The sequence below is a fragment of the Dipodomys merriami genome, unplaced genomic scaffold (assembly GCF_024711535.1).
Source record: "Dipodomys merriami isolate MVZ:Mamm:240054 unplaced genomic scaffold, mDipMer1.0.p SCAF_5, whole genome shotgun sequence".
NCBI lineage: Eukaryota > Metazoa > Chordata > Mammalia > Rodentia > Heteromyidae > Dipodomys > Dipodomys merriami.
The window spans coordinates 39,398,498-39,470,586 of record NW_027206068.1 but is presented as its reverse complement, the minus strand read 5'-3'; the positions used below and the strand labels follow the sequence as shown (position 1 = coordinate 39,470,586).

At 36.6% G+C, this 72,089-nt stretch overlaps 1 protein-coding gene across 1 annotated transcript; it reads right to left on the bottom strand.

Moving 5' to 3' along the window:
* Positions 1–15,662: 15,662 nt before the first annotated feature.
* Positions 15,663–50,688, bottom strand: Pttg1ip2 (PTTG1IP family member 2). The gene is made up of 9 exons (XM_069996434.1): positions 50,632–50,688; positions 50,410–50,483; positions 48,337–48,383; positions 36,924–37,017; positions 33,838–33,927; positions 29,672–29,733; positions 28,173–28,220; positions 26,287–26,338; positions 15,663–16,142 (listed from the first exon to the last, which is right to left on the bottom strand). Exons 2-9 carry the CDS (start codon positions 50,423–50,425, stop codon positions 16,090–16,092), a joined length of 462 nt encoding a protein of 153 aa, XP_069852535.1. The 5' UTR covers positions 50,426–50,483; positions 50,632–50,688; the 3' UTR covers positions 15,663–16,089.
* Between the last annotated feature and the right edge of the window lie 21,401 nt (positions 50,689–72,089).

Below are 72,089 nucleotides of genomic sequence, written 5' to 3'. Positions count from 1 at the left end.
CTTACTTCACTTAATATAATTTTTTCCAAACCTTTCCATTTCCTAACAAATGGGGAAATGTCATTCTTTCTGATGGAGGCATAGAATTCCAATGTGTATATATACCACATTTTCTTGATCCATTCATCTACTGAGGGGCATCTGGGTTGGTTCCATATCTTAGCTATGGTAAATAATGCTGCAATAAACATAGTTGTGCTGGTAGCTTTAGTGTGGTCTTGTTTGTAAACATTTGGGTAAATGCCCAAAAGTGGGATTGCTGGATCATAGGGGAGCTCTATGTGAAGTCTTTTGAGGAACCTCCATACTGCTTTCCAAAGTGGTTGAACAAGTTTACATTCCCACCAACAATGAAGTAAGGTTCCTTTCTGTCCACATCCCCTCCAGCATCTGTTGTTGTTAGAGTTCTTGATTTTTGCTGTTCTAACTGGAGTGAGGTGATATCTCAATGTTGTTTTGATTTGCATTTCTTTTATGGCTAGGGATGTTGAACATTTCTTCATGTGTCTATTGGCCATCCTTCTTTCTTCTTCAGAGAAGCTTCTCTTTAAGTCTTTCGCCCACTTATTTATTGGGCAGTTGTTTCTTTGAGGATTTGTTGTTGGGTGGTTTAATTTTTTGAGTTCCAAGTATATTTTAGATATGAGACCCTTGTCCGTTGTATGGCTAGTAAAGATCTTCTCCCAATCGGTGGAAAGCCCCACACTTGATGAGAAAGCTATGGGAAGTTTCAGAACTGCTAGGCAGCAAAATGGCCTGAAGTCCCAGTCGAACTAGAAAAATGTCAAGATATTTGGGCACCACCTTTGTTCTGTGTGAGACTCTTGGAGGATTCTTAGGCTCTCATCCCTGGTCCTTTGCTCATCAAATCTATTCCTACCGCATGCATCCACCTCCTTCCCTCTGTCCCTCTGTCCCTCTGTCCCTCTGTCCCTCCCTCCCTCCCTCCCTCCCTCCCTTCCTTCCTTCCTTCCTTCCATCTTCCTTCCTTCCTTCCTTCCTTCCTTCCTTCCTTCCTTCCTTCCTTCCTTCCTTCCTTCTTCCCTCTTGTGCCCAAAGGTGAAAGTAGTAGTAGCAGGATGTGTTGTATATGTAGAACAGACAGACACTCCATCTAAAAGGTAACACTGGAAAACTGAGTAGTAGTTTTTGTTGGGTTAAGATCTGAGAAGTTTGTTACAGTATTTCCTTTGAAAGTCTACATGAGAAAAAGAAAAAAAATGTTTATATGAATGGTAGAACTTTCAATGTTTTTCTTGATATAAAAGGCACATTTAATTAAAGTATCATTTCATCATATCAATATTTTTTCTTTTTTATTGTGAAAATACTGTACAGAGGGGTTACAATTACATGAGAAAGATCATGAGTACATTTCTTATCAAGCATTGTAGCCTCTTCCTTTGTTTCCCTTCCAACCCTATCCTCCCCCTGCCCCTCCAACCCTCCTTCCCCCCCCCACCAAAGTTGTAAAGTTCGTTTTCGACATAACGACTTGTACGTCTCATTGTTGCAATGGGTCCACCTGTATCCCTGTTTAAACAATTTGTTTTTCCCTTCCCCTCCACAAATAATAACAACATCAAATACAGTGAAAGCAGGGGTTATGCCGTGGGGGAGGGACATACAAAGCAACAAAGAAATAATCTTATAAATGTGTTAGAAACAATCACCTGAAAGAAAAAAAAATTTGAATACATATCTTAGGGTTCATTTCCCTAACATCAACTTATTTGACCTTTTCTGCTTGACTCAGACATATACTAGATATTGCAAATAAGGGAAACCATGGGACCAATGTTTCTTTGGGCTGGGTTTACTTCACTTAATATAATTTTTTCCAAGTCTTTCCATTTCCTAACAAATGGGGCAATGTCATTCTTTCTGATGGAGGCATAGAATTCCAATGTGTATGTATACCACATTTTCTTGATCCATTCATCTACTGAGGGGCATCTGGGTTGGTTCCATATCTTAGCTATAGTAAATAATGCTGCAATAAACATAGTTGTGCTGGTAGCTTTAGTGTGGTCTTGTTTGTAAACATTTGGGTAAATGCCCAAAAGTGGGATTGCTGGGTCATAGAGGAGCTCTATGTGGAGTCTTTTGAGGAACCTCCATACTGCTTTCCAAAGTGGTTGAACAAGTTTACACTCCCACCAACAATGCAGTAAGGTTCCCTTCTGTCCACATCCCCTCCAGCATCTGTTGTTATTAGAGTTCTTGATTATAGCCATTCTAACTGGGGTGAGGTGGTATCTCAATGTTGTTTTGATTTGCATTTCTTTTATGGCTAGGGAGGTTGAGCATTTCTTCATGTATCTATTGGCCATCCTTCTTTCCTCTTCAGAGAAGTTTCTCTTTACGTCTTTAGCCCACTTATTTATTGGGCAGTTGTTTCTTTGAGGATTTGTTGTTCCAGGTATATTTTAGATATGAGACTCTTGTCCATTGTATGGCTAGTGAAGATCTTCTCCCAATCCGTGGGCTTTCTATTGATCTTGCTAGCTATGTCCTTTGCCATGCAGAAGCTCTGCAATTTCATGCAATTCTATTTGTCCAACCTTTCTTTGTTGTGTTGTGTTTCTGGGTCTCTATTAAGACAATTTCGGCCTGTGCCAAGGAGACCTAGAGTTTCTCCTATTCCATCCTGTAATGTTTTCAGAGTGTCTGCTTTGACTTCGAGGTCTTTGATCCATTTGGAGTTGATTCTGGTGCAGGGTGATATATAAGGATCTAGCTTTAGTTTTCTACAAGTAGTTAACCAATTTTGCCAGCACCATTTACTGGAGAGGTTGTCTTTCTTCCATTCTATTGTTTTAGCTCCCTTATTGAAGTTTAGATGGCTATAGGTCTGTAGGTTCATTTCTGGGTTTTCAATTCTATTCCATTGGTCCTGAGGTCTGTTCTTGTGCCAGTCCAAGCTGTTTTGATTACTATGGCTTTAGAGTAGAGTTTGAAATTTGGTATTGATATTCCTCCAGCACTGTTCTTTCTGTTGAGGATTGTTTTTGCTATTCGGGGTCTTTTACTGTTCCATATGAATTTTTGGATTGCCTCTTCTATTTCCTTGAAGAATGAGGTTGAAAATATTGATAGGTATCACACTGAATTTGTAGATACCTTGGGAAGTTCAATATTTTTTTTGATACTGAGGCTTGAACTTAGGACCTCACTCTGTTCAGCTTTCTTGCTTGGCTACCACTCGACTACTTGAGCCACATATCCAAAATGAGCGTATCATTTGATTGGAAAAATGGTGATGTGCTGATTGGAATTGATGCGGTAATATACATTTTTGTCTTACTGTCATGATATGTTGCATATTACCTGGAAAAGTTAGTATCTGAAGTTTCTACTAAGGAGTAAGGATCCTGAGCCAAACCTTCGTTTCCTAGAACTAAACCAGACAGGCCACTTCAGATAGGGAAAAGGAAACACAACTGTTTATACTCATATGTACATTTTAAAGTTTAAATGTAATTCTGTGTGTGTGTGTGTGTGTGTGTGTGTGTGTGTGTGTGTGTGTGTGTGTGTCAGTACCAGGGTGTGAGCTCAGGGCTTCATAGGCTCACTTTGCTTTCTTGCTCACAGTTGGCACTCTACTATTTGAGCCACATCTTCAACCAGCTTTGGAGACAGGGTCTCTCCAGCTTTTCTACCCAGGCTAGCTTCAAACATTATCCTCCAAGTGTCAGTCTCTGTATGGTTAGGATTACAGGTATGAGCCATAGGTACCTTGCTTATTCTGAATTTCTAGGGTACTACATACGCTCCTATTTTCTGGATGTAACTTCCAATTTTTCCTCAAAATAAAAATATAGTTGGGTATTATACTCACCAAGCACTTGATTTATATGGGAAAAAATTGACTTTATAAATTGCCTAATGCATATCATTTTCATTCATAGGTATTTGAACCTGGAAAAAAATACTTAGAGAATACTTTAGTCCATTTTTTTTCTCTTGACAAAGGAGAACTCTGTCTCAGATGATAGTTAACTACCTTGTATAGACATTTCAAGTGCAAATGCTAAACCAGTAGAAGAGATCCCAGGTCATCTCAAAACCACTCTACCTCCCCTATCTATACATAAGGCTAGGTTTTGAAAGAATAAAACTAAATCCATCCTTCCTTCCTTCGTTCCTTCCTTCGTTCCTTTCTTCCTTCGTCCCTTCCTTCTTTCCTTCCTTCCTTCCTTCCTTTCCTTCCTTCCTTCCTTCCTTCCTTCCTTCCTTCCTTCCTTCCTTCCTTCCTTCCCTTCCTTCCTTCTTTCCTTCCCTTCCTTCTTCTCTCCTTCCTTCCTCCCTCCTTTATCCTTCCTTCCTTGCTTTTCCTTCCTCTCTCCCTCTTAAAGTGAAAAGATTTTTTTTCTATCTCGCAACAATGCATGAACTTTTCTTAAGTTTCACTTCACCTCAACACACAGTTGCATGTATTGTTTTATTCTACTTGGCATTTCATTCTATGATAAAAACTATATTCTCCCACTAGTGAGAAACCTTTTGCCTTTTGTTTTCTTAAATTTTTGTTTTTTTAACAGTGCTTTCTCCCAAAGAGCATATTGTTATCATTGTGGTAACTGAGAAACCTCATTTGCTTTGTGTCTCATAACTTTTTGTAATTACTGAAATGAATATTATTCATCGTTCTAAAGGAATCTGATGTTAGTCATTGTGAATTATATTATGATATATAAGGAATTATCATAGAGTAATAATTATATTTTAATATAACCTTCATGGGTCAGGCCTTTCACTGATCTAAAAAATAGAAGTTTTACATTTTTATTTGTTTTTATTTTAAAGGTTCAGCTGACATCTTCACTGAAATAGTTTTTGCAAATTGTTTCTAAATCCTATTTTTTCTCTTGTTGAAAGAAAGAGAAAGAAAAAAAAGAGTCTCCATATAATTTATTGTGTATCTGACATACGTCCACATTTCCCCTTCAGGGATTTTTTTCAGTCTCTTCTTTATAGTGATAGCAGAGTTGTTGAAATAAAACTAATGTGAAGAAAAGTTCATGTATTGAATGTGGACTTTCAAAACTGAGTAAGTCTATGAAACCAACATTGAAACTAGAAGTCTATAAAACCAGTTTGCAGACTAAGAAATAGAGTTATCACCACTATTCAACCTATTCCAACTGTGAGACTTTTGAGATTGAAAGGTGGCTATTTACATACCCTAACTGACATATAAATAAACAATAAACAATGTGTATTCAAATTGTACAGTTTGATGAGTTTTGACATATACCTATAAAACTATTGCCATAGTCCAGCTGATAAATCTACCCACCATTGGCAAGTCTCCTTGTGCCTCTTTGTTGCTCTCCTTTCATCCCCATTTCCTGTCTCCAAAACCACTGATCTGGTTCTGTTACTGTCCTTTCTAGAATTTGATGTTAACAAATTTATGCACTGTATTTTCACTTGACTTCATTCACTCAAGTAGACATCCAAACAAGTATTTTTACATGCATATGGCAAAAATTACATCTTGACTAGAATCTGAGGATTCACATTTTTGTAAAAGTTATCAAAAATACCATTTTAAGCTTAATATATGCGCTGGGCATGGTATTACAAAAGCCTGTAATCCTAGCTACTCCAAAAGAATAGGTAGATCATGATTTCAAGACCACCTAAGACAAAATTAGCTAGACTCTATCTTAAAAACAAAGTAGCATGCTTGCTTAGCAATAGTATAATTTGTGGAGGGGAAGTGAAAAAACAAATCATTTAAATAAGGATACAGGAGGACACATTGCAACAATAAGATGTACAAGTCTTTATGTTGAAAAACTAACTTTACAACTTTGGCAGGATGGGGGGGATGGGGATGAGAAGGGATGGGAAGGGGAAACAAAGGAGGAGGCAACAATGCTTGATAAGAAATGCACTCATTACCTTGGCCATGTAATTGTAACCCCTCTGTACGGTATTTTCACAATAAAAAAGACACCTTAAAAAATTAAATTCATATATCCAACAATATTTACCATTAAGCAAAATAGTATACACTGTAAGACATCAAGAACATACTAAACAAAACAACATTGTAACCTTTCATAATATTATATTTAATAAGGCATCATGAGTGCTTCTACCAACTAATTCAGCCTTTTTTTTTTCTCCTAATGTAACACATCAGAATGTATAGCATTACAGACAGCTAAGGGCTGGGCGCCAGTGGCTCACACCTGTAATCCTAACTTCTCAGGAAGCTGAGATCTGAGGATCATAGTTCAAAGTCAGCCAGGGCAGGAAAAGCCGTGAAACTCTTATCTCCAATAAACCACTCAGAAAACAGGAAGTGGCACTGTGGCTCAAGGGGTAGAGTGCTCCCTTGAGCTGAAGAGCTCAGGGATGGTGTCCAGGCCCAGAGTTCAAGCCGCATGACTGACAAAAACAGCTAAGGGCTCTCTGGATATAATCAGCTAGACATCTTTGAAAAGAAATTACAGAGAAACCGAGACACCCAGCTTAGTGTTTTGAACCATGGGTGTTAAAAATACATTGGAAATTGGAGATGTTTATATACATTCCATTGATAGGTGTCTGTCACAACTATCCTTTAGAAAGAAATATCTCTGTCAATAAGTCTACAACAGCAAATACAAGTATGGGAATATCCTATTAGTTAAAACCTATATATCTGTACTTATAATCTATATTTTTCTATAATGTTTGATATACAATATTGTTGTTGCAGTTATTCAGAACAATCTATAGTGTTTTGTATATAATAGACTCTCAAGTGGTGTTAGGATAAAGCACTGGATACAAAACCATTCCTAAAAATGGAGCCAGAGGTCCCTACAGCTTTAGTATTTGATTTACAGATGATTAGTAGAACACCTTGAATATAATCCTATGAACCCTGGGATTCTCATAATGATGAACAAAGTAAACATTTCTAAATAAACAAACAAAAGGTAATGAAATGTAAGTATCTCTTTAAGTTTAAAATTAAAGGTGGATTTTTCTGGTTGACTGAATAGAATTAAGAAATCATTTTCCTCTAGAGCTGATGAGTTTGTTGATATAGGAGTCTCTTTGAGTACACATTTTGGTTAGAATGGCCTGCCTCCCACCCCTGCACAGACTTATTATCTTCTTTTCCAAATTACATTATTCAAATATGATACTTTGTCCAAACATTGTATTTCCTGGAGCCATGGAGTGTAAACTTGCTCAACAACTTTGGAAAGCAGTATGGAGGTTCTTCAAAAGACTTCACATAGAACTCCCCTATGAATCAGCAAACCTACTTTTGGGCATTTACCCAAATGATCACAAACAAGACCATACTAAAGCTACCAGCACAACTATGTTTATTGCAGCATTATTTACCATAGCTAAGATATGGAACCAACCCAGATGCCCCTCAGTAGATAAATGGATCAAGAAAATGTGGAAATGGAAAGACTTGGAAAAAATTATATTAAGTGAAGTAAGCCAGGCCCAAAGAAACATAGGTCCCATGGTTTCCCTTATTTGCAATAACTAGTATATGTCTGAGTCAAGCAGAAATGTTCAGATAAGTTGATGTTAAGTGAAATGAACCCCAAGTTAAAGACTCAAATGTTTTTTCTTTCTTCCTATTGTGTCTAACATATTTATAAGATATTTCTTTGTTGCTTTGTATGTCCCTCCCTCCACGGTATAACCCTTGTTTTCACTGTATTTGATGTTGGTATAATTTGTGAAGGGGAAAAACAAATTGGTTAAATAGGGATACAGGTGGACCCATTGCACCAATGAGATGTACAAGATCTTATGTGGAAAATGAACTATACATCTTTGGCATGGGGGTGGGGGGAAGATGGGAAGGGATGGTAAGGGGAAACAAAGGAGGAGGCAACAATGCTTGATAAGAAATGCACTCATTACCTTGCCCATGTAATTGTAACCCCTCTGTACAGTATTTTCACAATAAAAAAATACAAAAAAAAAAAAGAGTTTTCAAAAATGCAACAAAGCTAAGATGAAATCTCTCCAGTAAGAAATAAACAGAATGATACAAGACAGGTCAGTTTCTTTTGCTAAACTGACATTACAGCCTTAGGAAGATTTAAACTGATTAAGTTTTTTTTACTTTTAAAATTTTATTGTCAGGGTGCTATACAGCGGGATTACAGTTACATAAGTAAGGTAATAAGAACATTAGGTTCTTTTGGAATATTGTTACCGCCGCCCTCATTTTTCTCCCACAATCCCTTTCCCCCCATTCTCCATCTAAGTTGTAAAGTTCATTTCTATTTTCTTTCTTTTTTTTTTATTGTCAAAGTGATGTCCTGAGGGGTTATAGTTACATAAGTAAGGTAATAAGTACATTTCTTGTCAAACTTGTTACCCCTCCCCTCATTTTTATCCTACTTTCTCTTCCCCCACCCTCCCCATATCCAAATTATACAGACCATTTTCAACATACTGTCATGTGTATATTGCTGTTACACTGGTTCTTTGTATCAGCATTCTGCTGATCCCTTTCGCTTCCCTAATTCAATAAACATATATACAATACCAGGGTACCAAAATCAAATACTCTCTTCAGAATACTCTCTTCAATATATATGCTAGTCATTTTAAATCTCAATATGGATATAATGGGCTCAGAAGTATAAATAAAAAATTATAAAATCTCAGTGCTTCATGAGTAAATGATGGTAAATTCTTTCAAAATAGTCACCATAGAAAGCTCTGTGTTCTTTCAACAGTTGCTGAAACCATTTCATATTTTTTATTTTCAAATCATCATAATTAGCTTGTGTACCTCCTTTTCTTCTCAGTATTTTTTCAGTTTTCTCCTCCCACACATGTAAAAAAGTTCTTCATGGCTTACCCCTGATTTTGGCCAAAAATTTATTACTTAAAATAACCAGTTACCTATTCATTATATACAGCTCTGAATGTCTTCCTATTTTCATAAAAAACTATCTTTATCCCTTTCTCAACTATCTTCAAAGATTGCTGACCTGCACCACTGAATATTTATATATTTTAAATACTCTGCAGGCTGTTAAGGGCATTTCAAAGAAAGAGGTCCAAAGACATTTTAAATATCAGTAGCATTGAAATAAGTAGACAATTCCCTTTAGTAAAAAAAATGCTCTCAAGAAAGAAAATTACTTTGAATACTTTATTTTAGAATGTTTGGTAAAAGATGAGCTCATTAAACCATAACTATATATCATATTTATGTGTACATATTCACATACATATATAAACTCAATACATGTATTTGGGTGTGTATAATCTGAAAAATGTCTTTGCATCTTTAAAAGGACAGTTAAACTTGAAAGACAGCAGTGGAAGAAAAATTAGCATATAAAATGCTTTGGAAAGAAACACTAGATGGGAGAACATAGATGTTAAAGATATTTCATAATTTCACCCAGAAAAGCAGTAATATTAAGGAATAAGAATGTTATGAAAAGGCTATTTCATTTCAGTACTTTTTACATATTTAAAGGCTCAGCACCGGACATAAGAACTTGTAAGAACCTTTTATTTTTCTAATATATTGTTTATTGTTTTAGCTGTTTTAATGGGAGAAATTATAGGAATATGTATTAACTTTGCTGATGACAAATTTTATGTCTTAATGATATAATCCTTAATGACATTTCTGAAACTTCAGGAATCATAAATGCATTAACCTTTTGCTTCTGAAGCATGCACACAGACACTTTTAAATAATTCAAAGAGTTTTCTATAATGATAAGTCACACTAATGAACTCAAGAGAAAATATTAATAATACTAAACAAATGTTAAATTATTCACTGTAGAAATCAGGCATAATAGAGCAAGAAAAATAAATTGAAACTGACCAAAATATTTTGCTTTTTTTTAATGCTTGTGCCTATTTCTTAAATCATCATGACAGCTAGTTATATACTGCAGCAGATGCAAAAGATAAATGCATTCCTGTTTTAGTCAAGCATGTCAGCATTCCATGTGCAATGATAGGCAGGCCTCCATCATTTTTGTGTAAGATATTGCCTGAGAAAGCTATCGCCAGATCGTGTTACTACAATGCCAAATTATTCTCACCTCAATTTGCTATTCTTCAAAGGCACTCAGTTGATTTGTACCTTACATTTGTTAGATTCACTGATGGGTGATGAAAGTAAAAACGTCAAACACAATACACAGAATAAGGTTGTTAATTTAACGTTAAACAAATCCTAAATCTAAAACTTTTAATATGGTATTGTGGTTTAAAATTATGGTATACTGACAATGAATAGATCTGACATTATAAAATACCATTCAGATAAACAGAAAAAGTTAGATATGGTAGGTAGACACCTGTAATCAGAGATATTTGGGAGATAAACACAGGAATTTGGAGTTTGAGGCAAACCTAGGGAAAATGAGCAAGATCCTAGCTCAAGAACAAAATACAAAATAGGTGGGGGAGGTGTTCAGTGAAGGATATAATCACTAAGTTAACTAACAGTCTACAGTCTACTTTGCTACCTATATTCCTCACAAGGGTCTAAAAACCAATACACAAAGACTCCAAAAACTGAAGCCCTCCAAAGAATAAAAACCTGTAAATATTAATAATGTTAATTATTAATATTCTTCTCAGAAGAATAGGTACTGATAGCCAATAAATACATGAAATGCTCAACATCTTGGCCATATAGAAATGCAAAGCATGACAACACTGAGATTGCATCTCACTCCAGTCACAATAGCCATCACCAAGACTACAAACAACAAATGCTGGTGAGGATGCAGGGTGGGGGTAGGGAGGAGAAGTAACCTAATAAACTGTAGGAAGGTAAGTTATTGAGACCATTGTGGAAGTCAGCATAGAGATTCTTCAAAAATGAAAAATATAAGTATCCTATGATCCAGCAATGCCACTCTTGGACATTTATCCAAAACATTGCAGGTCAGAATGTAATAAAGGCATCTGCCCAGCCATGTTCACTGAAGCACTATTCACCATATTCAAGTTGTGAAAACAGAATGGATATCCTGTATAACCAACAAATGGATCAGTAAACTGTAGGATATAAATACAACAGAATTTCATTCCATCAAGAAGAATAACATGCAATTTGCAGGGAAATGGATGAGCATGGAAAAAATTATGCTGAGTAAAATAAGGCAGATATTTTCCTTCATATGTTTTATATAAACATATATATAAATATAAACAGGGCCAAATATATATATAAAGAATTAAATAGACTAAAGTATGGTATACACAGAGATGGGCTGCCATGGTATAACTCTTTTGAACTATTGACAGAGAGTTTAGCAAAATGAATATCAGGAAACTGAAACTGTCTTGCCTGAGGAACATAAAAGTTAAAAGGAGTGTGGCAGACAAATGTATGTAAGTGAAAATGGAACTAGGAAACCTGAAGTGATAGGTGTTGCAGAGAAAATGATGGAAGGAGTGACAGTAATCAAGATATATTGTGCTCATCATTTTACATGCTCAATTGCAACACCTGCAGATAACTTTGAAGATAACTATTTTGGTAAACAGCTAGAGGTCATGGCTCAAAAAATAGAGCACTTGCCCAGCATGTGGGAGGCCCTGTGTTTACTGTGGCTTAGTCTCTTTTATTTCTTTTGATGTGTTCTATAAGTATACATCAAAAGCTAAACTCAAGTTGTATAAAGGAATTTTTTTCAGTTTTTAGAATGTAACATGACCTCTAGTAGACAACACAGCCTACAAGTATATTCACAGCCTGAATAATTTTGAATTAAAATGTTAAAACAGAATTTGTTGTGGGAAAGGAGAAAAGAATTAACCTTCCACAAAGTTATCAACTAATGAAATTTTTAAAGATATTAAGACATCTTCATTGCAGCACTAACTCACAATGTGGAATCATCCCAGATGCCCCTCAGTGAATGAATGAATGAATGAAGAAAATGTGATTTATATACATACACACACACACACACACACACACACACACACACACAATGACATTTTACTCATCCAATTGGAGTGAATGAAATGGTACCATTGTAAAGAAATGGAAAGACTTGGAAAATTCAGGCCAAGAGAGACAAAGATTGCATGGTTTTCCTCATATGTGAAAGCTAGAATTAGCCTATAAACCTATAAGTAAACACACTGGGTGGTATACAAGTGGTTACAAATATATCAACTGAAATATGGTAAAGTCAAGGAAGAACTCAAATAGTGTAATTCCTTAGAAGGCCAGAGTCAAAACCCAACAAAATAAGCATCAGGATATGGGTAGTTGGAATGGGAAGGGATAATTAATAAAATACGTAGAGAATTAGCAAAGACTGGATATGCTTTTAGCATTTGAAAAGTTAGCATATTTTGACATATGAATCACTTCACAAAGAGATATATTTAAAGCTAGTGATGTTAACCTTGTAAAATTTTAAAATAAATACACTATAATTAGTCTTTCTAATTTTTCTACATATAAACATCCCACCTTAACTCTGAATTTTGAGAATAAAGCACTAATCTATGGCAATTTTAACAAAATATGAATTTCCTGGGTGTCATCTGTGTGTTCACTGTATCTTGTGCCAACACTAGTTTTCCAACTGAAGAATGAATCTGGAAGGCATTTACATTTGGAAGGCATAAATATGCATGGAAGGCATAAATCCCAAGAAAACTGCTGGAAAGAATTATCACCAAAGAATCAATAAAGACAAATTGGTAGTATTATAATTATCTCCTTTCACAATGAGATTCAGCATCCACTCTAAAGTGAGCTTGGGCTCTATATGACTGAAGTGTAAAGAAATAACAAAAACAGAGGAGAGCCGGGCGCTGGTGGCTCACGCCTGTAATCCTAGCTACTCAGGAGGCTGAGATCTGAGGATCGCGGTTCAAAGCCAGCCCGGGCAGGAGAGACCGTGAGACTCCTATCTCCAATAAACCACCAGAAAACCGGAAGTGGCGCTGTAGCTCAAGTGGTAGAGCGCTCGCCTTGAGCTGAAGAGCTGAGGGACAGCGCTCAGGCCCAGAGTTCAAGCCCCACGACCGACAAAAAAAAAAAAAAAAAAAAAAACAGAGGAGAGAACACCTCAGTTAGACGGCCTCTAGCTTAATGGGACAGAGGAAGTTCTGGGATTCTGGTAGAAACAAATAGATTACTTATTTCCATGCTACCATTTCAGCTCTTTAACCAAAGTCCCTTTCTGGCTACTATCCTTTAAATCTTAAATGTCCCCCCAAAGATGTTAAAAGCTTGATCTCCAGCATGTGGCTCTGTTAGGAGGTCATAGAGTTGTTAAGAAGTGAGGCCTAACACTAAAGCTACCAGCACAACTATGTTCATTGCAGCATTATTTACCATAGCTAAGATATGGAACCAACCCAGATGCCCCTCAATAAACAAATGGATTAAGAAAATGTGGTACATATACACAATGGAATTTTATGCTTCTATCAGAAAAAAAGCAAGACCCAAAGAAACATAGACTGTATGGTTTACCTCATTTGTAATTATTATTATATGCCTAGGATAGTCCTGGCAGAGAATCATAATAGCTCAATAGCTATGGACATATGACCAAACAAAGTGATGCTAATTTAAATGAATTGCAAGACATGGAAACAACAGGTTTTTTTTTTTGGGGGGGGGGGTTATTGACCTTGTTCTCACCAATGTACGGTATATAGTTCTTTTTTCTTAGTTTATTTCATTTTTCTTTTTCCATTGGTTTATCCCTGGCAATCTCTGTCTTTGATTCTTGTACCATGCATATTGTATACACATGTATCTGATTTTGGAAAGGGAAGGGAAATAACAAAATGCTGAAAGAAGGACCAAGGATGATCCATTCAACAACAATGCTTACAAGACACTATGTCAGAAATGAACTTTACAACTTGGGGAGGGGGGAGGGCGAGGGTAGTAGAACAACAACAAAGGAGTGGGTAATAATGTTCAACAAGAAATGTACTCATTACCTTTCTCATAAAACTATAACCTCTCTGTATATCATCTTTACAATAAAAAATAGAAGAAAAAATAAAATAAAATGAGTAAAAAGAAGTGAGGCTTAGTTGAAGAAACTTAAGTCATTAGGATCCTGTCCTAGGTAGAAACATTTAGATCTCAGCAACTTCCTCTCCCTCCCTTCCTCCCTCCCTCTCTCTTCTCTCTCTCTCTGTTTCTCTCCCCACCTTCTGTTTCTCTCTCCCCTCTCTCCTCTTCTTCTTTTCCTCCTCCTCTCTCTCTTCCCCCCTTCCCCCCCTTCTCAGTCACATGACATAAGTAGTTATAATCCCTGGACATTATGTTCTTCCTGCCCCAAACTAAAAAATAAAGCCCTTGACTGAAACCTCTAAAACTATGAGCCAAAATAAACCTTTCCCCCTTTTCTGTTGATTTTCTCAAGTATTTTGTACAGAAGTATTTTGTACAGATTTTCTCAAGTATTTTGTTACAGAAGGTTGACTAACATAGTGGGTAAGACAGAAATTAATCATTGATCCAATGTGATATATATCTTGCTGGAGTTAGAATCATCTCAACTTAGACAAATTTACTTTTTCTTAGCACAAAAATTCTATATTTGATATCTTGGAGGAACATTTAACCCTTTATATGCAATGGATATTATTTTATTTACATTTTTATATTGCATGTACTATATCCTTAAATTCAACCAAAACCTTATTAATTTTATATCAAAGTACAACTCCAATATTACCAAATTTTGCCTAACATGCAGAAGTGTTAAAAAAAAAATGATGATACCAGTAAGATCTCATTCTTTTTATGGGCAGCTAGGGTGCAGAGGGTGGTTATGGTGGCTGTGACCAGGTAAATGGTGGCTCATTCACAAGAAGAATGTTGTCTACCTGGATACTTGGCCTAATTGACAAGAGAGCCAGTGGGAGCACATGAAATGAGACAGACAGCTATGCTCTCTCCTGTTGTACCTAGGGCATGACGTTTACCTGTCAAACAGCTGTTTGCCAGCTGGAAGGCCTTGAAGGAAAAGAAAGAAGTCTCCAACAGCAGCCTATCCAGGTATAAGATAATGGAATTATATCAAATTCAAGTGATGAGATGAACAGGGTAGTTGTAACATCTCTGTGTCTTCCTAGACCTCACTTCCTATGTTCTCATCTGGGAGAGAAGTTCTGTGAACAGCACCATCTCACACAACTTTGACCAAGTGTGATTGGTCATCTAGACCAAGAGGATGCTTGACATGAAGGTCAGCCCTGTTCAGGGCTTTATTGCTGAATGGGACAATGAGTTGAAAGAAGAGCCTGCTGCCTTTGCAACTGTCATTTCGTGCAATTTATCACATTTACTAGAAACATACACATGAAGTCACACAGTACTACTGCTAATAAAGGACTGGTACCTCACAGCTGTAGTCTTAGCTACTCCACAACCTAAGACCTGAGGACTAAGGGGTTGAATCCAGCCTGGGCAAGAAAGTACCTGAGACTCTTACCTCCTAGTAACCACCAAAAAGCCTTCAGTGGAACTGTGGCTCAAATGGTAGAGCATTAGCTTTTAGCAAAAAAACTCAGGGACAGCACCCAGGCCCTGAGTTCAAGCTCCAGGACTGGCACACACACACACACACACACACACACACACACACACACACACACACACACACACACACACACACACACACAAACTAAGTCTAAAACAGTCATAGGATATAACCTCCAAACTTTTACTATATACAAATTTATATGTAAAGTGCTTGAACATTTTATATTTATACCACCTTTAACTCATGAAGAGGAATACAAAGATTATAAAACTAGCAAGGAGATTACTTAAAAGTTGTTTTGCCCAAACTAACTAAACATAAACTCTTAAAGATTTTTTTTTCAACCCTCAATCTCAGAGTACTATGTAAGTCATAATGTAAAAATAATGAAATAAAGGGATAATGGAGAAAAACAAAGGAGGAGGCAACAATGCTCAATAGGAAATGTCTCTTACTCTTGTAACTGTAACCCCTCTGTACAACATTTTTACAATAAAAAAATACCAAAAAAGTAATGAAATACTCTACACAAAAATTATTGATGAATTTCAAATTTTAACTTCAGGGAATTGGATGGTTAAACTTTTCTCAGTGAGATTTGTAAGGATGTTAGAAAATCCTGAAGGGAGCCTGAAAGAAAAAAAGATACAGTCATTACTGGAAATATAATATCAACTCTTAAGTTGCATGTCACACTAGAAAGCTAAAGTTCAAGACATCATACTACTTTTTATAGAAACGTCGTTTTCTCTAACTCATGGTTCATCCCTTGAAAGGCTATACATAGGTAATGAGTATAAATTCAAATTAGTCACACATACCAGAGTAAATTGGAAATGAAAAGCTTCAATTACCCAAACAAACACAAATGATTTATTCCCTTTTGCTGACATAAAAGGAAATGAATTGGTTGCTTTTGAAGAATAGCAGTTTACCCCCCCCCCCCCCGCCCTAATCTTAGAGAACTCACCCAGTACAAATATTCCCAGTAAAAGTTCAATTTGGCAGCAAAGAAGCCATTTCTTCCAAAAGGTCATGTGTCATTCAGCTTTTGTTCCACTATGAGGAAAGCCAACGGAGCTCACAGCCGCAGAGCAGCAGCTGGGTTGTGGAACTGTGCCTTGCTAAGAACAGCTTCTCAGGTTACCCATGCATTGCCTCAACTTCACACCATTTCCCATCTTCCCCAGCACTGTTCCATGTCACCACCCCATGACTTTGCCTTTCCATCTCCATGTTTACTTCTGAACCTATCTCTGTGTTTACATAGTCTTAAATTCAAGCTGAAAATGGTGCCCTCTCATTCCCATCTAAAGCATTCCCCAAATCCTTACAATCCCTTATACATCTGTATAAAATCTGATCCTTGCTTGTGTCTCTGGCCATGCCCACCTTCCAGCTTCTGTTTGTCCTCAGTCTCCATATACTATATTTCTTTCCCTACTCTTCTTCTGCTTGATTTCTTATATTTTGGCCTTTAATTAAATCCTTCTCCCCCCAGAGACCTACCTATTTATCTCAGATTTCTCACCCTATTTCTTACAATTTCACTCTATTCTTTTCTTCAATAGTGTTAGTAGTTTTTTAAAAAAAAATATTTCCCTGAATTTTATCATAATGTTATTGTTATTTCCAATTACTCCTCATTGTTTGTGTCTACACTAATAAACATATATTCCTGAAGGAAGAAATCTTTGCTTGTCTTGTTCAACTTGTATCTCTAACATCTGAACCACAGCAACAATTCAACATACGTTTTTTTCAATCAATCCACTACTCTGATTTACTCTTTTCTTACTGTCTTTATTATTATAGATTTCTGTGCAAAATGAACTCAAAGTACAGTGTGTATCTGTTTTATGCCAGGAATTTTTTTTAATTTTATTTTATTTTATTTGTGAACATACTGTACAGAGGGGTTACAATTGCATGGGCAGGATAATGCGTACATTTCTTACCAAGCACTGCAGCCTCCTCCTTTGTTTACCCTTCACATCACTTCCCAGCCTCCCCCCTCCCCCCCCAATCCCAATCCTTCTCCTTCCCCCCTTCCCCCCCCCACACCGACGTTGTAAAGCTCATTTTGGACATGACAACTTGTACTTCTCATTGTTGCAACAGGTCCACCTGTATCCTTAAACAACTGGTTTTTCCCCATCTCCTCAACAAGTTATATTGACATCAAATATAGTGAAAGCAGGGGTTATACTATGGGGGAGGGACATACAAAGCAACAAAGAGATAATCTTATAGATGCATTAGAAACACATGCATGAAAGAAAAAAAGTTAAAATACATATCTAAGGGTTCATTTTCCTAACATCACATTATCTGACCTTTTCCGCTTGACTCATACCTATACTAGATATTGCAAATAAGGGAAACCATGGGACCTATGTTTCTTTGGGCCTGGCTTACTTCACTTAATATAATTTTTTCCAAGTTTTTCCATTTCCTAACAAATGGGGCAATGTCATTCTTTCTGATGGAGGCATAGAATTCCATTGTATATATATACCACATTTTCTTGATCCATTCATCTACTGAGGGGCATCTGGGTTGGTTCCATATCTTAGCTATGGTAAATAATGCTGCAACAAACATAGTTGTGCTGGTAGCTTTAGTGTGGTCTTGTTTGTAAACATTTGGGTAAATGCCCAAAAGTGGGATTGCTGGGTCATAGGGGAGTTCTATGTGAAGTCTTTTGAGGAACCTCCATACTGCTTTCCAAAGTGGTTGAACAAGTTTACATTCCCACCAACAATGAAGTAAGGTTCCTTTCTGTCCACATCCCCTCCAGCATCTGTTGTTGTTAGAGTTCTTGATTTTTGCCATTCTAACTGGAGTGAGGTGATATCTCAATGTTGTTTTGATTTGCATTTCTTTTATGGCTAGGGATGTTGAACATTTCTTCATGTGTCTATTGGCCATCCTTCTTTCTTCTTCAGAGAAGTTTCTCTTTAAGTCTTTTGCCCACTTATTTATTGGGCAGTTGTTTCTTTGAGGATTTGTTGTTGGGGGGTTTAATTTTTTGAGTTCCAAGTATATTTTAGATATGAGACCCTTGTCCGTTGTATGGCTAGTAAAGATCTTCTCCCAATCCGTGGGCTTTCTATTGATCTTGCTAGTTATGTCATTTGCCCTGCAGAAGCTCTGCAACTTTATGCAATCCCATTTGTCCAACCTTTCTTTGATTTGTTGTATTTCTGGGTCTCTATTCAGAAAATTTCGGCCTGAGCCAAGGAGACCTAGGGTTTCTCCTATTCCATCCTGTAATGTTTTCAGAGTATCTGCTTTGAGTTCAAGGTCTTTGATCCATTTGGAGTTGATTCTGGTGCAGGGTGATATATAAGGATCTAGCTTTAGTTTTCTACATGTAGTTAACCAATTTTGCCAGCACCATTTACTGAAGAGGCTGTCTTTCTTCCATTCTATTGTTTTAGCTCCCTTATCGAAGATTAGATGTTATGCCAGGAATTTTAAGCACTCTTCTTGCAGCTACTATTTGTTGGGGGTTTATTGTTATGAGTGCTTCATATATGTTGTATTTCATTGTATCACCACTAACCATGAGAATATTTACTTATTTATATATATATATATATATATTTTTTTTTTTTTTTTGCTTATGTGGTGCTGAGGAATCGAACCTAGGGCCTCATGCATGCAAGGCAAGCGCTCTACCACTGAGCCACCTTCCCAGCCCCACTTATTTATATTTTTGTTGGTTGTGGGGCTTGAACTCTGGGCCTGGGTTCTGTCCTTGAGCTCTTCAGCTCAAGGCTAGCACCCTACCACTTGAACGACAGCTCTACTTCTCATTTTCTGGTGGTTAATTGGAGATAAGAGTCTCACAGATTTTCCTGCCCAGGCTGGCTTTGAACCAGGATTCTCAGATCTCAGCCTCCTGAGTAGCTAGGATTACAGGTGTGAGCCACTGGTACCCAGCTGAGAATATTTATTTTTAGCATCTATTATTTATAGAAAAGGAAACAGATACATAAAGGTTAATAATGTATCCAAGGTATGCATTCTACACTTAATTATTGAATAAAACACAAGTCTCACCTTACTATGATAGTAATAATAGGAGAGAATAGGAGAGTGGTGAAAGAATAGGGAGATGGAAAGAGAGCATTGCTTAAGGGAGACCAGGAACACGTGTTGGAAAACAGTAGTTAAGCTGACCTTTGAACAAAAGCTAGCTCCGCATTCCTTCAGATATATGTTTTAGAATGGTAGGTCCAGCAAGGTTGTATGCTAGCTTTAGCTTGTTGGATACACTACTTTTACTCAACATACAGTGGAGATATTTGCACACAGATTTGTTTTTTTCTGGTACTAGGATATGAAATTAGGGCCCTGTGCTCTCTCTTGGATTTATCTACTCACAACTGGCTCTGTACCATTTGAGTTCTACATCTACTTAACAGCTTTCTGTTGGTTAATTGGAAATAGAGTCTTGAAGACTCATCTGCCCAGGCTATCTCCAAACCTCAGTTTTCAGCTCTCAACCTCCTGAGTAGCTAGGATTACAGGTGTGAGCCACTGTTACCTGAAACTATACAGATGTTTTTAAAAGTACTAGTCACAACAGACAAAATGTGGAGTCAGCCTAGATGCAAATCAGCCAAAGACTGGATAAAGAAAATGTAGCCCTGCTCAACCATAAAGATTAGTAAGATTTTGTCATTTGCATGGAAAATAGATGGAACTAGGGGTCATCATGTTAAATTAAACAAACCAAACTAAGAAATATCACATGTCCTCTCATATGCATAGTCTAGTTCTTAAAAGTGAATGACAGAATTCTGAAATAGTTTCCATTTGGGGATGAATCCAATGAGAAGAGAGAAAATAAAGAGCGGGGGAGGGAAGGGGGTGACATTGTTGAAGCTCACTGAAATTGTTTAATAAATTGTTTTGATAAGTACGCATTGTATGTATATATGGAAGCATAATGAAACTCCTTTATAGAATGAATATGTGCTAATAAAAATTGGAGAAAGAAAAACGACATTAGGATTTTTAACATTGATATCTATCATATCTTTATCAGAAAAAAAATAGAAAAAAAAACCCTACAGGGTTTAAAAGGGATACTAAGTGTGAAAAGAAAAAACAATATTGTACATTAATCACATCTTGTCCCATATATTGAGTCAAATTGTGAAGGTCCTTGTGCACCTCACTAAGGAATATATCTGAGGCTGAAAAAGGATAACAAAATTTAAATACAGTGTTAATACTGTAGACCTTATTCTCAAAATTATTAACAACAATCTCTGTTCAATAAGCTTTCTGATGGCAGGCATCACCAAAATCATATACATCCCTCATAATAGGAGTTATGAGAGCACTTTGCAAATGTTAGTGGACAAGAAAAAAAAAAAAGAAGAAACTAGAGAGATAGCAGGGATTATAATAGCTGACATCCATAGTACACTAACATAATATTGTTACTGCCCTCAAAAGGCTTACATTCTGATGCAGAAATTAGGACTTCTGTAAAATCTTGCAAAAACTAAGTTAGAGGAAATACAAAGGTCTACTGACCTCAACTTTGTGAAACAAAAGTATTTAAAAATTAACTTTAATAGGTATTTTATGTATTGTTTTTCAAGGTTAAATGCAATAACTTCAGTGGTGATTACTTAGAAAATTAGAACCTCATCAAGGTTAGTTGCATAGAAAAATAGAACGTCTTATCTAAAACTTATTAATATGGTTCTCACAAATTCCCCTCAGTAGATAAATCCAATTCAGTGTCTGTTCCTTATGTTTCCTACCTGTGGCTTTCTGTAATAAAAGTTGTAGAGAAAGTTAAATGCCTTTCTCTGTTTCAGTAGGAAGCAACCACCTTTAATTCTCCTTACACATTCCTGCCATCTACTCCTTACAATAGTTAAGTAAATAACTTAAGCAAACAATTTAAGGCATGTACATACACACAAAAACACACAACAAATATACACAATTTAGATCAGGAAAGGGGAGGAGTTTAAGGTCTATAATTGTCCCTTATTTATCATATCAAAAGTGCCACACCACCTCCTGCGGAGTCTGCTTGAGAGATCGCGTTAGACAAAGAGCTTCAAGGAAGCATGCCTGCAGGAAGGGGGTGTTGGTTCAAGGCTTCCCATACACTTGGCTGCACCTTTATAGCCTCTACCTTTATTCTTACTATATTCTTCTTGGCTGTACATTCGTTGCCTTTATTCTCATTTTGGCTATTTTTCTATTGATCCGCAAACAGAGCATGTTGTATCTTTCCAGTCCAATAGAGACGGCTTCTCTAAGTAATAAAGACTAAGACCAAAGATTAAATGTGGGCAATGCCCCAATCAATCTATCATCTGATGTGACTGACGTTGCCTCCAGAAACTCCTACAACTTCACAAGTGGTTTTGCGGCTCACGCATAGTAAATATAGAGACTTAAAATTTCCAGGTATGTCCAACAGACAAAAATCAATGAATTAAACTAAGTTAGAAAGAGTTATCCCAGTAGTTCAGAGAGTTCTAAAAAAAAAAAAGGGACCTCTGATTATAAAAGAAAAAGAAAGATTCTCCCAACAGTTATGATTAAGTTTAGTCCAACTTAGGTTATAGGGAATAGATGGTGGTTTCATACAAATATAAAGTTAGTAACATCATATTTCCTGAACCAACTGAAGAACCATTTCCTTATACAGGAGCTTATAAAGATGAAAATAGTTGGATAAAAATAAAAATAAAAAGAGTACAATATAAGTACAGCCCTGTCTTAGGTTTATTAACTATTAAACATATAAAGGCTGAATAGATGACGCATTCTATTAAACAATATCCTAGACTTGTTTCGCACCACTTAGCTTAAACAGTTGGTGGGATAGTCATCAACTTTCATGTAATTCATCAATGCTTTGCCTTTTAAAAAAATTGATTACGTGCTTAAATAAACAAAGAATCTATGTCACAATCACACACTGTATAAAAATGTTAATTCTCCTCAATAAAGATACACTCAGATGCAACTCTTTTGAGTCTGTGTCTGTTTGTCACTTCACCGACTCCTTGCCCACCTATCCCGAGATCCCTGTCCCGTTGGTCCCAGTGCTCCAGCCGAGCTGGTCCATCGCACAAAAGCACACTTTTTCATTCTCTCTAGAGCTCCTGTCACTCAGCTTCATTATACAAATCTAGGCATTGAAACACTGCTACAAAATCATGAGGAGACATCTACCTGCTTTTTATTCTCTCCTTTTGAAAATGCTAATATATATGATAAACTAGGTGTTGATGACAATTTAGCTTTGACAATGCTTAAGGATACAGGTTGACCCATTGTAACAATGAGATGTACAAGACACTATGTTGAAACCGAACTTTACAACTTTGGGGAAGGGAGAAGAAGGAACTGGGGAGGTGAGAAGAGAAGGGATGGTAGGGGAAAAACAAAGGAGGAGGTAACAATGCTTGATAAGAAATGTACTTATTACCTTACTCATGTAACTGTAACCCCTCTGTATAGCATCTTTACAATAAAAAATATATTTAAAAAAAAAGAAAATATCAAGTTAGGAGATGGAGGATGGAGGCATGGTTTTCCTACACCTTCACACAGAGCAGATCTTGCAGAGGTCAGTGCTATTTCCTACTGTGGCTGGGCATGGCTCAGCCTCCTTTTCTACAAGATACTTCAGGCAACCTCTATCTTGCAGTAAGAAACATTTATTTACTGTTCATGGTCATTCTCTTAGTGTATAAAATGTATCCTGCCATTCGAAGCACTTTCGAAAACTATAATCTATTTTCAGCTGCTCTAGGACCTATTATTTAGCAAAGTGCTTCTTAGTACCTTGAAACATCCTAATAATTTAAAAGCATTACTGTAGTTTACAAAATATACTATGTGTCTGAGCAGGTTTTGCCTTTGCCATGCGTTCAGCACTCCTTACTGCATTATCCTGCACCTCAGCACTGAGTGTTCTGCCTCCTCCACCTTCCTGGGGAGCATCACGACCCTCCCCACACACTTGATAACCATCAAGTCTCAGCCTTGTGTTCTCTCTACATATTCCACAATCATTCTAACCCACAATTAAGGCTTCATGTGCTTTGTTTCTTCATTTAGGTCTCTAAATCAAACATTTTTAGCTAAGAACCACAATCCCAACTTCTGATTGGAGCTTCCTTTTGCTTGCTATTAGCATAAATTCATCATTCTCAGGGAAACTTACTTGCCTTCCCACTCATTTCCCTTCTGCATGTTAACAGCACCACTATCATCCAGTCATCCAAGCTGAAACCTTAGAGTTTCCTCTAATGTCTCTTTTCATTCCCTATCTCTAAACGACTGCTAAGACCTGTCCATTCTAACTCTGAAATGTCATTCAAGTTTGCCACCTCTTCCCAATTCCAATGGACTTTCGCCTGCACTCACTTCAATGCCTAACATATTTCTTTCAACTGATCTTCTTCCCTGTGTCTCATTTGTTTAAACCATTCATGGACCAAGAAATTTCCCTGTATCTTCTAATAACTCTAAGAAGAAATGTTTCCTTACAAATTGGGTTAATGTATTCTTCATCACTTCTTTAAAAAAAATCTCCATAGTCCTTCAGAATAAAATTGTGTCTCCAGACTGCCTTTAAAACAGTCAAAATAGCCGGGCGCTGGTGGCTCACGCCTGTAATCCTAGCTACTCAGGAGGCTGAGATCTGAGGATCGCGGTTCAAAGCCAGCCCGGGCAGGAGAGACCGTGAGACTCCTATCTCCAATAAACCACCAGAAAACCGGAAGTGGCGCTATAGCTCAAGTGGTAGAGCGCTCGCCTTGAGCTGAAGAGCTGAGGGACAGCGCCCAGGTCCAGAGTTCAAGCCCCACGACCGACAAAAAAAAAAAAAAAAACAGTCAAAATCTGGGGGGCGGGGCAGGGGCAGGATGGGAATGGATGGGAAGGGGAAACAAAGGAGGCGGCTACAATGCTTGATAAGAAATGTACTCATTATCTTGCCCATGTAATTGTAACCCCTCTGTACAGTATTTTCACATTTAAAAAAACAGTCAAAATTGCTAAGTGTATTTTAGGGCAACCACATATAAGGGCCAGGTGCCTTTCTCATCACATAATACTATGTGACTGACCCCAGCAGAGTCACTGCACAAAATAGTGAAGCTGAGGAGCTGCTCCTGAAACACATGGCCAATGACTGGCAAATAGAGCCCATGGCCATCACAACCCATGTCTCAGCACAGGGCTGCTACAGGCAGGAATGGCACTATTTTTCTGTCACAATACAAAGGCTCACTTTCCTTATTGGTACAGTGTAGATAAAAATTACATCATGGAATTGTTATGATTATTTAATTTACATATTCATATCTGAAGATACTGGTGCGCTTGTTCTTTATAAGAGGTTGGTACAATCTCAAAGTTATAGTTTGTCATCCATAATAGTTTTCCAGCCAAGCCTGCCCACCCTTAGTGGAGATATGTCATGTAAACAGAGTCTCTAGCACTGAACCTAGAAATTTGAATGTTGAAGCAAACTTCTTAAATTTAGGGTAATACATCACAACCCAGCCACTACACAATTTTACATAATCTCTGGAAACTGACAACTAAAAGGTCATAGGAAATTGAAAGCTCCACCTAAACTTGCCCCAGATGAATAAATCTCAGTGAAAACCCTCCACCAAATCAAATAAAGAAGGCAAACTATGTCCTCAAACACTCCATAATAAGAGGGAAAAATTCAAACAACGAAATCAACAATCAATGACAAGAACAATCAATGAATTTAAAGAGAAGATATAAAAACTGTGGAATAAATTTAAAGATGATACAAATAACCAACTAACTGAACACAAAGAGAATTCAAACAGCTGAATGAGAGACAGAAAACAATGCAGGTATAAAAGATACCTATATCAATAAAAATATAGAAATCTTTTTTTTCTGTGTCATTGAAAACATTTTCTTTTTTTTACTTTTATCATTAAGTAGTTGTACAAAGGGATGCCATTTAACAAAGTGGTTTATGAATACAATGCATCTTGACCAATGTCATTCCTTAAAACATTCTCCCCCATCCCTCCCAACACTACCCTTCTTTCATGTTTCTTAATTTTGAGGCTATACATGGAATTCTTGACTGCATTCTCTCTACTTTTCTGCATTTTTCTAACCCTCGCCCCTTGCAATATTAGAAACGAAGAGATCAATAGCCCAAATAATAAACATAACTGAAAGTCTACCTAACAGAGCAAACAAATTAAAAATAGGGCACCAGATTAAACAGATAAAACAGAGGAAATAAACCAATCAGTTAAGAACACTAAAAATAAATCATCAACAAAATATCAGTATAAAACACAAGACTTCTGGGACACCATCAAAAGATGAAATTTATAAATCACACGTATAGAAGAAGAGATACAAACCAAGGGCCATTAGATTTTAAAGAATCTAATTTTTGTAATTTTTAAAAGAATTTTTTTGTTGTTGGTCATCGGGCTTGAACTCTGGGCCTGGGTGCTGTCCCTCAGCTCTTCAGCTCAACGTGAGCATTCTACCATTGAGCCACAGCTCCACTTCTGGTTTTCTGGTGGTTTACTGGAGATAAAAGAGTCTCATGGACTTTTCTGCCTGGGCTGGCTTATTACAAGCATGAGCAACAATGCCCAGCTAAAAGGAAAATTTCTGAAGCAGGTATGACTGACTAATAAGAAAGCTAATCGCAATCTAATACATCAAAACGATACTTAAAGTACTAATATAATTTACTTACATGATTTTAATACACAGTCTTGCCAGAGCTCAGTACTTGATCCAAAAAAATCCTATTGGCTTTGACAAAAAAAAAATACAAATGAAGAGAACATAGATAAAGACCCTAAATGTTCCCAAGAAATGACTCCAGGAGAGTAATGCTGATTATGAATGTTTTAGTTTCTAGATCCCAGAGTAAATAGACGTTTGCAATGCATTATAAAATTTTAATTATCATTTAAATGGATGAAATAAGGCTGATGAGTGAAATGTGAAAATTGCATTTTCTTGCAGCTAATCAAAAAGCTAATATTTTAGGCAATAGTCATTTAATCCTCAGTGTCAGATTCACAAAGCTCATCATTCTTATCATTCTGCCTGACATTATCTACTAGAAGTGATCAAGTCTTTCTTCATAGTTTTCTATCATAATTTGCTTATTAGGCTCTTCCATGCTCAATACATAACTTAGACCATGTTTATGAAAAGACAGCCAAGTGCCAGGCATGTTGATACACACATCTAATTTTAGCACTGGGGATCTCAAATTTCAGGCCAGCTACATAGGAAAATCCCTTCCAAAAAAGAAAAAAAGAAAGAAAGAAATGGCTAAAACAGTAGATGTGAACTACACCCTACATAAATGGGCTTAACAGGCATACACAGAACATTGCATTTCAACAGCAACAGACTATATACACCACTCAAGAACATGAGAAACATCTTCCAAGATGGTTAACGTTCAGCCACAAAGCACACATTAAAAAGAAGATGTAACTGTAACCCCTCTGTGCAGCATCTTTACAATAAAATAAATTTTTAAAAAAATTTAAAAAGAAGATTGAAACTATGAAGTACCTTTACTGACCATAATAGTATGAAACTAGAAATCAGTAACAGGAAAAAATTTGGAAAATTGGCAACATTTGAAATTAAGCAAACATTTAAAACATTTGAAACATTTGACAAACATTTGAAACACCATTAGGACAAAGAAGTAGTCAAAGGGAAAATAAAAACTATATTGATATAAAGAGGATATCAAAATTTGTAGGATGCAGAAAAAACAGTTCTGAAGGAATACTTAGGAACAAACAACCACACTGAAAAAGAAAATTCTCAAATAAGAAGGTTAATGTTACACATCAAAGAACTTAGAAAAGAAAAATGACCTAGGCTCAATGTTAGTAGAAAAGCACAGTAGTAAATATTAGAGCAGAAATAAAATATAAATTGGAAAAAGACTTTAAAAGGTGAGGCACTGGTGACTCATGCCTGTAATCTCAGATACTTTGGAGGCTGAGATCCGAGGATTACAGTTGAAAGCCAGCAGGGAGGAAATGTCCACGTGACTCTTATTTCCAATTAACCATTCAAAAACTGAAGTGGAGCTGTGGCTCAAAGTGACAGAGCTCTTGCCTTGAGCAAATATGCTAAGGGACAGTGTCCAGGCACTGAGTTCAAGCCCCACAACCGACAAAAAATAAAGAATTTGAAAGGTAAAATATCAAGTTTTTAAAACATTTTATCAGGCTTGATAGTGCATACCTATAATCCCAGCTTCTCAGGAGATAGAGGCAGGAGTGTTTCAGCCCAAGGCCAGTCTACTCAAAAGCTCAGGATCTTAAACAAACTAATTCAAAAGAACTGAGGGTGTTTGTTTACCAAATCCCAGTTTAGATAGAAAGATAATCTCTATCAAGAAATTATAGCTAGCCTAAGTCTAGATTTCAGCCTTGAAGACAACCAAATTGAAAATTTGTCTACATTAATTTGTCTATATTTTATAGATTTTATTTCTATTTTCTATTTTCTTATGATTTTAAGTACATTTCTGAAAAGATGCTTGATAGGAGAGAGAAAAAGCATTTAAGAAATTCATACAATATTATTGAAAAATCTTACCATTGAAGACACTTCCTCTTTCTCACTCTGAAAGATCTTTTTAGTCTCCTATTGATCATATGCAAAAAAAAAAAAAAGAAGAAGAAAATGTTTAGCTTCCAATTTCTAACAAAAGTCAATGACATTTTATGGAATTCAAAATAACCACAAAATATCCATAAATAATAGAAAGGATTCTTGAGTTTTATGTTACTGCTATTTTAATATTTAGGGGTCAGGTAAGAGAAGGTTCCATAAATCTGGGTGTGAATTTGACAGAGGGGAAAAAGTAAGCATTTGACAAAACCATAATACTAGCTGTTTTCAGTGACGGAAAGTCTGAGGGTGCTCAATGAAACTGAATCTATCCTACGAGTCACCTTTGTAGAATTCTGTTTACTTTTGCAACCCATTATGTAGGCATTCTTCTCAACCCTCTCCTGGATGGGAAATAATTCTGCCTTATGAATTTGATTACTTTTTTTCCATTCTAATGTAATTAAAGAGTCGCAATCTATGAGTTACATCTGCCTTAAGAATTATCCAATCTTGCACAATTTTCAAAGCATTTCTCCTAGAAATTCCTGTGGAAATTTAAATGGAGTAAAGTTGCAATGCAGTATTATTTTCTACAGGCTTCTGGCTTGATTTCAACACAAGAAGTATCTTGTTAGCTCCCTTTCTAAGACATAATAATTCCATTACTATTCAAGTAATTTCTCTATTAAAAGATTCAGCAATTAGCAATGTATGTATATGTGCTTAGCATTTTATTCTTGACTTTTAATTCATTTCAAAATTTTGTAACCTAAAATATGCTCCCCGGGGTTTTCTACCTTGCTTAGCATTATACCTCTACAGTCCAGAGTAATACAATACTCTAGATTCCCCCTGCCTTGTCAAGTTATTTTCATGGTAATTATAATGGACTGTGTAGTACTCCTTCTTTACTGGTATTATTCACATCTGAAATTTTGTGGTCCAATTACTCAACTGAACAAGAGGCCACAGTTCTGAGTCCAGTTGGGTTCTAGACCTGAAGCTTTGACAGAGTTGTAGCAATGCATGGGTCTGCCTAGGAACTACAGAACCAAAGGAAGCCAGGATGTGAACCCTGAGTAAGAACAAACCTTATACCTAAGGAAACATTTAAAGAATCCAGTTAAACAGAATGGACACTGAGTGTTGCAGGAACTATATAAGATGAAATGTGTTCATTTGGAAGAGCTTATAAGGGCTCCTTCAGGCAAGGGACATCTTAGGTAGACTTGTCTAGGCAGAGTGGGAGTTGGAGGAACTGGAGAAGCAATCCATCCCCAACATTGTGAATTTTATCCATCCTAGAGTAATTAGTGAGGTTACAAAAGTATATATTGGAAAAGATGAAATTAGAACATTGAAATGCCATGTTTTCCTACTCATATTTTACTTTTGATGACTGAAAAAATTAAGGAATTCTTTCTGACTGTTAATTACTGAAAAAGTTTAGAGCATTTTATCAAATAAAAAAAAGCACTTGCCAGAAGGGTCCCAGTTTTCAACAGTAATTCTTCCATTTCTTCCATAAATATAGGTATGAGGTCTGTTCAAAATGGCAAATTTAGAATTTAAGATAGGGTTATAGATGAAATTATTTTATTTAATCAGATATGTCATACTTATGCAATAGTTCATTCCTTGTCATATTAAATTGAATTCTTTTATTTATCCATCAGGAGAATTAAAGCATTTAAGAAAAATATAACTAAAATTAATGAAATGTAAGTCAAAATATCAAAAAAGCAATACAATTTATAATTGTTTATTTGTATTCCCTTTAGTACTATGTAAGCTTCATGAAGGCAAGTATTCAATCTTTCTTTTTTATGTATGTGTGATTAAAAACTTTGGAATATCTCTAGTAGAAATTCAGAGAGAAGAAATAAGTGAATAGTTAAGGTACACCAGAAGGAAGTACAAGTGGTGAACCATATTTGAAGAAAAGACTCAGGCTTCTTCCTTTAAATTGTAGATAAATGACATTTTAGCAATAGGTTTTTGTTCTAGGCCTTACTGTTAGAAGGGAGTTAGCCACTTTTGTTCATAATCACTCACTGTACAAAAAAGTGATGAGGCAGTCAGCTAGAATTATGAAAAGAAAACATAAATAAATAGCAGCCTTTTGCCATTGATATAATGCATACCATTAACTTTTATCTCTTTGTTTTTTTGTTTGTTTGTTTTTTTTTGGTCGGCTGTGGGGCTTGAACTCTGGGACTGGGCGCTCTCCCTCAGCTCTTCAACTCAAGGCGAGCGCTCTACACTTGAGCTACAGCGCCACTTGCAGCTTTCTCGTGGTTTTATTGGAGATAGGAGTCTCACGGTCTCTCCTGCCTGGGCTGGCTTTGAACCGCGATCCTCAGATCTCAGCCTCCTGAGTAGCTAGGATTACAGGCGTGAGCCACCAGCGCCCAGCTATCTCTTTGTTTTTTGTTATAAGGTAAAAAATGAGAAATATCAGGCAGGGCATTGGTGGTATGAATATGGCTGTAATTCTAGCTACTCAGGAGGCTGATATATGATGATTTTGGTTCAAAGTCAGCCCCAGACAGGAAAGTCCATGAGAAACACAGCTCCAATTAACCAGCACAAAGCTGGAAGTGGAACTTTGACTCAACTGGTAAATGGTCAGCCTTAAGAGAGTAAGCTAAGGAACAGAACCAAGGCCATTCAATCCACTGTTCTGGCATAAAAAAGGAGGAGGAGAGAAAGGAGGAGAAGAAGAAAGAATATCTTTATATTACCGATTTGTGCTTGTACATTAAAAAATGAAGGGATATTAAGTATGAAGGCAATAAAAATACACATCTCTAGATGAAATGGAGGAGATCAACAAGAGAACAAAACATTTGGCTAACACTCATTATTTTTATAATCATGTGTGACTTACAGGGAGGCTTATTAATATATATCTATTTATCTTTGGTTCTATCTGCTTTGTCTAATGAGTCCTTCTTGGAAAAAGTAGTTAATCTGAAAAAAAGGAAAATTATACCATGCTGGACTATAGGAGAATGGAGAAAAGACAACAGTGTAGGAAGGTATGAACTATAGAAAAAATTTCTAAAACATCTGTAAACCTTTTTAGAAAAAGTTATGTAAGATTTAATCTAAGATAACGGTGGACAAAAGAATCCTAAAAAGAGAAACATAAATGACAGAGAAAATCATTTTTGTAACTTAGAACAGGATATCAGAAGAATATTCAGGAGAATGCCTAGAGGACACAGATGAAAATATGTAATCAAATATAAATTTTCCAAGTGATATGAATAAATATACATGTGTTTTTGTTAACAAGAAATAATGAAAATAATTTTAAACTGGGAAACATTAAAATACATTATGACTTTCTTATACATAGAACTAGAAGAAATACAACATGATTTTAACAAAAAAGGAGAACAAGGGAATCCATTCAATTCTCATACTTGATCATTTTCTTTCAAGCAATACATGTCATCATGGCATAGAATTACATTTCCTACTTTCACTTTTTTCTTTGATAAATAATACTTAAAACAATTATAGGTTAAAGCAGTTAAAATTTTTGACTAAACCTTTTGTAATTATAACTACAGGAAAAGAGTATAAATATTACACTGATTTAGGAGATAGAAGGAGAAGGTTAAAGAAAAATCATAGATAGTCCATTTTATTTTAAATAACAAGAGAACTGAGATAGAAATAGATATTTAAAAGGATTATTAAAGTCAAAAAAGTAGCCACCAAGAAACAACTGCCCAATAAATAAGTGGGCGAAAGACTTAAAGAGAAGCTTCTCTGAAGAAGAAAGAAGGATGGCCAATAGAAACATGAAGAAATGTTCAACATCCCTAGCCATAAAAGAAATGCAAATCAAAACAACATTGAGATATCACCTCACTCCAGTTAGAACAGCAAAAATCAAGAACTCTAATAACAACAGATGCTGGAGGGGATGTGGACAGAAAGGAACCTTACTTCATTGTTGGTGGGAATGTAAACTTGTTCAACCACTTTGGAAAGCAGTATGGAGGTTCCTCAAAAGACTTCACATAGAGCTCCCCTATGATCCAGCAATCCCACATTTGGGCATTTACCCAAATGTTTACAAACAAGACCACACTAAAGCTACCAGCACAACTATGTTTATTGCAGCATTATTTACCATAGCTAAGATATGGAACCAACCCAGATGCCCCTCAGTAGATGAATGGATCAAGAAAATGTGGTATATATACACAATGGAATTCTATGCCTCCATCAGAAAGAATGACATTGCCCCATTTGTTAGGAAATGGAAAAACTTGGAAAAAATTATATTAAGTGAAGTAAGCCAGGCCCAAAGAAGCATAGGTCCCATGGTTTCCCTTATTTGCAATATCTAGTATAGGTATGAGTCAAGCGGAAAAGGTCAGATAATGTGATGTTAGGAAAATGAACCCTTAAATATGTATTTTAATGTTTTCGTTTCTTTCATGCATGTGTTTCTAACGCATTTATAAGATTATTTCTTTGTTGCTTTGTATGTCCCTCCCCCACAGTGTAACCCCCGCTTTCACTATATTTGATGTCAGTATAACATGTGGAGGAGATGGGGACAAACAAGTCGTTTAAGGATTCAGGTGGACCTGTTGCAACAATGAGAAGTACAAAATGTCATGTCAAAACCAACTTTACAATGTCGGTGTGGGGGGGGGGAGGGGGGTATAATTGGGTGGGGGGGAGGGGGGAGGCTGGGAAGGGAGGTGAAGGGTAAACAAAGGAGGAGGCTGCAATGCTTGGTAAGAAATGTATGCATTATCCTGCCCATGTAATTGTAGCCCCTCTGTACAGTATGTTCTCAAATAAAATAAAATTAAATTAAAAAAAAAAAGTAGCCACCAAACATATTAGGATAGTCTTAAGATTCATAACATAAAACAATTTTTAAAATCACCAAATCGCAAAATGGTAGTATCCACTAATAACAAACTGACAAAAAAAAAGATATAGAGAGTTCAAGATTTTCAGCTTCCAGGATGGGGAAATCAATGATAATACATAAGTTAAAAAGACATGAAAAGTCTGAAACAAGCAGAGAAGGTCAGATAAGATGATGATGTTAAGCTAAATGAACCCCAAGATAAGGACACAAGTGGTTTTTTTTCTTTCTTGCTATTATCTCTAACGTATTTATAAGGTACCATGTGATTTTTTTTGTTGCTTTGTATGTCCCTCCCCTATGGTATAAGCCCTATTTTCACTGTATTGGATGTTGATATAATTTGGGAAACAGAGGGAAAAAACAAATAGGGATACAGGTTGACATGCTATGTCGAAAAATGAACTTTACAATTTAGGTGGGGGGTGCAGTAATTAAAAGAAAAGAAAAGAAAAAAGAAAAGACATGAAAAGAAGTCCAACAAATCAACAGAAGTCCTACAAATGGACCATACTTAACAGGATTACTTCTGGAAAGAAAGAGTTAGAGATAGACATAGGCTATAAAAGTTAATTTTTTAAAAATCTTACAATATTCTGTACTTTTTGACTTTCCCTTACTATGTGGATATATTGTTTTTATTACATTAAATTATAAAACATTTTCTGATAACTAGGTTAGCATTCTCTTCAATATTGTCTCAAAGCACACTCTTACTAAAGATAAAATGAACATACTGACTCATGTAAATGGAATAGACACAGCAATACCAGGCGAATAATAGTAACAACATGCCAATGATTATCAGCATCATGATTCCAAACATGTCAACTGAAATATACAAAAGAAATATAGTTTAGTAACAAAGTAAAAATATTCTTACATTTTTATGTTTTCTAGTATGATGAATCATGATTTAAAATGCATTCTTATACTCTGATTCTTCAAAATGCATATAAATAAATAAAGCTATATAAATAAATAAAGCTACTAACATAGGCATCAGTGACATTAGAAAATAATCTGAGTTGTTAAAAGAAGGCCACATTTAGGCCAGGCACCAGTGGCTTATGCCTGTAATCTTAATTACTCAGGAGGCTGAGATCTGAAGATCATGGTTCAAAGCCAGCCCAGGCAGGACAATCTGTGAGACACTTATATCCAATAAACCACTAGAAAACCAGAAGTGGCACTGTGGCTCAAGCAGTAGAGTGCTCATCTTGAGCTGAAGAGCTGAGGGACAGTGCCCAGGCCCAGAGTTCAAGCCCCATGACCAACCAAAAAAAAAAAAACAACAACAACAAAAAAAAGGAGGTGGCTTTTGGATTCTTTCTCTCCAAATTGACTAAATAGTAAACTACTGGGATTATTTTTTTCCTTTATCTCTAATTTTATTTCCAGTACTCTCTCAAAGATAATGTATCAGATACCTCATATGGCTGTTTCTATGAAGGTCATAGCACAGATTGCTTGTTGGTTAAGTGTCAGCATTTTATTATCAAAGAGATGATGGTGCTTATTGTCAGATCTCTGATTATAGGAAATTTGCTCCCCTTTAGTGCAATGTAATGTATTAGTCCAGAATACTACCAAATGAAACTAGAAGGTGAAAACAGGAAACTAGACTTTCTGTTCCCAGTAAATTCACAAAAGTGTTAGTTCTTTGGACTAACGTATGATTTAAATGTGTCTGTTAATACCTGGAACTAGTAGTGATTTAAGGACAAAATATTATCTTTTTCACTTCACTTAAGAGAAAACCAATTAGATGTTCTAGATTAGGTTTCTTCATATGATAAGGGTTTAGCTGGAATGTCTTTTGTTTCAATGTTTCTGGGAAACTCCTTCAAAGAGATTGGTAGATTTTCCTACCTTGATAATTACCATATAACACATTAAAAGTGTGACATTACAGATTCAATTTAATTTTTTTGTGATTGGTATTTTCTCAGTCTTATAGATTCATTATTCTGAATGTTAAGTCTCAACACTGGGTTATAAGCTAATCAGCCTATTTCTGAGTTGAAGAAATAGGTTATAAGACTACTAAGCATATCTGTTCATTCTAGTTTATAAAAAACTCTTAGAATTTCTAAAACAGCATAAAAAATACAAATATTCCCAGACTAGGTTGTGCATATCATACATGGAATACTGTTAGAAATGAAATTCAAGTATTTAACAAATGCTATGGTAAGGCTTCTGCAGACAGAATGAGTGGAACTTCAGCTGAACCAACAATGGCTGAAAGAACCAATGAGGCCGTATCAGGGAACCTGCTGATGAATAGCCCTGAACTGCTATGTTTTACTAAAGGAAACATAACAGTTTAAAATCCCTCCAATGTAGCAAATCGCTAGTATTTGCAAGTCAGTTGAAATAAAGTACATAAAGCTTTCAATAAGAACAACTTACCTAATAGGAGAAACCCTAGGTCTCCTTGGCTCAGGCCGAAATTTTCTGAATAGAGACCCGGAAACACAAAAAACCAAAGAAAGGTTGGACAAATGGGATCGCATAAAGTTGCAGAGCTTCTGCAGGGCAAATGACATAACTAGCAAGATCAATAGAAAGCCCACGGATTGGGAGAAGATCTTTACTAGCCATACAACGGACAAGGGTCTCATATCTAAAATATACTTGGAACTCAAAAAATTAAACCCCCCAACAACAAATCCTCAAAGAAACAACTGCCCAATAAATAAGTGGGCGAAAGACTTAAAGAGAAACTTCTCTGAAGAAGAAAGAAGGATGGCCAATAGACACATGAAGAAATGTTCAACATCCCTAGCCAAAAAAGAAATGCAAATCAAAACAACATTGAGATACCACCTCACTCCAGTTACAACGGCAAAAATCAAGAACTCTAACAACAACAGATGCTGGAGGGGATGTGGACAGAAAGGAACCTTACTTCATTGTTGGTGGGAATGTAAACTTGTTCAACCACTTTGGAAAGCAGTATGGAGGTTCCTCAAAAGACTTCACATAGAACTCCCCTATGACCAAGCAATCCCACTTTTGGGCATTTACCCAAATGTTTACAAACAAGACCACACTAAAGCTACCAGCACAACTATGTTTGTTGCAGCATTATTTACCATAGCTAAGATATGGAACCAACCCAGATGCCCCTCAGTAGATGAATGGATCAAGAAAATGTGGTATATATACACAATGGAATTCTATGCCTCCATCAGAAAGAATGACATTGCCCCATTTGTTAGGAAATGGAAAAACTTGGAAAAAATTATATTAAGTGAAGTAAGCCAGGCCCAAAGAAACATAGGTCCCATGGTTTCCCTTATTTGTAATATCTAGTATATGTATGAGTCAATCGGAAAAGGTCAGATAATGTGATGTCAGAAAAATCAACCCTTAGATGTGTATTTTAATGTTTTTTTTCTTTCATGCAAGTGTTTCTAACGCATTTATAAGATTATCTCTTTGTTGCTTTGTATGTGCCTCCCCCACAGTATAACCCCTGCTTTCACTATATTTGATGTCAGTATAACTTGTGGAGGAGATGGGGAAAAAACCAGTTGTTAAAGGATACAGGTGGACCTGTTGCAACAATGAGAAGTACAAGTTGTCATGTCCAAAATGAGCTTTACAATGTCGGTGGGGGGGGGGGGGAAGGGGGGGGAGGAGAAGGATTGGGATTGGGGGGGAGGGGGGAGGCTGGGAAGGGATGTGAAGGGTAAACAAAGGAAGAGGCTGCAATGCTTGGTAAGAAATGTACGCATTACCCTGCCCATGTAATTGTAACTCCTCTGTACAGTATGTTCACAAATAAAATTAAATAAAAAAAAAAAAGAACAACTTACCTTTACAATTTCCCCAAAATATAGAATTGAATTTACACCCAGCATATGGAAAACAGTATTTTTTGCAAGTCCTTTCTTCCCTGCACCAAATACACTGTATTGGAAAGAAAAATACATAAAAGGAGTATTCAAGAAAAATAAGGACAATCACAATACATGTTTAGGGCTAGTTAGCTCAATGGTATTTAATAAATAACAGCCATCATCATTTATCATTATTATTTATAGTAGATTCCATTGGTGGTCAGCCAAGATTCTCCTTACTTGGCCTATGCACTTAGCACTCAGAGGTAGTGAGTGCTGACTGCCAATGGCTCACAAGTTTTCTTCTTAAATGATTACCCTTGATGGATGAGGCCTACCTTGCCCTTGAGATTAATGTTCTCTTAGATCAGTAATGGATTAATATGGGGTTCCAAAGAGTGGGTAGCCTTATCTCAAGTCAGAAGTAACTCTGCTATATGTAATGTTTTTGCCCAAGTGCTGGCCATGAGTTAGGCTACATATAGCCTTTAGCAGAGACTCCATCGTTCCTAACTCTGGTCCCTTGTTTACCTTGAACCCATCATTCCTTCATGGGATTTTGCTAAGGAGCCATCACTCAAAAGTCACATGTACCTAAATCTTTTTCTCCATATTTGCATGTAGGGAACTAAACCCAAGACATTATTTCATGAAGTTCTAAGTACTGCATTAGATACTTTTAAAAATGTTTCCAATACTTTTTCTCATTCCCTTGTCTGCAGCATTAACTCTGTCCTGTAGGGACACTGTCCTGTAGTGGCACTGTTAGCCAGACTTCACTTCCTTGTATCTGCGGACAACTGATGATCAGATAATGTGGAAACAGGAAAACTGAGTTCTAAGTTACTTGTTGAAGAATGAAAAATAAAGATATAATAGTGGAAACCCATTGGGAGACAAGATTACAACCCGGTAGAGTAAAAAGTTGGGGACAAATTTGTAAAAGTGGATGTCACTAGGGTCTACACCAGTATGTTCTAAGTCTTTCCCATATGTTAACTCATTCCTTCCTCATAAGAACAGTGTGGGGGCTACATATTAGTATGTACTTTTGGTAGATGAGAACAATAGACACCCAGCAGTTAAGTGGCTACTATAGGCATACACAGTAAATAAAGGAGGCTGGGTTACGCAGCCTGTTTCTGTATTGATACCCAGTTGTTTAAGACTCAGCCCAGACCTCTCCTAAACACTTCTTGATGAATATGTTGAGACCAGAAGAGGTAATGATTGACCAAATGTAAAGAACCACCACTTTGACACAACTTGAGAGATCATAGGCCACCTTTCATTTGGTGTTGGCCAAGATCAAAGGTCAGGTCAAGACATTAAAGAAAAAGATTGACTATTGTTGAATAGACTCTATCTTCTTTCTGCAGTTTAAAGACTGGAATTGTGAAGATGAAGCTTAGATTCAAGCACTATAACCTTCAAAGACTGGCTCTGGTTATTAGAGTTTCTAGGAATAAACTCCATAGCATTTGACAATTTTAATTGCCAGACTAAATCTAAACCCAGCAGAGAGAGCTTGTGATTACTCAAGTGCTAAGCTGACTCTCCAGCTTTAGTAACATACAGCAGGTGATCTCCTAAAGCAGCAGTCCTCAGAAGAGACATTCTTTCCTATTCACCTCTCTGATGGGGGCTCAGAAAATTCTGGAAATGAGAGACACTTCAGTAGGCTAGCCTAGAGCTGTCAGACAGGTAACCAACCAACTCAACACTCAATTAAGAAAGCTCACAGAGCATATTATAGGCTCAAATGTATAGTAATGTTAGCTGCTATCCTCTTTTCTAAAGGGGAGATTTTGCTGTTGCTATCTTGTTTTCTCTTTTTTATTGACTAGAAATAGGAGTTTTGGAGTTAGTTTAGTTGATTATATAGCTGGCTCAAAAAACACATGGAGCTAGAGAAGTCCTATTAAAATACAACCAAGAATAGCATCTCTCTCAGAGACTTCCTGACTTAGAGCTGGGACAATAGCTAACAATGGTGCTGGGTACATCTAATTTTAGTTGAATGCTGATTATTTTGTGAAGAACATTTTTTTAAATATAGAGATGAACAACACGCATGCTTTAAGATATGGGTAAAGATATAGAATTTATATATTCTGAAAGAACAAAGAGTGAAATAAGCAGACTAAAGTAGCTTGCTTTATTTAATGTTGTATCTGACCACTGTCTGTCCCCATTCTTCTGAGAATCATACCCTTTTCTTCATGGACCTCTTCCCCTAATGTTGTGTAGTTTTGCAACTGTCACTCTGCTTTTCCCTGCCCATTTTCTACTACTAGAGTAGTTTTATGACCCAGGTAGTATCACTCAATGTAGCTCATCTCATTCTTCCAGTAACTCACGCTGGTTTGAGCATAAGACCCAAACAGAACAAATTAGAATCATCTTTGGAGTTACATACAGATCATTGGGAAAGAGATGTAGGCAGCAAGTGTCTTCCGCAGCTGTATGGAGAATGTACATTTACTACAGGGGAAAATGAGGTCAATAACCAGGACAGGAAGAGCTAAAAGGTAAAAAGAAAGAGAAAAATAAGAATAACAGTCTTTGAGGAGTGGTGCTGTGGCTCAAGCGGTATAGCGCTTGCCTTGAGCTGAAGAGCACAGGGACAGCGCCAAACCCCAGAGTTCAAGCCCCACGACTGACCAAAATAAATAAATAAATAAATAAATAAAAATAAAGTTTCCTAGTATTATAAAAATAAAGAATAACAGTCTTTGAGATTGAGCTGAGCATGCCCAAAGCAATCCAAATTTGTAAAGTATGAATTCTTCATTTCATTATATTAGCTTGAGTTTCTGTCACTTAACCACAAAAGATGTGATACCTTAACAACTTTAAGTCTAAAAGTCTTCAAATACCAAAACTTCACACTCATTGTCTAGAGGAACAGTATATTAAAATCCCTGAATTAGTCATGTGTAACAAGACAAATTACATGGATTTTTTTTACTTGTAGCTAAGTAAGATGACCCATAGAAATATGAAAAACCTCTGCCTCTAAGGTGTGTGACAACTGGGAATTCAGCTCAAAGGTTTCAGAATAATGGTTACTATTACACCATGGGAAAACTAGAGTACTCCTTTCAAGGCTCAAGCTTGTTTTAATAAGCTTTACTAACAACTATCCTTGAAATGAAAACATGCAGAAAGGGGGAAGGTATGTAATAATGTTTAGTGGCTTGCTAATATTAAAAAATGACTTAATATTAGACTGCCAAGGAATGAAAATGAGTGTTCTTTGTGTAAGGGGAATTTCAAAGTAGTGGACACTAGAATGAAAGAGCGTTTACAAGTTATACAAATGTGCCATAGAGCATAGATCACATAGGTATATAAGTATTGGCCTTGCTTTCTAGTGGGTCAATTTAATTGACAGTCTAATATGTAGACTTTACACAGAAATAATACACATCTCTAAATGTAAGCATGGAACATATTTAAGATGTAATCGAAGTTATTAAGAAAAGCACTCACGGGGCTGGGAAGGTGGCTCAGTGGTAGAGTGCTTGCCTTGCATGCATGAGGCCCTGGGTTCAATTCCTCAGCACCACATAAGCAGAAAAGGCTGGAAGTGGCACTGTGGCTCAAGCTAGCCTTGAGCTGAAGAGCTAAGGGACAGCCCAGTCCCCAGGTCCAGAGTTCAGGACCTACTACTAAAAAAAAAGAAAGAAAGAAAAGAAAGAGAGAGAGAAAGAAGGGAAAGAACGAAAGAATGAAAGAAAGAAAGAAGGAAAGAAGAAAGAAGGAAAGAAGAAAGAAAGAAAGAAGGAAGGAAGGAAGGAAGGAAGGAAGGAAGGAAGGAAGGAAGGAAGGAAGGAAGGAAGGAAAAGAACTCACTTCTAGTTGAAATGACCAGGCAAGATTCATTTAAGAAGTAAGGAAACTTTATTCTAGGTCATGAGGGCTGGGTAACATTTGGGAAGATAAGAGAAAGGACTTTGACCCATAAGATAACGAAAGAATGAGAAACACTTCCCATGGATGGCAAAGGTGAAAATCTGTCTTGATGGAGTTTTGTGAGATCACTGGGAAAGATAAATTTCTCTTTGATTATTCTGGGTTCTACTCTTTAAGAGGTTTTGTTTAGTAATAAAGATTCAGTTGAATTATTTACAGCTAAAAGATGACATAGTAAAAGAAAATTAATGAGGCATCAAGATAGACTATCAGGACAGAGGTGGAGAGTAGAAATTGGATGGGGTCTAGAGAGAACAGGATAACTTCAGTTGAAAGAAGGGAATAGATTATAAATGTTTTAAACAGGACAAAGGAGTCAGGTTTATAGATTTAATCCTAGTTACTCAAGCAGCTGAGATCCAAGGATTATGGTTTGAAGCCCCCCAGGCAGAAAAGTTTGAGAATCTTATCTCCAATTAGCCACCAAAAAGCCAGAAGTGGAGCTGTGGTGAAAAAAGCTAAGGGACAGAGCCTAGTAACTAAGTTCAAGCTTTACTAACAACACAAAATAATAAATAAACAAATAAATAAATAAATTCATAAGTAAAGAAAACAAAGGACTTGATTTCTAAAATTAGAGCTCTGGGAGAATAGAATGAGGAACAAATGAAAAGTGAATAAAATAAACATCTTTAGAGATGACAAATGATGATTTAGTTATAGATATTTGAGCTTGAAGTGATTAAAAATACCATTCTGAAGGCTGGAGTTATGGCCCATGTGATACAGCACCAGTCTAGCAAGCATAGGGCCTGGAGTTCAAACTCCAGTATCACCAAAAAGAATAAGAAAAAGGGAAATATTATGGAGGAAATATCTATCGTAAAAGACATCAAAGGAATCAATTTGAGATTTAATTATATGCAAGTAATTATAGAAGCCATTGGCTAATTGTGAGATGCACAAGTTGAATGCACAGCATTCAGAAATGCTCTCATTGAGAAGACAGAGAGAGGGAAATTGGAAAGAGAAGAGAGAAGAGGTATGATAATGTGCAAAGTCAAGATCACCAAGGAATGAGCAAGTTTCCAGAGAACAACTGGCTAACCTGCAAAGTCATTGCATTTGGTTATAGAAAGGCTTTTGTAGCCAGGCACCAGTGGCTCACATCTGTAATCCTAGCTATTCAGGAGGCTGAGATCTGAGGATCGCAGTTCAAAGCCAGCCTGGGCAGAAATATCCATGAGACTCTTATCTCCAATAAACCACTAGAAAGCCGGAAGTGGCACTGTGGCTCAAGCGGTAGAGCGTTTGCCTTGAGCTGAAGAGTGCAGGGACAGTGCCCAGGCCCAGAGTTGAATAGCTGAGGGACAGCGCCCAGGCCCAGGGTTCAAGCCCCGCGACTGACCAAAACAATTTTTTTTTAAAAAAAGACTTTTGTAAACTTTAAGTCATCTTACTAAAGATTAAATTGTTTCTTTTTCTTCTAGGAACATAAAAGGTGGGTACAGAAAAGGAGAGAGGAAGGGTAAACAAATGCAATTATGTTATTGTGTATATACTATGTGGGAAATGACACACTTAATTTGTGGGCAGGGATGGGAGGGGGAAACTGGGGGAAAGTAAAGGAAGAGGTGACATTGTCCAAAAAAGGAAATGTACTCATTACCTGACTTACAAAATGGTAGCCCCTTTGTACATTACATTAACAGTAGCAATAAAATTATATTGAAAAATATAAAGTCATACTATGTAACAAGCAATAGTAGCATAAGCACTTTAGCTACTGTTTGTCTGAACCCAGAAAAAGGAGAAAAGCAATGTGGCAGAATTATATTGGATTTGTCATAGAGAAATCAAGGAAGTAAGAAAGGTTCTGAGTTTGTGAATGCACATGTATTTCTATCCATGCACATGCATGGATAGAAATAAAGAGTTAAATGGATCAGCCTTAGAAATTAAAATAGGTTTTGTTAAGGGAAAGAGAGTATAAGAGAAAAGACAATAGGGTTGATTCAAAAGAAGATGGTCTTTATAGATGGTCTTAAACTTTAAAAAAATAATCAAACTCCAAAAGGAGGCTATTGCCCAAAGCAGGAAAGGGGGTGAAAATAGTTGCCAAGGAAAGTAATACATGGTCTCTCTTTATTCCTTCAGTACAAGTGGTATCAGGATGTCCATTGGCATATCCCCTGAGTATAGTTCTGTTCACTTTCCCTTCTTCTATGTTCTACCACCCTGTATGTGCACATATATGTGTACATGTACACACACAAACATACACACATTTTTAAGAAAAATCAGTGGATATCTTTGTGTAATAAGAATTATGTCACATATAAATGTATTTTAAAATCATGGGAATAATGATCATTTCTTATGAAGTATTTAAGAGATGTTGGGCTCTGGGAGTTTTACAAGTCCCATTCGGCTTGTAGCTTCACTCCTTCCTGTCCTGACTAGTTATCCAAACCAGGATGAAATGAATGATAGAGAACTGATTAAAGAGGGAAAAAACTGGAATCTACTCTGATTTATTTTTAAATCAATTGCAAAACTGTCTTACAACTCTCATTTGCACTTATAACAAGGTAATCATTGTGGCATCATGACTGAAAAATAACATACTAAGGTTTCAACAATAATATATAACAACTCTAAATGGCAATTAAAGCCTTCATAAAGGGATGCTTAACCTGTTTTACTTGGCCTGGTTTTTGAAGTTTTCTTTCTGATAGAAAAGATTATGTCAACCAAATAAATGCTGTGTTTATGAATATGTGTTGGGGTTAACGTTATAAATGACTTGCTTTATATGGACTTGGTTTTGGTAAGAATATTTTTTAATTATAGGAAGGCTAGTTTCCTACTATTAAATCACAAAGGAAAGATATTATTTAAGAAAATAGAATCTAAGTTTCGGGTAGATTCAGATAGATTCTCTCATAGCTAAGAAGGATAAATGTATCATTTATTACATAAACTTGAATACTTTTGGAAATTTAAACAATTTCTCTTGGTCAATGAACATAAAGTGGGATGATTCCGGACATACAACATCTGCTTACCCTCTTTTTAGTCTAAGAAAAACTCGTGTATTCTTGGTTGTTTTATAATCTGCCATTTTTAAATCTGCAGAACCCATCAATGAATGCTGAGTATACCTATTCCCTGAATTTCCTTATTCCTAGGATTTCCATGAAGATGTTGTGTGAAAATGCTTTAAGATAAAACTATCTTGTTGTATTATACAGTGTACTGAGTGTCATTTGTCCACCTTCTAATGGCTCAAGAGTTAATTCTATAGTTATTGAATGCTTGCCACATGCAGGGAAATGCATGAGGAGTCAGAGATACAAAGAGGAATAAAACACAAACTTTGTCTTCAGGAAGCAGAATAAGGGAAGGTGGAAATAAGACTTTTTATATGCTATGAGCTAAAATCTTGAAATGTATATATTTAAGTCCAAAAGAAATATAGAGGAATTTGAGGAGATTTATTTATCCTTCTCTAAAAGGATGAGTAAGGTTGTACTAAAATGGCAGCAATTTTTATCAATTTGCAGAGCAAAGTTAATATCTAGATATCTGTATTTTTATCTACACAATGAGAGTAAAGACAACTACTGAGACCGATAGGATGTAGAATAAAATTGGAATTTTAAGGATATAGTTTTGGAATTACTGGAATGGAAAATTTAGGAAATGCTACTAAGGCAAATAACAGGTAATATTTTGGCTCAGTTAAATCTAGAAATTGTATATTTGTACAAATTGTAAATTGTATAGATCCAGACTTTGATGTACTATGCTTAAGCAAAAATCACCCAATAATACAGGAAATTAATAGATAAAACCAATCCAAGCTGGAGGACATAGACAAAGTACAGTTAAAAATAAAACTACTGCTATTATAGTCTTAGTTATTGCAACTGCTAACGATATATATATTACATCCTGTCAATAATCATCACCTGCTAACATCACCAAATCATAGGCAGTGGTACATATTTACTTTCTAATGAAAATTTTCAGCATGAAATACTAGTGTCAAAAATTAACCTGAAACTGATCAATCTCCTATATTTAGTTACTACCTTATAAGAACAGAAGAGTAGGCATGATAAAGCCAATCATATCAACATGGATGTGACCAACAAAAACCCATAAAGAGGGAAAGGTCAAATTATGCTTATTTGCAGATGGTATGATTCTGTACTTAGAAGGCCCAAAAGATTCCACCACAAAACTATTGGAACTGATCCCTTCAGTGCTGTGAAAAAAGGCACAAAATCAACAAAAAAAATCAGTGGGTTTTCTATATGCCAACAATGAAGGGGCTGGAAAAATGTCAGAAAAATAATTTAATTCACAGTAGCCTTTAAAAATACTTAGGTATGGGGCTGGGAAGTTGGCTCAGTGGTAGAGCGCTTGCCTTGCATGGCTGAGGCCCTGGGTTCGATTCCTCAGCACCACATAAGCAAAAAGAAAAAAGCCAGAAGTGGCACTGTGGCTCAAGTGGTAGAGTGCTAGCCTTGAGCTGAAGAGCTGAGGGACAGCGCCCAGGCCCAGAGTTCAGGCCTCACAACTGGACCCAAAAAAGAAAAAAGAAAAAGAAAAAGAAAATGTGGTATATATACACAATGGAATTCTATGCCTCCATGAGAAAGAATGACATTGCCACATTTGTTAGGAAATGGAAAGACTTGGAAAAAATTATATTAAGTGAAGTAAGCCAGGCCCAAAGAAACATAGGTCCCATGGTTTCCCTTCTTTGCAATATCTAGTATATGTATGAGTCAAGTGGAGGAGGCTACAATGCTTGATTATTATCTTACTCATTATCTTGCCCATGTAATTGTAACCCCTCTGTACAGTATTTTCACAAAAAAAAAAAAAGATACTAAATAAATGTACTTAGGCATGAAAGAAACAAAAGGAGGGGCTGGGAAGGTGACTCAGTGACAGAGTGCTTGCCTTGCATGCCTGAGGACCTGGGTTCAATTCCTCAGCACCCCATAAGCAAAAAGAAAAAAGCTGGAAGTGGTGCTGTGGCTCCAGTGGTAGAGCGCTAGCCTTGAGCTGAAGAGCTGAGGGACAGCGCCCAGGACCGGCAAAAAAAAAAAAAAAGCAATGAAAGACTGCCACAACAAAAACTATAAAACCTTGAAGAAAAAATATGAAGAATACACCAGAAGATGGAAATTTTTCACATGCTCATAGACCAGCACAATGAATATTGTGAAATGGTAAGACTACTGAAAGCAATGTGGTACTAATCAAAATTCCAATGTCACTCCTCACAGAAACAGGAAATGGAATCCTAACATTCATATGGTATTAGAGACCCCACATAGCAAAAGTAACCCTGAGCAGAAAGTGTAATGCAGAAGGTATCATGATGCAGGGCCTGAAAGTATACTATTATACTATAGAGCTGCAGGACAAAAAGTCATCATGGTAGTGGCATAAAAACAGATACAAAATAGAAGGTCCAGAAATAATGCAATATAGATACAACCATCTGATATTTGGGGGAAAAAAAGCCAAAAATATACACTGGAGAAAAAAGACTCTTTACCAAATGGTGCTCAGAAAACTGACTATACACATACAGAAAACTGAAACTAACCTCACATCTCCTACTCTGTACAAAAATCAAATCCAAATGCATCGAAGATCCAGTTTAAAACTCTGAAACTGCTATGAGAAAACAGGAAAACTCTAGAAGATATATGTGTAGGTGATTATTTTCTGAATAGGTCTCTAATTGCCAAGAAAATAAGAAAAAAAATTACATATGAGACTACATTAAAAAGTTCCTGCACAGAAAACAAATCAGCATAATAAGATATGTAAAAATGGGAGATTATCTCTCTCAGCTATTGAATGGATTAATATGAAGAATATACAAAGTACTCAAAAAATGAAATAGTTAGAAAACAGATTATCCAGATAATAAATGGGCAAATGAATGGAACAGTTCTCAGAAGAAATATAAATGGCTAATAAACACATGAAAAAGCTCAACATCCTTAGCCATAAAGGAAATGCAAATCAAAACTACTCAGATTCCATCTCACCAGTCAGAATGGCCATCATCTAGGAGACAATAAAAATGCTAATGCTGATGTGAGAAAAAGGAGACCCTAAACACTATTGGTGGGAATATAAACTAGCATAACTACTACCGATGAGTATGGAGATTTCTCCCAAAACTAAGAACAGATCTACTGTATGACCTTGTCATATTACTCTTGGCATATATCAGGAGTGCAAATCAAATACAAGAGAGATAAATGTATACCCATTGTTTATTGCAGTTCTGTACATTCCAAAGTCAAACTTTGGAATCAACAACCAATGAATAAGAAAAATATGGTTCATATGTATACCATGAAATATTACTCAAACATAAAGAACAATGAAATTAAGTCATTTGCAGGAAAGTGGATGGAAATATAGATCATCATGTTGAGTGAGGTAAGTCAACCTCAGAAGGGAAGATCTATCACATTTTCACTCATTTGTGGAATGTAGATAAAAATATACACACAAAATATATTCACACACATACTCACATATATATACATATATACACGCATGTATATATTCATATACATTGTATATATACATATATACAGATATATATATACATGCATGTATATATACATATACATTGTGTGCATTTATAGATAAATGTATAGTGTTAAAGAAATAAGTACACTGTGACACAAAAGTGCACCATTTCTGGCTATGGAAAACATGAAGGACATAATAGGAACTTGGTAGAAAATTACATGCACCAGAATCCCAGATCATCCTTAAGGCAGTCCAGTGACCTTTAAGAAGATCAGAGGCAGAAGGAGGCAGAATGACAGTAACAATTACTGTCCTTTTTTCAAAATAGTGATTCTGCACTTCTGTCTTTGGTTCTATCAGTTCTCCAAAATATGTTAAACTAACAGGTTTGTAAGGAGTTGATGCAGAGTTCTTTGTTGCACAAAGTAATAACTCCCCTGCTTTCTTCCAAATCTGAAGTGCAGAATGATATCAGAAATTTAAACATCAAAGAAGCTGAACTTAGCTACATTGCAGGTAAGGAATTGTATGTCACTAATAGTTAGAAGTGGCAAAAAAATATTCAGCACAGAAGTATATCTTTTCCTTTGCCTACAAAAAAAATCTGAAAATTTCAGTATGAAAATCATACCAAAATTTCAGTATGATTTTCTTTTACCCTCAAAGAATTGCTTTCTTCTTCAAATACAATTTTCTAGTAAATGTTTGTACTGAATTATTCCCATCATTTTTTCTAGACCTTCAAAAGACTCTTTATATGGAGAAATAATCTTAATAATGGTTATTAGTCATTCCTGTTGTCAAATTGTATAAAGTGTAGCCTTTTAGGTGACAAAATGTGTGAACTTATAGTATTCAAGAAAATTTCTATATAAGAAAATTCACTTACTTTCCTATTTTCTGTGCACAATTGACAAGTCTTCTTTTGAGCACATACTACAAGAAACAAATTAAGTACAATGTTCTTAAAACATGCATTTTATTTCGTTAATCCTGTTTCAGGCTATATTCATTCATTGTCAAGAATTTTATTTCATTATTTTCTTATCTCTAGATACTTTCCCAAAGGCATATCCCAATCCTTATTTCTTCTTGATACTGAGAAAACTATGAAATGGCATTATTCACTGTAGATTAGCAAAGTTTTGCAAAATAATTTCCTAATAAATGAATTGGCAATCTTACAATAATCTTTAAAACATCATCGGGGAAGCATGGTAGAGACTTTCTTCCTCTGACTCCATGAATGAACAGTCTAAGAACAAAGAAGAGACTATTTGAAAAAAGAAAAAAGCAAACTGAAGAAGAGCACCAAGAACAATGAACAGGACAACTGGAAAGTGTGGAAAAACGGAAGGGCAATGGAGAAGTCTAGCAATCAGCTTGCAGCTTCATTCCTTCCTTCCCTCTTGGGGAGAAGAGAAGATAAAGACCCCTACACAAGGCAAATCACATGATCTCTGTATCAGAACAGAAGACCTACATGATCCTGCAAGCATCAAACCTAAGTGTGGGGATTTGGTGGACATTTGGTGGACTAGTAACTTCCTATATCAGGAAGAGCAACAGGGAGGCACAGGCACCATCTGGTGTGAGGGCCTCCTGGTTGAGATAGTACCCAGGGTATGGGATTTAATTATCAGCCACTTTTAGCATCAGGTTCTAAGAGACATACAGGGGGCCTGGGCCAGAGAAACAATCCATGATTGATGTGATTGCAATGCAACAGGTAGCTAGAAGCCATAGAAGTTTACATAGAGAGGGAGAAATGACCTTCTGTTCAAGTAGAACAATTTCATTGGCAACCTTAGCTTTATAGGGTATTTCTAAGTACTTCAAATTCTACCTCTGCCTATACAGCTCCAATTTAGGATATTAAAAGTCTCATTTCCAGGCTCATAAATTCAATGTGTCCTAACTTTCATATTTCAAAATTTCTTCAGATGAAAGGAAAAGCTACAAACAGAACTAATCAGTTCTTGAAGAAAAAAACTACAATTAAGCAGTTTATTAGCTAACATCATAAAGCACTAGGAATAATAGCTCTGGTTATTAAGTTGACTCTAATTAGAATATAGCCCAGCAGCTCACTCACATCACAAAGCTTATATGTTATATGGTCATGCAGAAGGTAAGAGTTGCTTCTCTTTTTTCTTTTCTTTTTTCATCTTTGAGTCAAGTTCTTTCTAAACAGCCTGGGCTGACCCTCAACTTGTAACTCTGCTTCCCAGGTTCTCAAATGCAGAACATCTGGCTATTTTTCATTAATTTTTGTATGTATGTGTCCTGATTGGCCAGGTGTTGGGGGTGATGAACACAGGGCCTGGGTGTTTCCCTGAGCTGCTTTTCCTCAAGGCTAGTGCTCTACCATTTGAGCCACAGCTCTACTTGCAGCTTTTTGCTAGCTAACTGGAGATAAGAGCTTCATGGACTTTTGCCCAGGTTGACTTCTAACAGCAATCTTCAGATCTCAGCCTCCTGAGATTATAGTAATGAGCCACTAGTGCCCAGAATGCTTCTCATAAATTTAAATTTACTCCATTTTTCATGGTTTAGATAAAGCAAATTAATTTGAACCTAATTCAAGCAGATTTCCTGGAAACTGTCCAGAGTCTTTAAAAATGTCTTCCCAACAGCAAATAGCAACTTTACTTGTGGGGAGAAGGGTACTAGGGATTAAACTCATGGCCCTGAAAGCACTCCACCACTACAGCCATACCTCAGCCCTTTTGTTTGGTTTTTGTCTTTTTAGATAGGTACTCTAGCTTTTGCCTAGGCTGCCTTCTGACCATGATTTTCTTACCTCTTTTTAAGTAGATGGGAATACAGGCTTGTGCCACTGCTTCTAGCCCAAATGATAATTTTTAAGATGGAAATTTCAAGTGATCTGGATGTCACAACCACTGGAAAGATGAATGGTGGTGTTTATGCACCACCAACCTAAGAACTATGGATCACTCACCTTCTTCAAGGGACATATTTGTGTCTTGATTGTTCCTGCTGTTGTAGATTTGGGAAGATCTATTATCTGAAAAGCTGATAAGCAGTTGGATGAGAACTAGGGAAAGGAAGACTGGCAGGAAGACCTGGCTCCAGACCCTCAACCAGCACATTGCTCCTCCCTCCTCGCAGTCAGGTCAATAGGAAATAGGGGGATATTGAGCAATGAGTTGGTAAAGTGGACCTGCTTAGAGACTGTGACCCATGACAGCCCAGGTCTTGAAGTTCCCTCTTCCAAGAGCTGGATTCCACACAATTAGCAGAATTTTAGAATTGTCAGTATTCTGGCCAGAATGCAGAATGTTGAGAATGCAATCCTAGCTTTTTTAAAATTTTTTATTGAGAAAATACTGTACAGAGGGGTTACAATTACATGGGCAAGATAATGAGTACATTTCTTATCGAGCATTGTAGCCTCCTCCTTTGTTTCCCCTTCCCATCCCATCCTCCCCCCATCCTCCCACCCAACCCTCCCCCCCACCCTACCGAAGTTGTAAAGTTTGCAATCCTAGCTTTTTGCTGGACTGGAGGACTCTGGGTCATGAACACCATATATATGTTCATTCACGGGACTTGATTCAGTCTCTTTCTCTCTAAAGCTAACTTATTTTCCTTGCTATTATGCAGTTTGCTAACAAAGGCTAAGATTTCATATCCCACTACTCCACAACATCTAAACTAGTTACTCCTTTCTGGTGGCCTTTCTTCACAGGGAAACAAGGAAATGAAACCATGCCATGCCATGAAAGTAAGTAGCCATGTCATGAAACTCCAAGCTCAGAAAATGCTTGATTTTTGTCCTTGACTAGTCTGATGATCCTCTCAGTGTACTGTAATACAGTTTCCCCTTACAAAGTATATTTTAGGTGGTATAAAGATGACTATCTTCTATTCTTATAGCTATGGATTTATTTTAATATGTATTAGAAAAATATAAGTATATATGTATTAGAAAAATATAAGTATAACAATATAATAGAGACAATGAACTTTCCTTTTTAAAAAAAAAAATCTATGTTAGCCAGGCGCTGGTGGCTCATGCCTGTAATCCTAGCTACTAAGGAGGCTGAGATCTGAAGATCATAGTTCAAAGCTAGCCAGGACAGGAAAGTCCTTGAGTTTTTTTTTTCTTTTTGCTTATGTGGTGCTGAGGAATCGAACCCAGGCCCTCATGCATACAAGGCAAGTGCTCTACCACTGAGCCACCTTCCCAGCCCCAGTCCTTGAGACTCTTATCTCCACTAAACCACTAGAAAACCGAAGTGGCACTATGACTCAAGTACTAGAGCACTAGCCTTGAGATGAAGAGCTAAGGGACAGTGCCCAGACCCAGAGTACAAGCTCCATAATCCCTTCCCCCAAAAAAAATCTATATTAAAATAAATAGAAAGTCCATGGAATGGGATATGATTTCTTTTACCAGCTATGCATTAGATAAGGCCTCATACCTAAAATATACTTAGAACTCAAAAATTAAATCCCCAAAAAATAAACTCAAAGAAACAATTCAATTAATAAATGGGCTAAAGACTTAAAGAACAACTTCTCAGAAGGAGAAGTAAGATTGGCCAATTGACACATCTCTGGCTATAAAAGAAATGCAAATCAAAACAACATTGAGATTCTACCTCACCCCAATCAGAATGGCCATTATCAAGAAAACATGCTGGCAGGGACACAAATATCTTTTTTCTTTCTTGCTATTGTTTCTAACATACTTATAATGTGCCATGTGTTTTTTTTTTTATTGTTGCTTTGTATGTTCCTCTCCCATGATATAATCCCTATTTTCACTGTATTTGATGTCAGTGTCCTGCATCTTGTATACACATTTCTCTAATTTGGGGAGAGGAAGGGAAAAAATGCTTAAATAAGGATACAGGTTGACCCATTATAACAATGAGATGTACAAAACACTATGTTGAAAACGAACTTTACAACTTTGGGGGGAAGGGGGTAGATAGTTGTGGAGGTGGGGAGAGGGATGATAGGGGGAAAACAAAGGAGGAGGCAACCATGCTCAATAGAAAATGTACTCATTACCTTGCTCTTGTAACTGTAAGCCCTCTGTACAGCATTTTTACAATTAAAAACATACAAAAAAATGCTGGCAGGGATGTGAACTCTACCACACTTGTTGGGAATGAATGTAAACTTGTTCAACCACTATGGAAAGCAGTATGGAGGAACAGTATAGAGCAGTATAGAGCTTCCCTATGGCCCAGCAATGCCACTCTTAGACATTTAGTCAATTGACTACAAGCCAGGCCACAACAAAGCTACCAGCACAACCATGTTCCTTGCAACATTACCATGGCCAAGATAGGGAATCAACACAGATGCCCCTTCAGTGGACACAACGGAATTCTATACATCCATCAGAAAGAATGATATTGTACCATTCAAAAGGAAATGGAAGGAATTGGGAAAAAAAATTAAGTGAAGTAAACCAGACCCAAAGAAACATAGGTTGCATGGTTTCCCCTCATTTGTGGTAACTGGAATGTGCCTATAAATCTACAAGTAAAGATACTGGATGATTAAAAAAAATTCCCTGGGACATGATAAATTATACAGGCATTCACACAGAGTGAGACCAAAGGAGGATATTCTTAGGAGAAGATCACATAGGCACAACAGCTATGTGCATCTGGCCATATAAAATATTTTTCAAAATGAGCTCCAGGAAGTGGAAATAAGAGGTTATTTTTTTTCTTTTTGCTGTTTTTGTTTTCATTTTGTCTGGTGTGTTCATTTATCTGTCTTTGTGAGAGAAAGGCAGGGCACAGAAAAGGTAGCACCAAAGGTGAACAAATGTAGCAATGATACTCACTAGATCCTATATTTAAAATGAACTATACAACTTGTGGGTACGGTGAAAGAGAACAATTGAGAGAGAGTGAATGAAGGGGTGACATTGTTCAAAAAGAAATGTACTCTTCATCTAAGGTAACTGTAACCCGTCTGTACATTCCCTTTACAATAACTATACTTTTTAATCTGTTAAAAAGTTGCCTTTCAGAAATAGTAGTATGCAACTTAAAGGATAAAGCAAGAAATGGGAAGATGTGACAGAATGACTGAAATTCAAGCAAAATGAGTGTAAAAATGAGACAGCTGAGAGGAAAGTGATGGAAGCATGTCCTAGTATATAATGTCAGAGTAAAGCATGTCAGAGTATATAATGCTCCATTTTTTTTCAAAAATAAGTGATGCAGTTGTCTCAGACATTTCTGGTATTTGATCTAGACTGTGCTTTGAGGATAATGGATCTAGTACTGGCAATAAACATGGGGAAAGAGAAATGTGCACAGAGATTGCGTTTTCCTTGCCTATTTACAATGCAGAAAGCAGAAAGAAGACTATCAGTTACATGAAATGTGCTCTTATTAACTATTAAGAAAAGGACAAAAAGAAAATAGAAACATAGATAGGGTATATAAAGAATCTATCTACAAAAAAAATCAAATTCAAGTCCAGAATAAATACCATGGAAAATATTCAAACACTAGAACTAGAAAATTAATAAATGCAATTATGAACTATCAATTTGTACCTGGAAGGTAGGCAAGCAATTAAAAAGAAAGCTAATATACATCACGGACAAAGATGTGAAGGGAAAGCTACCATGATGCCTTTTGTGGCTGTGAATTGTTTCAGTGTCTTTGAGGAGCAAAGTTACTAAAATTAAAGATCCTTTATCTAGGGAATATACGTACTTGGGGACTGTGTCTCACTGCTCTTCAGTTCTTACAGTTTAGATGAAGCATAAAAACATAGAACTAAGCAACCCAGAGCATGTTATTTTCCTGGCATCATGAATGGCTAGGTGGTAGCACCTAACCTAAGTGTGCCCAGTCCAAGACAATCTGAGGCTTTTGCTGAGCTTGCTGTGATAGAGATGCCCCTCTTTTTCTGGATTCAAACTTGGAAGGATTTGGCCTCCTTGGCTGACTCTTGGACTCCTTTGCTACTAAAATCCATACTGGTATTGTATGGAGTATGGCTATAAAAATGCCTATGTCAAAGCACAACTGACTGACAACCCCTCAGATTTCTGTACCATATTCATTCCAAGGCCAAGGATTTGGTCTACATAATAGCTTGTAGGTCTTCTTAGAAGTGTCCCTCCGTCAAGACTAAATGTGGCAGGGGAACTAGTGTGGAGTACCTTCAATGGTATATCTATATCCAAATCTATATGTGGGAAGTATTTTTGGAACTGTGCTGTACTTAGAAACACTGCTAGTTCATTTTCCTTCTGTTTTCTCTCCTTCACAGCAGTCAAAGCTGAACCACTGTTTGAAGGTTCTCTTTACCTTCAGTAGCTCCCTCTGCTTTGTCTTTTCCAATATTTCTTCCAATAAATTTCTTAAATTTCTAATCCCAGACTGGCAGATGATTCTCAAAGAATCCAAACTAACATAAATGGCAACAGAAGTGTTCTAAAGAAACAGGTGATCCTTTATCCACACAGGCAAAATGTCTCTGTCTTAGTCTGTTGTAGAATACTGCCCATTTGATACTAGTCTGCTTGGAGTTTCATAAGAAAATACTTCAATACAACTTAAAAGTTGTGATTCTGGAGACTAGAAAGCCAAGATCTAGGTGCTGGCAAGGATGATTTCTCCTGAGGCTTTACAAGTGCAGACAACCAACTTCTCATTGTGTTCTCATTTATTCTTTCCTCTGTGTACATATACTTTGTTCCTCTTCTTCACCTAAGGACAGCAGGCCTCATGGAATATTGCCTACTCTTATGGCCTCATTTAACTACTTAGGATTGGCTTCTTAAAGTCTCTATCTCCAAATACAGTCAGGCTAGAGTGTAGGCCTTCAATATACAACCTTGGGAGGGAGATATAATTCAGCCCATAACAATAACATCAGTCATCATTCTATTTACTCTTTGTCTTTTGGAACTGTTCCTTTCGAAAAAGTAAAAAGTAAAAATCATTCCTTATATATAAACCACTTATATTGTCTTCTTTCCTTTTCCACGGTTTCAAATTACCTCTATTCTTTTTTTTGGGGGGGGGGGGGGCGGTCCAGTCTGAACTCTGGGCACGGGCACTGTCCCTCAGCTCTTCAGATCAGGGCTAGCGCTCTACCACTTGAGCCACAGCGCCACTTCTGGCTTTTTTCTTTTTGCTTATGTGGTGCTGAGGAATCGAACCCAGGGCCTCAGGCATGCAAGGCAAGCACTCTACCACTGAGCCACCTTCCCAGCCCCAAATTACCTCTATTCTTGACTTAATCATTTCCTAATCAAAAGGAAACGTATGCCTATTAAAATTGTTTTTCAACCCTCACCAATTTTGCATTTCATAGGTGTAGAGATCATATTTGTAAAATATGTAAACAGGACAGAAATAGCCTCAGACTCAAAAGAAGCAATTCATGGCCCTAAATGTATAAGTGTTACTATTCATGCCATCTGTTGGTGGTCACAGAGATGGCATCTTTTTAGTTGAATTTTGTTCTGATCCACTGAGAATATATGCTAAAAATATGAAGGTAAACTGACTTCTATTACTTTTCTATTTTTCTTTTATTATTCTACTATTTTCCCTATTGTTCTGTATTCCTTGTGTCAGTCAGTAGACAGGCAAGATGGTTAATTGAAAGAATTCAATGAAAGGACAAAATACAAAGGTGTGACAGTAGTAACTAGGACAAAGGATGGCAAAGCACCCGGGGACAACTGGTCAGAAATTACCAGCCCTGGAACTTCGGGGATTGAGTCACAAGTGGAGAGTCCAACATCAGAGACAACTGAAGAAGAGCTGCCCCATATGAACAGGTTTAGCTGAAACAGGTTTAGAAGTGAGAAAATCAATGCAGGAACTCTCTTCTCCTGCTATCCAGTCCCCCCAAGCTAGGGTAGTAGAGAAGTCCAAGTAATTCAGACTATAAATTGCAGGCAGAGAAGGCAGAGGAGGGTGGAAAATGGATTTGGAAGGCACTTTTCCCCTCAAATAAAACTTCGTTCTCTTCTTACATATCTAAATAAAAACCACTTCACATTACAGACATTGATTTTGGATACTTAGCTACCTGTATTAATACAAGATTGAGTTTTTAACTGCCTCACCCATGGCAGTAAATATTCCTACATCCATTAAGGAAAAGAGATCGAAATACATATTTTAAAAAATAAATGGAGGAGTCCATGCTTATTATCCATGTTATGATTTAATATCTTGTGGGAAGGAAAAGGGGGCAAATGTTTCACATTCAATACATTGAATTCTAATGCTAAAGACAATAAATGCATCAAAAGTAAAATAAGTTTTCTTGAATACTGGCTATAGGTTTATGTAATTAAAACAAATAACATTCCAAAACAGCTTACCCACAGTTTGGTTTTTAAATATAAAATGTATATTATAATTTTAAAATGTGACTAACTTACCTATCTTTATATCTGCCTAAAAGTCCATAACAGAAGCTTTCAATGGAAGTGAAAGTCAGCTTTATCTCTAAGAGCAGCATGAAGGTCAATGCTGAGATACAGTCTTAACAAATACAGTCTAACAGGTAAATGTTAAACAAAACAAAACAAAAAAGTTTGCTAATTGCAAGCATATTTTTTAAAGTCTCCAGTACACTACAGTTCAATCAGTGAGTCCAGTTACAGCCAGAAACTATACTGCTTCTCTCACACAAATGTTTATGAGGATACTGACCACTGTAATTGTCCATTACTAAGCTGTGGAAATGTCTGATATGACATTCAAGACGAATGTACACATTACTATCTGTCTAATTATTACAGTTGCCTTAATGACAGGGTCATCAATTTTTTAGCAGTACTGTCACACTCTAAGTCTTAAGGCAGATAATTTTTCCAAGGTCATATTCCCTTATAAGTTCCCAATAAATGTAGGAAAAGGGAAGCATAATGGAAATTGTTCGCATTTTGTTTCTATAGAAAAAAAGGAGTATTTATAATCTATTAGGTATTTTCAGGGCACATATAACTTGAAAGGACATTTCAATGAAAAACATACATTCTGCTTGGTTATTGTTGCTAAGTGTACTGTTCAGCAAATGTTCCGCTATATTGAATTTCAGGCATCAGTTGAATTATATTATGGTGAGATTTGTGATTAAGGTATGCTAACTCAAAATGACAAGCCAAGGGCTTTTAAAACCCGCATTTCAATGAAATCTGGCAGCACACAAACAGCTGCTCTAAGTCTGCCCCTCTAAGATTTCAAAGGCAGAATAGCAATGGATTTCTGATACCACATGTGCCAACTGCAGAAACTCTAGAACAGCATGAGAGAGCCTGGGTGAAAGGTCACACTGCCTTATACAGATGGCATGTTTAATTATTAAGAGCAATTTTAATCATTTAATCATTCCAGACTTTGAATTGAAAGGTTTTCTCAGGTGTCTTGAAGTTTGTTGCAACCCAAACTCTGTTGTCAAATGCGTATGAAGCTAGTAAGGAACATATGTGATTTCATATCCTAACTTGATTTATATTCTCATGTGAGTTGAATTTGTTTTGCCAGCTCTAAGAGATATTTCTTGAGGATATAAAATTGAAGGTCATTCCATTGGCAGAGAGTTTAAAATCAAATCTAAATCTTCACTTTCAGCTTAAATCAGGCTCACATTCCTCAGGAGGATGCTGAATGATTCCTCCTTTCAGCAGAATTGTTCACAGATCTGCTAGAAAAATTTCCACCTTCAAAAAATATTCTCATATATTTTGCCCACTACACACAAAAAAATAAATAACTGGAACAAAGTGTCTGTCTTACAATCATACAAAGTTTAGTGAATGCTAGACCCTTCTCTCACATTTTCACCAAATGCATGTATGCTCATATTTGCATGAGAGATCAGTTCATTCTTATGAAATTTGGAAAGAACATGTAGAATTAAAACAGGATTGTTCAACCATTCCTTAAAAGCAGCATCAAATACAAAGCTTAAAATTTGTAAGCTGACTAGATGAAGAAAAATGATACCATAGAAAACTAATAATAATTTAATTGAACACCAATAACGATTGACATCAGAGAGATGGTAGAATAGAACCTGCCAGTGTTTCAGCCACCACTCCCACCCCCCAAGAAGTTTCAGTATGATTAACCATCCATATCCAACCTAAAACATACCTGTACAAGCAATTACTTCAACATGCTGATTAAGGGATGTAAATATAAAGAGATGTACTTTGTGACAGAGGAAGCCAAATCTGTCTGCTGAGGACGCCATCTAATAGTCATAAAACCCTGAGCCAAAGACATAATACTTTAATACATAAATGGGTAAATGAACTGAACAGACAACTTTCAAAAGAAAAAGTCCAGTGGAAACTGGAGGAAATCAAAGGAAGGGATGACATTGTCCAAAAAAGAAATGTATTCATTACCTGACTTGTGAAATGGTAACCTCCCTGTAAAACACTTTAATAATAACAATAAGACTATATTTTTTTAAGTTTAGTGGCCAATAAATATGTGAAAAATGTTCAAACTCTAGCCATCAGGAAAACTCAAATCAAAATTACATTTATCATCTCACCCTCTTCCCCCATGAGAATGGCAATCACCAGCACATAAACAAAAACAAATAGTAGTAAACAAAAACAAATAGTAGTAAGGATATGTAGTGTATAAGGACGTATCCTTATACACTAGTGATGAGAGTGAACAGTAAGGAGGTTCCTCAAAAAAAAACTAAAAATAGAACTAGCATATGATCCTGCTATATGATTCCTGGGTATGTACCCCAAGAATGAAAATGAGCATACAATAGAGTATCCTGTATACCATGTTTATTGCATGGTATTAAAGCCAAGTCATGGAATCCATACATGTGCCCGTTCACAAATGAAATGCAAAGAAAATATGATATAAATGAAGAGGAAAGAAACTGTCATTTGCAGGAAAGTAGATGAAACTGGAGATCATGCTAAGTAAAATAAGCTAGATTCAGAAAGATGGTATCACATGTTTTCTTTTATATCTGGAATTTAGGAGCAAAAAGACATGAAAGTAAAAGAAACTGCCAGGAATATAGAAGGGGGAAAGGGGAAGAAGAGAGGAGAAATAAGAGAGGGTTTATATGATCAACGTATGTTAAATGCATGTATGAAAATGCAACAATATATATGCTAATTAAAATACGTTCAGATACCAAATAATCATGATGGCTTAGTGTTATTATCTATCAAGGAAATAAGAAGTTTAAACCACAGTGAGGTCTGGAGATATAATTCAAAGACAAAGTGCTTAACTCTCAAGCACCTGACCCTGGTTTATTTCCTAGCATTGGGAATACAAAGAAAAACAAGCAAACAGACTCTTTAAAAAAAAATCCACAATGAGATTCTACATACACACTTATTCAAAGGTATAAATGAACATATCACATGTTAAAATGAAGCGATTACGAAGCAGACAAAAATTTATTGTTAAACTAATACCTATTATAAGATCAGGCCATCCTGCTATGTGTTCAATACAGAAGAAACTATACATACACACACACAAAGGTTACCACTACTGAGCCTTTACTTCTGACATCTCAAAATTTGAGTTAAGCTAAATGTTTATCAAGTTCATGAATTAAAAAAAAAGCCTGACTACCCATGAAGGGGAACATTGCTCAATAATAAAAATTAAGTACACAAAAACATTTTAAAATAATTATGCTGTATGAAAGGTCAGTCCAAAGAGAATACATACTTTATGACTCCATTCATAAATCACAAAAATGCTGGGTGTCTGTGGCTCATGCCTGTAATCCTTACTACTAAGGAGGCTGAGATCTGAGGATTCAGGTTCAAAGCCAGGCCAGGTAGGAAAGTCCATGAGACTCTTATCTTCAATAAACTACTCAGAAAAGGCCAGAAGTGGGGCTGTGGTTCTGGTGGTAGAGAGCTAGCCATGAGCAAAGAAGCGCAGTGACAGTGCCCAGGCCTAGCGTTTAAGTACCAGGATGGGCCAAAAAACAACAATAAAAAAAAGCCAACTTATATAGTAACATGAAATAGATGTTTATTCTTGAGAATGGGGCTTGGGACAGATAAGATAGAAATATTATAAAATGGAACATGGAAATTATAGAGGTGTAATGATTGTTTAACTGGTATACACGTGTCAAAATTTGAATTACACTCTTTAAATATATGATTATGTGTTAATTTTACCTCAGAAAATATGCTTTTAAAACAAAAAATAAAGAAAATCCTTAAAGACTTTACATAAATTGCTAAAACTCATAGGCAAATTCAGAAAAGTTATGGGATTCAGAATCAATACATAAAAAGAATTATAATTTACATACACTCATAAGGAACTATCTGAAAAAGCAATTGAGAAAAACAACTCCATTCATAATACCTAGACAGGGTCACACAGACACAAACACAGATATACATACACACACACATACACACACATAAACCTCACAAATACACACACACACACTTATTAGTATAATTCATAAAAATGTGTAGGCCTAACCAGGCACCATGAACTCATGCATGTAATCCTAGCTACCCAAGAGGCTGTGAAATGAGGAGAGACTCTTACCTCCAATTAACCAGCAAAGAGCTGGAAGTGGAGGTGTGGCTCAAGTAGGAAGGTGCCACCCTTTAGCAAAAAAAAAAGCATGATTATAAGGCCCTGAGTTCAAGCCCCAGTTGCTGGTGCGCCCATGCACACACACACACACAGAATGTCTAAGTCTATACTGAAACTATAAACATTGATGAAAGAAATTCAAGAAGTCATAAATAAATGGAAAAATAATATTGTCAAAGTGTCTATACTTCCTAAAGTGATTAACAGATTCAATAGAAACACTTTCCAAATTCCAATATCTTTTCACAAACCTAAGAAAAACTAATCCTATTGTTTATATGGAAGCACACACACACACACACACACACACACACAAACACACACACACACACACACACACATACACACATGCACATATACACACATACACAAAGCACTAATAAATAAAAAGAATAAACCTGAAGTCATCCCACTATTTGACTTCAAAATCTAACTACAAAGTTACAATAATCAAATGGGCTCATTACCTTGCTCATGTAACTGTATCCCCTCTGTTACAGTATCTTTACAATAAAAAAAAAATTATAGCACTGGTATAAAAATACAGATCAATGGAGAGAACTCAGAAATAAAGCTGTGACAGAGTCAGTTCACTTTTAATAAATGCCTTGAACACACAATGAGTGAAACAACAATTTGTTTAATAAATAGTGCTAGAAAAACTGGATATTCATACACAGAACAATGAAGTTGTGCCTTTACCCTTCTTCATATATAAAAAAAATCTACTCATGATGCATTAGAGACTTAGATATAAGCCCAGAAGCTGTAAAGCTATAAGAAAAAATGCTGAGAGACTCTCTCCTTGACATTGATGTGGGCAATGATATTTTGGATATGATTCCAAAAGGATAGGCAGCCAAAGCAAAAATAGACAAATAAGACTGTATCAAACAAAAAATTTTATACAGCAGAAGGAAGAAGAAAGAAAACAAACTACAAGAAGCAAAAAAAGTTTCAAACCGTTTATTGGATAGGGGATTACATGCAAAATATGAGGAACTCAAACAACTCAATTACAATAAAGCAAAATAATCTAATTAAAAATGGGCTGAGGACCTGAGTAGAAATTTCTACACAGGAAACATAGAAATGGCCAATGTATAAGAAAAAATACTGAAGAACATCAATATCAGAGAAATACAGACATAACCACAATGAGATTCATCTCACACCTGTTAGAATGTTGATTATTAAAAAGAGAATACAAAGGAGGGGATAACAATGCTCAGTAGGAAATGTACTGATTACCTTACTCATGTAACTGTACCCCCTTAGTATAGTATCTTTAAAATAAAAATATATATTAGAAAAATTAAAAGAATCACATTGGCAAGGACAAAGGGAAAGGAAACCTTGAAACACTGATGATGGAGATGCAAATGAGCACAGCCATTATGGCAAATAATATGGAAGTTCTTAGAAAAACTAAAATAGAATTACCATATGTCGGCAATTCGACTACTGGGCACACATCCAAAAGATATGAAGTAAGTGTCTTCATGACATATTTGACTTCCTAAGTTCATTGTTCACAATAGGCAAGATAAAGAATAAAAATATATGTGTATATTTCAAAACATTATGTTATATACTATAAAAATACTATTCTCTCTCCTCTTCAATTTTTGTCAAGGAAAGAGAAAGTTAATATAATTGGTAGCTTGTAATATGTTGAGCCCTAAGCTAAGCTTCTTACATGTACTAACAGTACATTCAATGAGGAAACTATTATTATCTGCCTTTTTTATAAGTTACTAAAGTACAGAAAGATTATACCTGATATTGCTGGCATATGGTGGAGACAGGATTCCACACAGATCATTCTATTTTTAATGTTCACAACTCCCACCAGTGATAGACCACCAGGAGCCCCTTGGTGGCTGACCAGGTGGGGAGTTTCCTTGTTATTGAAATAGAACTCAGCATGGGGAAATGTGGGGTGACATAAGGGTTCTTGAAATTTTGGTCTTCAGTTGGGGGTTTTGGAAGGTGGCCTAAGGAAGCAGGACTTTCCCCTGGATTCCAGGCTGACAGGAAGTAGAGGTAATCCTATGAATATGTATCTTCTAGTCTAGAAAATTAGTGAGTTAAAGCTGGAAGTATAAGGCGGCAGCAGCCACTCATATTTACTGGTATAGGGGCTGATGAGATCGCCTCCAGAAAGGAGGTACAAGAGGCAGGAGTTGAACCTAGAGTTGACCCTAGAGCGTGTGAATTTATAGAAAGAGCAATACAAACTGTAGGGGGGAATAAAGAAACTGAAAGATGATGAGAGAGGTCTGATAGGAAGAAACCTGAGCTTGTTAGTCAACCTGAGAAATCAAAGTAGGGCATGGGTGTCAAAAGACTTGTCTCCCACAGGAGCTACTGCTCCAACAACAGAACAAAGGCAAAATAAAAAGTTCCTTTGGGACCCTTTTTTGCTCTCCTGGATGCTTTCTAGGTCAGCCTACCTATAAGCACCCACTGTTTTCAAGCCTCAGCCCCCTAATTCATGTGTGTGGTCAGCTTCAAGAAGACTGAGGTCTGGCCGGGCGCTGGTGGCTCACGCCTGTAATCCTAGCTACTCAGGAGGCTGAGATCTGAGGATCGAGGTTCAAAGCCAGCCCGGGCAGGAGAGACCGTGAGACTCCTATCTCCAATAAACCACCAGAAAACCGGAAGTGGCGCTGTAGCTCAAGTGGTAGAGCGCTCGCCTTGAGCTGAAGAGCTGAGGGACAGCGCCCAGGCCCAGAGTTCAGACCCCATGACCGACCAAAAAAAAAAAAAAAAAAGAAGACTGAGGTCTGTTTTGGTGACTTAATCCCCTCAACCCCTTGGACTTGATGAAAGCATCTTTCACCACATCCCTTTCATTGCAGGGGTCTCATTCCGCGGTCCTCGAGCTCTTCGGTGCAATGCTGGGAGGTTCTTCCAAGAGAATGCTCTGTCATCTTGACAGAAGGAGTGCAAGTCATATCTGTGATGTTCTCTTAGAGGGCAATTCTCCTTCTTCTTGAAGAAGAAAGCCTTGATGTCCCTTGCTTCCTTTCTCCAGGTACAGAGTCAGCAAGGACATGAAATGAAGGTCTCTTCTTGCCTCTTGCAACCAGCACACATATCAGGAAGGGGCCATAGGGCATGGATCCCACAGGTCATTCTCTCTATTCCAGGCATCTGGATCTTTCATAGAATGACATACATAGGAATATGTTGAGCTGACATGTGGCAGTTGTTTGAAGAGACTATCCATTTGTGCAAGATACTCAGATTCCCAGACCTTTAATGTTTGACATTTCCTGTGATTCCCTGAGCTTTACCAGATATTTACACTAACAATTTGCTTAAGTTAGTCAATATTTCATGTTCGTATCCAAAGAATCCTAATTCACACACACAAACACACACACACGCACACACACACACACACACACACATTTGGTGATGGTTTCTATTGATCAGAATTTGGAGAAACTGTCCTTTATCAATGCCAGTTCAAAATGAGGAGAAATGATGTTCAGTCAAAGCTTTAACCTTCCAGTTCACATGGAAACCAGATGATGCTTTCCCAGGAGACTGGGCTTATTAAGATTACTGGCCTTTTCCCCTAGCACTGAGAGGTGGTCACAATAAAGGCCAGAAAGATAATGGGTGTTTGACCTTTATTTTCATTATGTGACTTTGTCTCGATGGGAACAAATGATGAGGAACTCACAGTTTTTCTCTGGTTTGTGTTTTTTATAAAAGAGAGAGAGAGAGAGAACTTGCTTCAATCTTATGCAGAAATTTGATTAGAAACTTCCTAAATCTAAATATCATTTCTCCAAAAAGTACACTGGTACATGAAAATTACAACTGTGAGGTAATCTATAGTACTTGAAATAAATCCCCATTTGCTTACAGTTCTTTGAGTTTATACTGCTCCATTTGAAGTCACACCAATGAATCCTTGAGAGACAGAGCAAAAAGGAGCAGGTTATGACTATGTCTCTTGCAAACAACTGCATAGTACTGAATATCTGCATTGGAACATACATTTCTAGGGAAAGTGAGTTTAGTTAAAAAATGGGATAAACAAGTATATTTCTTTTTGAACAGTGTCACTGCTTCCCTAGATTTCTCCAGTTTTTCCCTCCCAACGCCCCTCCCCCACAGGTTGTATAGTTCATTTTCAACACAGTGTCTAGTGAGCATCACTGCTGTATTTGTTCACCCTCTGTTCAAAAAGAAATGTACTCATTACCTGACTAATGTAACTGCAACCCCTCTGTACATCACCTTTACAATAACAAGAAAAAGTTAAAACTCTCTACAATAAAAAAATGAGAAAACCTTTGACCTTTATGTTTTACAAAATAGCAGGTCATACTGAGAACACTGATCATTCAAAAAAAAAAAACTAACTCCTACCTATTCTTATTTGCAGCTGTTTGTTTGCATAAAAATTCCAGAATACTATTACAAACTATAATGAACTTGATTCCAAGTCATTACAGATCCCATATACCATGCATAATCAATTAGAAAAGGTACTTAAAGCAAAAATCCATGCATACTATCACAAAAGATGAAAGTCATGAATTCATGAACTCTCAATATCAACATAAATATCAAAACAGCATAGAATGTAAATAAAAACACGAGTAGCAGACATATGACATTTACAGGAATGATAAATTTATCAGGAGTCTGGATTTTTCTGGAATAACACACACTGCAATGTTAGAAATGACATGTGGCAAGTCTGTTAAAAATTTCCTGTCAAATAATTTCAGATAATGTGGACTTTGTTGCCAAATGATGTACTAAACCACTTTTGGTGTTTCTAACTTTGTGGATTTTGGCATTGTAGATGGTGGATGTTTGTGCAAGTTACCTAGACTTCCAGACAGTCTTTCCTGAGGTTTACATTTTCTCTGACTCCCAGAACTACCAGATATAAATGATAAATTTATCACTTATATAAAAGAAATCTTATATTTAAAAACATTAAATGCAAATGGTTTATATAAATAGTTGAAAAATACTATACAAAATTCAGATTCCTGATCATATTTATGAATCAAACAAGAAAACAATAGTCATATTTATGAATAGTACAAAAAAACAATGGCACTACATACACAGTTTCAAGGATTCAATTTTTTAGAAAAAGTCTTGGCAAAATGTTAAAATATGCTACAACTGAGTGGCAAAATATTATATTGTCCTCATTTTTCTCTATTATTTTATTATTTTATAATAAAAATGAGGTTTTTTGTTTTGTTTTTTGATCAGTTGTAGGGCCTGAGCTCAGGGACTGGGAGCTGTCCCTGAGCTTCTTCATTCAAAGCTAGCATTCTACCACTTTGAGCCACAGTGCCATTTCGATTTTCTGTGGTTCACTAGAGATAATAGTCTCACAGACTTCCCTGCCTGGGCTGGCTTTGAATCATCATTCTCAGATCTCAGCCTCCTGAGTAACTAGGATTACAGGCATGAGCCACTGGTGCCTGACAAAAAAAATTAAGTATTTTTGTGCTCATGAGTTTTTCCTTTATTGGTCCTTATTTCAGTTGTAGAATCTAAGAGTGAGATAAGAAAACTGAGTATGTGAATCATTTTGTTGTTTTGGATAAAAACTTCAGCAATTTAGCCAGCAGATCAAGTAATAATCTACATGTCCAGAGTTTATATTTTTAAACTATTTTCCCATATGGAGAAACTTATCCCTCAAGTTCATGGGGCATGAAGTGGGAAGGGAGGGAGCGGGAGACATCTAAAATTTTAGGTGCCAATTTTGACAACTACTGAGTGACCTTACAAGTCAGTTTCTTGTTTTGGGTTTTTACATTTATAAAATGTGGGTATTTGATACTTTCTCTTCTTCACAGATATGTTACATAAACTATATGATACAGATGTGAGACTGTTACTATTATAGAAATGTTACCAAATCCTGCACACAGTTTTCACTGATTTCCAGACAGAGATTAATTTAGTTATGAAAAACACAGCATGCAAAACCATTCCTTGGAATTACTCTGTTTTACCACTAGATGGCAAAATTGTTCCATTAAAATAAAAGGTATAACCAGGTGTACTATTGAGAAATTGGAAAGAATTCTAGGTAATTAGTTTAAAATAAGTGATGCCACTCAGTGTTATGCTAAAGAATACATATGTACTTTTCAAAACAGCAGTGCATAAAGTGATGGTCAAACTATCTTTTTGGGGCTGGGAAGGTGGCTCAGTGGTAAAGCGCTTGCCTTGCATGCCTGAGGCCCTGAGTTCGATTCCTCAACACCACATAAGCAAAAAGAAAAAGAAAAAAGCCGGAAGTGGCACTGTGGCTCAAGTGGTAGAGCGCTAGCCTTGAGCTGAAGAGCTGAGGGACAGTGCCCAGGCCCAGAGTTCAGGCCCCATGACCGGACCCAAAAACAAAGAAAACAAAAAACTATCTTTTCAACACAGCATCACAATGAAGACTCAGTGAGATTGTATATATATTAAAACACTTTAGGGTAAAATAAGGTACATTTCCTGGTATGATTTGGGGTATTCCAAGAGGATCTCTGATGTCAAAGAATCTTACCTCTAACCTGCTTGGCACCTGACCTACCACACTGAAGATTCATTTTCAAGCACTTAAAGTGTTTCCAGTTATTTAGAGCAGTATTGTCAACTATAAAATACGTCTGGGAAGAGTGACTTCCTCAAGTAATATTGCTGAATGGTTTTAAAAGATTGTTGCAGTTTAAATAAGAAAAAGGCCCTTTGTGAATGAAATGCAGGACAGACACTTAGAAAAGGGATGGCAAGGGAGAAGTGAGTCTGAGCCTGGGCTCTCCTCTGTTGTCTGTTACATACTCAATAGCTAAGTGAGATCTTACCACTGAGAAAGTGACTACATTAGGAAACCTGAGCCCTCCATAGTGTTCATCAAAATCCATATTGACACAGATATTCCACACTGCTCACTTACAAGTGGTGCTGCACACTTTATGTTGATCTAAAATAGATAAGCACAAATATGTTAGGAACTGTGTATTTGTTTCTGTACTCACACTAATCATTAAAACAAATATTGAAACTAAGTCCACAGTTAAGTGTCTGATTAAAGATTCCTAAAGAAACATATGTCCCATGGTTTCCCTTATTTGCAATATCTAGTATATGTCTGAGTCAAGCAGAAAAGGTCAGATAAGGTGATGTTAGGGAAATGAACCCTAAGATATGTATTCAAATGTTTTTTTTCTTTCATGCGATTGTTTCTAACACATTTATAAGATTGTTTCTTTGTTGCTATGTATGTCCCTCCCCCACAGTATAACCCCTGCTTTCACTGTATTTGATGTCGGTATAATTTGTGGAGGGGAAGGGGGAAAAACAAGTCATTTAAATAGGGATACAGGTGGACTCATTGCAACAATGAGATGTACAAGTAATTATGTCGAAAACGAACTTTACAACTTTGGTGGGGGGGAGGGAGGCAGGGAGGATTGGGTGGGGGGATGGGGGGAGGATGAGAAGGGATGGGAAGGGGATATAAAGGAGGAGGCTACAATGCTTGATAAGAAATGTACTCGTTATCTTGCCCATTTAATTGTAACCCCTCTGTACAGTATTTTCACAATTAAAAAAAAAAAGAATTCCATGTAGACACAGGGCTGAATAAAATGTTTGGCTGTATGTATGTATGTATACACACACACACACACACACACACACACACACATATATGATACTGTAGAGAGGGGCTACAGTTACATGAGTAAGGTAATGAGTACATTTCCTATCGAACACTGTTACCTCCTCCTTCTGTTTTTCCCCTACCATCCTTTCCCTCCTTACTTCCCCAACTCCTCCCCCACCCAGAAGCTGTAAAGTTCATTTTCAACATAGTGTCTTGTACATCTCATTGTTATAATGGATCAACCTGCATCCTTATTTCAGCTTTTTGTTATTTCCCTTCCCTTCCCCAAATTAGAAAAATGTATATACAAGCTGCAGGGAACCAGAATCAAGTACAATGAAACAGGGGTTTGGGGGAAAAAAATCACATAGTACATTATAAGTACATTAAAAATAACAGCAAGAAAGATAAAACCTCTTGCGTCCTTATCTTGGGGTTCATTTTGCTTTAGCATCATCTTATATGGTCATATGTACATAGCTTTTGACCTTTTCCAGACATATACTAGTTATTGCAGATAAGGGAAACCATGGGACCTATGTTTCTTTGGGCCTGGCTTACTTAATATAATTTTTTCCAAGGTAAAATAATACTTTTTTATTCAAAGAAAGAAGCAGGAGGCTCAAACTAAACAGAACAGTACATCAACTATGTTAGGTAATAACTTTGAGAAACGGTAATAAGAGCTCATTCTGGCAAAATCAAATGTGGAATATCAAACATACAGATGTTTTCTAGACATCTTTTATTTGAAAGGAATTACATTAACAGACATATTTATAAATACTATTTAACTATAAATTCTCCAATTCCCACTACTCTTCCTACAATTTTCAAAGGTTCCTATGCATTATTTGCCCTTATCCTGAAGAATTACTTATTTGTACAGATAAAAACACACCAGGGCTGGGAATGTGGCTCAGTGGTAGTGTGCTTGCCTAGCACGCATGAAGCCCTGGATTCAATTCCTCAGTACCACATAAACAGAAAAAGCTGAAAGTCCCATTGCAACAATGAGATGTACAAGTCCTTATGTCGAAAACGAACTTTACAACTTTTGTGTGGATGGGGGGGGGGCGGGGAGGATTGGGGGGGGTGAGCGGAGGATGGAAAGGGATGGGAAGGGATGGGAAGGGGAAACAAAGGAGGCTACAATGCTCGATAAGAAATGTACTCATTATCTTGCCCATGTAATTGTAACCCCTCTGTACAGTATTTTCACAATTAAAAAGAAAGAAAGAAAGAAAAAGCTGAAAGTTTCTCTGTGGCTCAAGTGGTAGAGTGCTAGCCCTGAGCACAGAGAGGCTCAAGAATAGCATTCAGGTCCTGAGTTCAAGCCCCAGGACTGGCCAAAAAAAAAACACTAACAAGATTCTTGGGGAAGATGGCAGAGGAGAAGCTGGAATCTGAACAAGCTCTCGCATAGAAAGCAGTTTTAGAGTTCCAGTGAACAGTCCTAAGCCAGAGAATCACACCAAGTGTGCCATCACAGGACAAAAAAACACTAACAGTTTATTATCGATTTTCTCTAGCTTATCTGCTGGTTTCATTAACTTTTATTAAATATTCTTTAATCTGATGCTTCAAAAAGTCTATTGAGTTTACATACAAATTTCCCTTAATCATTCAAGCATGGTTTTGTTCCCTGAATAAACTGAATTTGTGCTCACCATTCACTTTCTGGACCATGTGAAATTGTTTTCCTTCAAGGTGTTAGGACTTCTTTAATTTCTGCTGTTCAGTGTCACAGCTAGCTTAGGTACCTGGCATTGTGGTTAGGATGGTTGAAAAAATTAGTCTATCTCACTCCACTTTACCACTAGGGCTTTCTCAATCTTAGTACTTGCCATCATCATTTCTGAAAAATCCTACTGGTAACATAGGTCTGCCTCTCTCCATGGAAGAATAAATGCCAAGAGGTGGGGTCATTAGCTGTGTTAGTGGCTGGCTACTGTATTTGTTAACTCCTCTGCCATCATGCAGGAAACAGAAACTCCTTGAATAAGGAATAGTCTCAATTTACTTATATAAAAGGGTTTTCTCCATTATTGAATGTTAATTACTTTTTCACATTAGTCTTGTGAGATATGGGCAATGTCACTAATCAGAGTCTGATCAGTGTTAGACACAATGAGAAATGTCTCCTTCTACACTACACCTGTATTTCTGTGCTGTGCCATATCATCTGCTCTTCCTGACCCCAGGAAAAACATATACTTGTTTGTCCTACTACACAAGACCTTTCACTTGGAATTAAAGCAAGAGCTTATACTTAACTCATGAGGGGATAGCTGTTGAATATTAAGAATGAGAGACTAGGCTATAGTTGCCTTTTATTAGTATCATAATTTTCTGTGTACAATTTGGATTCATGGTAAAGAGGGAGAGTGAGCAACACTGGAAACAGAAATATGGTATGGGACTATTTTGAATGGTCCCTTTATTTCAGGTTTTATAAGCCTTAGTATTTGCTATGGTTCATAATTTCCTCATTAACTAACATACAAATTACTCTTTCTGGAGAAGTGTGCTGGTGAATGTTTAACATTTAACCACAGAAAAGCCCTAACGCAGCATCTACCAATTTCCAGGGTGACTTCTACCAATTCTAAGCTATTAACATGATGTCACTGCTTAGCATATTGGGAAGTTACACAGTTGGATCTCATGGGCCAGTACCAACTGTTGGATCAAGCATTTCATAGCTACCTTTGAGCTTTTAAAAGCAGAAACAGCCAGAGGACATAAAGGATGCAAAAAGCAAAACAGGACCAGTTTATGTTCCTTAAGATTAAGGCTGTGCACTGTCAGAACAATGAGTCTTTTCACTGCATACTAACACGAAGTCTGATATTGTTTTCATTATTGGTGATGGATTTAATGTTAAGGCTGTCTGCCAAATTGATCCATTACAAAGTTACCTTGAAATCACGCCACTTTGTACTTTGCGACTTCTCATCAGACTTTTACCAGGTTTTTGTCCTTTATTTTTTTTCCCTAGTTGTAGCTCCTTCAGGCTGGCTTCTGTATAATTTGCAGAGCCTTCATGTTTGAGAATTTCTTTTCTTCCTGGCAGAACAAGATGTGCTGGGCTCATCATGTACTTTCCCTGCCCAAACATTGTAATCATATTGTTCCCTCAGGAGTTCTGTGCAAAGTGCATTAAAACTGATCTTAATGACTGCAAATAATATGTATTCTCACTTCTGGTTGGTAAACCAGTGTCTTGTGAATCTGGTTAGTGTAAAAGGATTCTCTTGTACTCAGTCACCCATAGTGAAAAAGTATGTTCAGGGCACTCTGGATTGTCATGCTCCAGAGTAATTGGCTACAGATGCCCAGCTTGAACTTCGGATTTCTAGGACAACACACGGC

Coding starts and splice junctions, on each gene's coding strand:
- Pttg1ip2 (XM_069996434.1), bottom strand. Junction 33,928..36,923: donor ATTTTGGGGAAATTGTAAAG/GTAAGTTGTTCT, acceptor TGTATATTTCAG/TTGACATGTTTGGAATCATG. Junction 28,221..29,671: donor TGAAAACTGGGACCCTTCTG/GCAAGTGCTTTT, acceptor TATGATCAATAG/GAGACTAAAAAGATCTTTCA.